This window comes from Ambystoma mexicanum, chromosome 1p, assembly GCF_040938575.1.
Source record: "Ambystoma mexicanum isolate Mex_15411 chromosome 1p, UKY_AmexF1_1, whole genome shotgun sequence".
NCBI classification, from domain to species: Eukaryota; Metazoa; Chordata; class Amphibia; order Caudata; family Ambystomatidae; genus Ambystoma; species Ambystoma mexicanum.
Genome location: NC_090921.1, coordinates 899,359,767 through 899,431,855, shown reverse-complemented (window position 1 = coordinate 899,431,855; position 72,089 = coordinate 899,359,767).

Here is a 72,089-nt window from a genome sequence, read left to right as displayed (position 1 = left end):
CAGCAAACGCCAAGCGGGGAACGTGTATTGCAGGGGTGCGCGGGAAGTTCCACACGCGACTGGCCCCGTGCAAGCAGGGTATGTGTATTTCAGGGGTGCGCAGGAAGTTCCACACGAGATTTCTGCAGGGTACGTGCATTTCAGGGGTGCGCGGGAAGTTCCACACGCGAATGGGCCAGTGCGAGCAGGGTACGTGTATTCCATGGGTGCGCGGGAAGTTCCACACGCGATTCCATCAGGGTACGTGTATTTCAGGGGTGCGCGGGAAGTTCCACACGTGACTGGCCCCGTGCAAGCAGGGTACGTGTATTTCAGGGGTGCGCGGGAAGTTCCACACGCGATTTCTGCAGGGTACGTGCATTTCAGGGGTGCGTGGGAAGTTCCACACGCGAATGGGCCAGTGCGAGCAGGGTACGTGTATTCCATGGGTGCGCGGGAAGTTCCACACGCGATTCCATCAGGGTACGTGTATTTCAGGGGTGCGTGGGAAGTTACTTACGCGAATGGGCCAGTGCGAGCAGGGTACGTGTATTCCATGGGTGCGCGGGAAGTTCCACACGCGATTTCATCAGGATACGTGTATTTCAGGGGTGCGCGGGAAGTTCCACATGCGATTGTCCCAGTGCGAGCAGGGTACGTGTATTTCAGGGGTGCGCGGGAAGTTCCACACGCGATAGTCCCAGTGCGAGCAGGGTACGTGTATTTCAGGGGTGCCCGGGAAGTTCCACACGCGATTGTCCCAGTGCGAGCAGGGTACGTGTATTTCAGGGGTGCGCGGGAAGTTGCACACGCGATTTCAGCAGGGAATGTGTATTTCAGGGGTTCTGGGAGTACTACACGTGAATTGGCTGTGTGGGTCCTCCCAGGTGTACGCTCCACAACCTCCACGGCCCCTGCAGGCAGCCCACACCACGGGGGACTACCCTGCACCCCTGCTCATGTCCCGCAGGCAGCCCATCCACCATGGGCATGCCCCCCAGCCAACCCACATGTCACCTTGCACTACTGATCAACAATGCATGTCTCCCACCACCCCCACCCCCAGCACTGTGGGGCACCTGCCAGCAGGCCCCCACTCATGTCCAACTCATGTTTCCCACCACCCCCACCCCCCAGCAGTGCAGGGGCACCCTCCACCAGGCCCCCACTCATGTCTCCAACCACCCCCACCCCCCAGCCACCATGGCCACCCTCCACCAGGCCCCCACTCATGTCAACCAGCACCCGCACCCCCCAGCAGTGCAGGGGCAGCCTCCACCAGGCCCCCACCCATGTCTCCCACCACCCCAACCCCCCAGCCACCATGGGCAGCCTCCACCAGGCCCCCACCCATGTCTCCCACCACCCCCACCCCCCAGCCACCAGGGGCACCCTCCACCAGGCCCCCACCCATGTCTCCCACCCCCCCAGCCACCAGGGGCACCCTCCACCAGGCCCCCTCTCATGTCTCCCACCCCCTCACCCCCCAGCAGTGCAGGGGCAGCCTCCACCAGGCCCCCACCCATGTCTCCCACCACCCCAACCCCCCAGCCACCAGGGGCACCCTCCACCAGGCCCCCACTCATGTCTCCCACCACCCCCACCCCCCAGCAGTGCAGGGGCAGCCTCCACCAGGCCCCCACTCATGTCTCCCACCACCCCCACCCCCCAGCAGTGCAGGGGCACCCTCCACCAGGCCCCCACTCATGTCTCCCACCACCCCCACCCCACAGCAGTGCAGGGGCAGCCTCCACCAGGCCCCCACCCATGTCTCCCACCACCCCAACCCCCCAGCCACCATGGGCAGCCTCCACCAGGCCCCCACCCATGTCTCCCACCACCCCCACCCCCCAGCCACCAGGGGCAGCCTCCACCAGGCCCCCACCCATGTCTCCCACCCCTCCCACCCCCCAGCCACCAGATGCACCCTCCACCAGGCCCCCACTCATGTCTACCACCACCCCACCCCCCAGCAGTGCAGGGGCAGCCTCCACCAGGCCCCCACTCATGTCTCCCACCACCCCCACCCTCCAGCAGTGCAGGGGCACCCTCCACCAGGCCCCCACTCATGTCTCCCACCACCCCCACCCCAGAGCAGTGCAGGGGCAGCCACCACCAGGCCCCCACCCATGTCTCCCACCACCCCAACCCCCCAGCAGTGCAGGGGCAGCCTCCACCAGGCCCCCACCCATGTCTCCCACCACCCCCACCCCCCAGCCACCAGGGGCAGCCTCCACCAGGCCCCCACCCATGTCTCCCACCCCCCCACCCCCCAGCCACCAGGGGCACCCTCCACCAGGCCCCCACTCATGTCTCCCACCACCCCCACCCCCCTGCCACCATGGGCAGCCTCCACCAGGCCCCCACTCATGTCTCCCACCACCCCCACCCCCCAGCAGTGCAGGGGCAGCCTCCACCAGGCCCCCACTCATGTTACCCACCACCCCCACCCCCCTGCCACCATGGGCAGCCCCCACCAGGTCCTCACAATCCCCAATCATGTGCGTAATGGTCAGCCTCCACAGCCAAAAAGCCCTACCAAGTAACCCATTCACCCACATGGAAATGGAAATCACATGTTACACCCCCAATGTTCATGAAGCTAATGAACCCATGTCCGTCACACACAATGGTTGCAATTGAATGGGAAAACACCCAACATGACATGCATGAAACCAATGAGATGATACCACACAGTGAAGTATGGAAACAAAATTGTATTGAAAAAATATAAAGAATGCTAAAGAAAGGAAACAAACTACAATGTGAATGAGAAAAAATAAGCTTGCTGTCCGTATAAAAACAAAAAACTGCAAATCAGAATCCAAATAAATTTTGTCCAAAGTCAAATGTAAAAAAATCTCCATGCAATAAAGAACTATGTAAAAAACTACCAAGGGTCCATGAGCCCAACTGAACAAAGGAAACCTACTAAAAAACCTACCTAAAAATCAACTATATACAAAAAGTGGAGCAGTGTCCGTCGACTCCAAATCATAATAAGAAACAAAGGAATCCTAAAACTAAAGAACTATATACAAAGGCGGCGGGCAAGTCCAGCGGCTCACTCCGTGGTGTCCCGGGCCAGGGCATCATCGAACTCCTGTTCGATGTCCCGGAGGCGGTCCAGTTCCATGGCCCCGAGGGTCCGCAGGGACGACGCCGTGTCCTCCTCCAACCCCCTGCGGATTGCCTCGAGGCACTCGGCCCGCCTCAGGGCCCTCCGCATGGAGTTCTCCGCCCTGACCATTGTGAGCCGCGCCTCTTCCGCCCGCCGCCGCTCCACACCTATGGCGTGGCCCAACCGCTGCCACACGGAAGACACTCTCTGTCCTGGGTCCCCCTGCCCTCCGGCCGATGCCTGCCCCTCCGATGTCGAAAGCCCTGAGCCTTCATGTCTCCCACCATGTTGCTGCTGCTGCTGCTCTGCCTCTGCCCGTGCACTGCCTCCTGCTGCCTGCACATCCTCCGCCGGCTGGGGTGCAGTTGTTGATGTGGCCACCCCTGCTCGACCTCTGACTCCCGACTGTGGCAGGGATGCCTCCTCCACCAGCCTGGCCGCACCGTCAGAGGCAGCTCCACAGGGTACCCAGGTGACTGATGGGTGGGAAGATGGCACAGAGGACGACTGGCGCGTAGGGGGTCCAGTTGAGGAGGGGGTCGGAGCAAGCCCCATCAGACGGCGGAATCCGGCCTGGGTGACCTGTCCCAGCAGGCTGACGTGGTCAACGAGCCATTCGAGATGACGTGCAGTCTCTCCATGAAAAGACTGCAGGTCACCTCGCATGGCCCGTTGATGCAACGCCACACCAGCCAGGACAGGCTCAACCCGGACCTGGATGGCCACGTCCGCAGGCAGAGGAAGGCCAGTTGACGTCAGCTCATCCCCTGCCTGAAAACGGGTCTGGACGTAGGCATCCCTGCTGGTGCAAGATGATGCAGGGACAGGATCGGGGACAGGATTGCACACAGGCACCTCCGCGGCGGCCTGTGCTGCCTCCTGTCCCTGGTCCTGCACTGCACCACTAGCACCAGTGGGATCCCCACCTCCAGACCCCGTCTCTGGTGCTTGCACGGCCTCCTCCTCCACCAAACCCCCCACCAACCTGGATGACTCCGTGCCATCTTCCCCTGTTGGGCCCTGTGGGGTCCCAGCAGCCCCTTCTGCTGCCGAGGAGTCCAACTGCAATCTCTGCCTCTTGGACCTCCCCCCGGCAGCTGCGGCCTGGGACGCGGCACCGGACTCCTCACTCCCCGATGAGATGACAACACGGGAGGGGAGCCGGGCTTTGCGTCTCCGGCTGGCGGTCGGATCCCCGCGGCTGTGCTCCACAGCACCTTCTCTGCCCTTTTCATCAGTTGACGCTGCAGACAGGGAGAAACAAAACACAGGCATCAGGGCACTGTACAATGGACACATACACACATGACAGTTGCACATGAGTGGCATTGGCAAACCTCAGACATGTCATCACAATCCCCAACACACATGTCATTGCAACTCGCACACATGAGCCATACCACAGCCATATCGCAACTGCCACCACCATCCCTACACATACAACAGCATCAGCAGCCAAAGGGGAGCCAGACATCACATGCAACACAGGAAGTGCACCACACATGTACACACACCACCACACTTGCATGCATGTCTACACCTCTGCCAAGTGTCACACTGTTCAGACGGGCATCCATGTCACATCTGCCAATCAGGCTTCCACATACCGCTGTCACATGCATCCATGTTGCATCACTGTTGCACCCTTGTCAAATACACACACATGCACATGTACACAGTGCTCATACATGCAGCCGAAAACAACATACATGCCTGACATGACGGACATGTCTACTTACATACACATTCATCCAAACATGTGTGCACGCACAACTGCATTTGCCATGCAAGCCTACACACACAAGCACCATCCATGTCTCACACATTACAGCCCTCGCATGTGTCAGCCCCACGGGCCTGTACACCCCCACCCATACTCGACCCCATACAAACAGATGTGCAACCTGCACAATACCGAATAATCACCACACGCACTGCTCACAATCAGGATGCATGTACACTCACCGCTCGACTCCAGACGGGTCTGCTTCTCTAGGACCTGGACGTGGAGCGCTGGGGATATGCGTTCCAGGACCCCCATCTGTTCTTCCGACAAGTGGCCCCCGTGCCCCTTGGCATCCGCTGCCTTCAAGAGGCGCCGGGCCTTGTTCAGGGTCCTGGACCTGAAGTCCTCCCAGCGCTTCCTGACATGTTGTAAGTCCCGGACTGCCACCCCCTCCACGTTGATGGCAGTCACGATGTCAGTCCAGATCCGAGTCCGTCCTTCCTTGTCTGCGCGGGAACTTCCGAAGAGGGCATCATACTGCCCCAGGACTTGCTCCACCAGGACACCAACTTCGGTGGCACTAAAGCTGGTGCCCCTCTGCCTCTCTGGCCGGGGGTTGTCAGTGGTCACAGATGGTGTTTGCCCCGACATGACAACCCCAGAGGCAGGAGTGGGTGGGCAACTGGGTCCTGGGGCTGGGCTGTGGAGCGATGGAATTCCAGTCGGGAGTCTTCGGTTCCAGCAGGGGTGGTCACAGCAACAGTACCCCTGGCTGATGTGCAGGCAGCAAATGGCAGTGCACGTGGGCAGCAGGCAGTCAGGCAGCAGCAGATGGCAGGTGGGAGCATGCTCGGTGCTCTGGGGGGCAGTAGTTCGGCCTTCTGGGCAGGAGCGTGGTCTTCCGTGTGCTTACGCGTGGCCAGCTTGGTACGGAGTGATTTGGCACTTGAAAATCCTGCACGTCAGCGTGAAAATCGAGGAAAGGCCCTTAGCGCGTAAGCGCGTCAGCACGCATATGCGATTCTATTGGACCAAAGGCCCCCAGCGCGTAAGCGCGTCTGTGACGTGACCCGCACGGGTGTTTCCCACACAGCACGTGATGACAGACCACACGTGGAAAGACTGCACGCCAGCGTGAAAATCGAGGAAAGGCCCTTAGCGCGTAAGCGCGTCAGCACGCATACGCGATTCTATTGGACCAAAGGCCCTCAGCGCGTAAGCGCGTCTGTGACGTGACCCGCACGGGTGTTTCCCACACAGCACGTGATGACAGAGCACACGTGGAAAGACTGCACGTCCGAGTGTCATCGCGTGTAATTGGACAAAAGTGCGCGTACACGCGATTGGCCTATGTACGTGTATATCAGGGGTGCGCGGCCACTTACACACGTAAGTACTGTATCCCGGGGTGCGCGGGAATTTCCACACGCTATTGGACTGGGTACTGGATTTCAGGGGTGCGCGGGTCACACACTCGCCTACAACGCGCGCAACGCATAAATTTGCGCGCTAACAAAATAACAAGCTCAGACCCAGGATGAACATACCGTTCCTAGCAGCAGTGGGCGTGGGCTACCAAAGGAGGAGGAGGAGGATAGTCAGGGCCAGAATATTCACACCCAGAACCAGCCTTTTCGGGATGCCTGATGACCAGGTGCATGGGAGGTACAGGTTTCCACCACACATTATACTGGACCTGGTGAGTGAGTGGAAGGATGACCTCACATCACCCACCCTGTGCTCCCAAGCACTCAGCCCCCTGGAGAAGATCCTCAATGTACTGCACTTCTTAGCCACTGGATCATTTCAGCGGACAAGTGCCATTGTGGGTGGTGTATCACAGGCCACCCAGTCACGCTGCCTACACCAGGTCTTGAACATCATCACTGCACGCCCATCAGTCCGCAGGCACATATACCTGCCCAGAACACCTGCAGAAAGGCATGCTGCCGCCCTGGATTTTTACGGTGTGGCACGATTCCCCAAAGTGCTAGGTGCCATCGACTGCACCCATGTGGCTCTACGTCCCCCCAGGGCATCAGAGCACATCTATAGGAACCGCAAGCACTGGCATTCCATCAACGTGCAGGTAGTATGTAATGCCAAGTGAATCATCACCTCAGTATATGCCAACTATCCCGGGTCAACCCACGACAGCTTCATTTACCGAATGTCCACCCTAAGCCGGGACCTAGAAGCTGGGCGGCATGGCGATACATGGCTGCTTGGTGAGTATCAATGCCACTGCACATGCATGCATGTCAGATACTGAGCAAGGTCACAACCCCACCAATGATACCAATCACCACCTCCACAGGGGACAGTGCCTACCCTCTCAGCCCCCACATGAAGACGCCAATTCGGAACCCCACCACGCCACCCAAGGTAAGATATAACACAGCCCACATTACAACCCGGGGCATAGTGGAGCGCAAATTCGGAGTGCTAAAGTCACGCTTTCGCTCCCTTGACCGTTCTGGCGGCCAGCTGTTGTACGCTTCCCCAGTAGTGTGCAGGATCATAGTGGCAGCATGTGTCCTGCACAACGTTGCAACACGCCGGGGCCTGGCCGTGGACATGGTGGTGGCACCACATCCCAAACCACATGCACAGCCGCTGCGCATGGGAGGGGAAAGGGCACGTGGGGAGGCAGCCCGTACACAGCTAGTGGCTAATTACTTCACATAGAAATCACACCCCTGTGGAGTGCACACTGCCCTGGCACATTCCACCTGACAATCAATGATGACTCAACCTGACACTGATCCTGAATGTCTGGAGAATGAACCGTGAAAACCATATCAGCCTGAGATTGTTCACCTGGAAGTGTCACAATATGTGCATCCCTACCCACACAGACACCACCAATGCAGTTTTGTGAAGTAACACATTCAAGCAGCTAAAATGAATACCCACTTGCAAAATGCAACAAGAGGACAGTGCCATGTCAGCCAACCCAACCCCAGCACCGCCACACGACACACTGTGCCATGTCATGCTATTTGCAGGTAAACAAAGTATCCCCACAACATGACACTAGTGTCACAATGTACAGTGTCCCTATTAGAAACTTGCAACACCTGAAATGCTCACAGTAATGCCGGACCAACAACAAACTTGAGCAGGTACTACCATTAACATGACATCACAAATGTTAAATATTAGTAGTCTCACCACCTGGAAATGCCTGCACTCCCACCACTACCAACTGTGCAGTGTTGGCGCCATGTAGAGTTGTAGGTGCACTGCTGCCAACATGGACCCCATCTCCAGACTAGAGGGCCTTGTGTAGACATGAGGAAGGGACCTGCAAATTGGGAGGTAGACACAGAAGATGAGTTACACATCAATGCAACATGCAGTGTACAACACAACAGCAATATGCACTAGGAATGTATACACAGTATTGACTAGACTACCCACACATGTAGTGGGAGTCCAAAGTCACCATGTACGTCAATGTCACTTGGGCACACCCTTTGCAAGCCCATGGAAACGGGAAGCAGGAGGGGTGTGTGTGACTCAAACCCAAGCATCTGAACCAAATACATTACAAGCCTGCATGTGCCCAGCCACAATGCAGCGTATGCCAACAGGAACCACGGAAGCCAACAAATCGTCCCAAAAAAATTGGGAATAAAATAAATAAAAATAAAAATAAAAATAAAAATAAAAATAAAAAACAATCAAAAATGGCCATTGATGGGCCCGGGGGGGTTGGGGAGGCCACCCAGGAGGTCCAAGGACAGGATGCACACCAGAACCCACCTGCGTGGATCCTGGGAAAAAAAAACACCTCCATGGGCTCATGGCCCACACGGCTACCCTATTGTGGGAGTATCACTGCTGTCGCTATTATCACCCTGTGCAGCTGCATCCGGAGGTGGTTGCACTATGGGAGGCAGCCCACGCAAGGCCCTAGTCTGCTCCTCCATGGCTGCAAGCATGCGGGTGTGGTAGGTCTGGTTCTGGAGGATGAGTGTGCGGAGGTCCCCATGCAACAACTCACGGGATGCCCGGACCTCCGCCCTCGTTGCCTGCATCTCAGCTGAGAGCGTACGGGTGAGACGCTCCAGCTGCTGTTCTGTCCTTTGGTGTGTTGAAGCCTCAAGCTCAACAAGAGTCGTCCTGAGGTGAAGGAGCTCCTGCCTCAGGGCTTCCCTGTGGCCCTGGGACTCAATGGAGATGGCCTCCTGCAGAGTTGCCAGTGCCGCCCGCCTGTCCCTGTTGGACCCCAACATGTCCTCCCTGTGTGACTGGCAGATGGAGTCGGTTGCCTGCTCTAGTCGCTCCATCAGCCTTTCAGGGGGGACAATGGAAGTGGCCACCCTATCCATGGCCTGAGCCATCATCTCGGATGATGCTGCCTGTTGGGTTGCCATACCGTAAATGGATTGCTCCCATGCGGTATTGCCAGGTGGCGTACGGCCACCACGTCGGTGGGCACCACACCTGTCTGGGGCCTAGTAAAAGTGGTGGAATGCAAACAATCTGACTAAATGAACAGTGAAAAATTAAGCAACAATGTTGTGGCAAGGCGAACTGCGCCTTGCTGTGCCGGCACTGCCTGAGGCTGCAGGACTGCATTCCCCCTCTGATCTGCTGGCCCAGGAACAGGATCAGATGTCGCGGAGTGTGACCCTGCATCCGTAACCACCAAAGGCATAGCTGCCAACACTGACATCCCCATTGAGGGTTCTGACCCTGGTGCAGGTGGGTGGGACAGAACAGAATCCCTCCCTGGAACACTCACCTGCGACGGCACGTATGTCTCATCCGAATCAACACCTGAGTACAGCTCGGGGGAGGTGCAGCCAGAGACACCCCTTGAGAGCACGACCTGCAGCACTTGTGGGTTCTCACCCACCACCACACCACGTCCCTCACTGGTGGTTGGTCGGCCCTCGGACCCCACCTGGGTCTGCACCATCTCCACAACCCCAGCAGTATCAGGTGCGTCTTCCCCTGCAAAGACATAAAAACAAAGAAATGGAAACAGGCATTAGCACCATGGCACACAATGAGGGCTGAGAAGCAAGAGAACCAGTGCTTGATTGACTCATGTCCCACATGACTAAAACCCTCCCATGCATGCACCCTCACTGCGTATGAAGGGCAGGCAAATGGCACACACTGATGACCACAAGATGGAAGATGAACACATTTTCTGCATGCTGCCTGGCAGTGGCATCACACATTGGCCTGTGATTGCCAGGTGAAACACACATGCCATCACACAGATGGCATGTACCATTGCTATTGAGTGAAGATGGAGAGGAGGGCAGCACCTATTCATTCAGTCCAGTTCCCGCATGTAATAGCTTTTCTAATTCAAACAGGTCAGATTCTTCACCTGGAGCTGCCAGTCCGAAATGGTCCAATTGCACAGGGACATGTTTGAACAAATGATATCCAGGTAACAAAGTCACTCCACTTTACCATAGCCATGTCAGACATGTGACTAGAGGACTGCGACATGCCTAGTAAAAGTGGTGGAATGCAAACAATCTGACTAAATGAACAGTGAAAAATTAAGCAACAATGTTGTGGCAAGGTGACACTTCAAGGGCAACTGGCGTGCAGTTGGGCTAGATGTCTACTGTTGGCAGAAGGGATACTGCTATGGCCAAATGCAGCTGCGCAGGATGTATTGCATGAAGCACATGGCTGACCCATATGACTCAGGCGCACACACTCTCACCTGGCACACAAACAGAAGCCCTCACACACACCATTCACATGGATGACACACACATGCATGTGCACTCACCGGACAATGCCTCGTAATCAGCCCAATCTCCCACGCCTTGGATCTGTTCCTCCGTGACGTAGGTCCCAGCGACTGACTCATGTGGAGTGAGTTCCATGTCTACTACTGGAGACCCACCTCCAGTCACTAGAGTTGCGGCATGACTTGAGGCCAGCTTACTCTTTGCCTTGCGCTTTAGGTCATTCCAGCGCTTATAGCAATCATTGGCTGTGCGCCTCACGATTCCAAGGGCACTTACGATGTCCGCAACGGTCTGCCAGTGTGCCTGGCGTTGTGCAGGTGTGGTCTTGGATCCTGCAACAATGACCATCTCGTTGTCAAGTGCGGACACATACTCGACAAGTGCATTCAGTTCGTCATCCGTGAAGCTGGGCTTCCTGAACGGGCCGGACTGTGTAGCCGTGTCTGGGGCATCAGCCTGTGCCGGACGAGCACTCTTCCTCTTCCGCTTGGAAGGTGGTGGTGATCCTGAGTGTCCTGCGCCGCTCTGGACACTAGGGGCAGGAGCCCTGGTGGACTCTGTATCAGGAGTGTGGGATTGCACACTCAGCATGGGAGTTGGTGCAGGCATTGGCTCTAGTGTGATGGTGTCAGGGGGAATGTCAGCAGCATGGACTAGGACCGACACTGTCCGGGCTGGGTGTGTGAGGGCTGGGGTGGATGGAGCCGCAGATGCCCCTGCAGCCTCTCCGCCCTGCCTACTTGGTGCAGCAGATGACCTTGCTGCCCCAGATGCACGTGGCATGGTGACATCAACGTGCACCAGCGCACGTGTCATAGGCCTGCTGACCTGGAAGTCAGCCATGGAGTCAGCCAGGTCTGGTGCCACAATGGGCTGGTCCAACAAGGGCTGAGCATGGATGGTGTCAGCCACATCAGCCTCAACGGGAGGGGGGGATTATGGGTGCCCTTGAGTGGTCCTCCACACATGGGGGGGCAGGCTCACCCTGCAAGTAACGACCACGTCCCCTACCGGATCCACCACGGCCACCACTTGTGGCTCTTCCACCTTTGCCACCCTTACGGAATCCTCGCCTCCCAGCCATGGCACTGATGTTAATGTGCGTATGGGAGTGGCTGTAAACTATTGTCCTGGGCAATTGGGGGTCAAAGGGGTTGGGTACCAGATGGTAATTGTACCCTGGTGCTCTTGCAAGGCTGATTGTAACCCCTGGGGAAAGATGACGGGTCACGCTACGCACAGGAGCCCCAACCCCTCCTAGACCACGTGTGCAGAAAGAAAAACCTGCACTACGCTGTGGCACCCAGTAACACAAGAATGAACGTATGCGTGTCACACGCAGCCTAGAATGACCTCTGAAGGGGTAGGCTACACACGGGGCAAGCACAGATGTTCGATACGTGCGTGACTCACCGTCTGCCAGGTAAAAGAGCGTGAAAAAGGAGCGCATTTGGTTGGCAACACCCCCGCCAAAAGAAGATTTGTACGCTGTCTGAGGAGACAGGACAACAGTAGAAGGGAACACTGTTTGAGGGAACAGGCCCAGGTAAACCAGTAAAAGAGAAAAAAGAGAAAAAGCTGTCAGAGGTAACAGGGAATACGAACTTGAAACGCCGTGAAGTAAATCGCGTGTGAAACGACAAGAAGTACAGAATTCACCCACTCGCTCTCCACGAAAAGCACGTACAAGGAAATGGTGTTCTACACGTACCTTTTATACAGGCCCACACGTCCAGCGTCACTTACGCGGCGTGTACGCGCTAGGGCCATTTCCACCAATTACACGCTTTGTCACTTATGCGTGTAGGGCCATTTCCACCAATTACACGCTTTGTCACTTCTGCGTGTAGGGCCATTTCCACCAATCACACGCGATGAGACTCTGACGTGCTGTCCAATTACACGCGATGACACTCGGACGTGCAGTCTTTCCACGTGTGGTCTGTCATCACGTGCTGTGTGGGAAACACCCGTGTGGGTCACGTCACAGACGCGCTTACGCGCTGAGGGCCTTTGGTCCAATAGAATCGCGTATGCGTGCTGACGCGCTTACGCGCTAAGGGCCTTTCCTCGATTTTCACGCTGACGTGCAGGATTTTCACGTGCCAAATCACTCCGTACCAAGCTGGCCACGCGTAAGCACACGGAAGACCATGCTCCTGCCCAGAAGGCCGAACTACTGCCCCCCAGAGCCCCGAGCACGCTCCCACCTGCCATCTGCTGCTGCCTGACTGCCTGCTGCCCATGTGCACTGCCATTTGCTGCCTGCACATCAGCCAGGGGTGCTGTTGCTGTGACCACCCCTGCTGGAACTGAAGACTCCCGACTGGAATTCCATCGCTCCACAGCCCAGCCCCAGGACCCAGTTGCCCACCCACTCCTGCCTCTGGGGTTGTCATGTCGGGGCAAACACCATCTGTGGCCACTGACAACCCCCGGCCAGAGAGGCAGAGGGGCACCAGCTTCAGTGCCACCGAAGTTGGTGTCCTGGTGGAGCAAGTCCTGGGGCAGTATGATGCCCTCTTCGGAAGTTCCCGCGCCGACAAGGAAGGACAGACTCGGATCTGGACTGACATCGTGACTTCCATCAACGCGGAGGGGGTGGCAGTCCAGGACTTACAACATGTCAGGAAGAGCTGGGAGGACTTCAGGTCCAGGACCCTGAACAAGGCCCGGCGCCTCTTGAAGGCAGCGGATGCCAAGGGGCGCCGGGGCCACTTGTCGGAAGAACAGATGGGGGTCCTGGAACGCATATCCCCAGCGCTCCACGTCCAGGTCCTAGAGAAGCAGACCCGTCTGGAGTCGAGCGGTGAGTGTACATGCATCCTGATTGTGAGCAGTGCGTGTGGTGATTATTCGGTATTGTGCAGGTTGCACATCTGTTTGTATGGGGTCGAGTATGGGTGGGGGTGTACAGGCCCGTGGGGCTGACACATGCGAGGGCTGTAATGTGTGAGACATGGATGGTGCTTGTGTGTGTAGGCTTGCATGGCAAATGCAGTTGTGCGTGCACACATGTTTGGATGAATGTGTATGTAAGTAGACATGTCCGTCATGTCAGGCATGTATGTTGTTTTCGGCTGCATGTATGAGCACTGTGTACATGTGCATGTGTGTGTATTTGACAAGGGTGCAACAGTGATGCAACATGGATGCATGTGACAGCGGTATGTGGAAGCCTGATTGGCAGATGTGACATGGATGCCCGTCTGAACAGTGCGACACTTGGCAGAGGTGTAGACATGCATGCAAGTGTGGTGGTGTGTGTACATGTGTGGTGCACTTCCTGTGTTGCATGTGATGTCTGGCTCCCCTTTGGCTGCTGATGCTGTTGTATGTGTAGGGATGGTGGTGGCAGTTGCGATATGGCTGTGGTATGGCTCATGTGTGCGAGTTGCAATGACATGTGTGTTGGGGATTGTGATGACATGTCTGAGGTTTGCCAATGCCACTCATGTGCAACTGTCATGTGTGTATGTGTCCATTGTACAGTGCCCTGATGCCTGTGTTTTGTTTCTCCCTGTCTGCAGCGTCAACTGATGAAGAGGGCGGAGAAGGTGCTATGTAGCACAGCGGCGGGGATCCGACCGCCAGCCGGAGACGCAAAGCCCGGCTCCCCTCCCGTGTTATCATCTCATCGGGGAGTGAGGAGTCCGGTGCCGCGTCCCAGGCCGCAGCTGCCGGGGGGAGGTCCAAGAGGCGGAGGTTGCAGTTGGACTCCTCGGCAGCAGAAGGGGCTGCTGGGACCCCACAGGGCCCAACAGGGGAAGATGGCACGGAGTCATCCAGGTTGGTGGGGGGTTTGGTGGAGGAGGAGGCCGTGCAAGCACCAGAGACGGGGTCTGGAGGTGGGGATCCCACTGGTGCTAGTGGTGCAGTGCAGGACCAGGGACAGGAGGCAGCACAGGCCGCCGCGGAGGTGCCTGTGTGCAATCCTGTCCCCGATCCTGTCCCTGCATCATCTTGCACCAGCAGGGATGCCTACGTCCAGACCCGTTTTCAGGCAGGGGATGAGCTGACGTCAACTGGCCTTCCTCTGCCTGCGGACGTGGCCATCCAGGTCCGGGTTGAGCCTGTCCTGGCTGGTGTGGCGTTGCGTCAACGGGCCATGCGAGGTGACCTGCAGTCTTTTCATGGAGAGACTGCACGTCATCTCGAATGGCTCGTTGACCACGTCAGCCTGCTGGGACAGGTCACCCAGGCCGGATTCCGCCGTCTGATGGGGCTTGCTCCGACCCCCTCCTCAACTGGACCCCCTACGCGCCAGTCGTCCTCTGTGCCATCTTCCCACCCATCAGTCACCTGGGTGCCCTGTGGAGCTGCCTCTGACGGTGCGGCCAGGCTGGTGGAGGAGGCATCCCTGCCACAGTCGGGAGTCGGAGGTCGAGCAGGGGTGGCCACATCAACAACTGCACCCCAGCCGGCGGAGGATGTGCATGCAGCAGGAGGCAGTGCACGGGCAGAGGCAGAGCAGCAGCAGCAGCAACATGGTGGGAGACATGAAGGCTCGGGGCTTTCGACATCGGAGGGGCAGGCATCGGCCGGAGGGCAGGGGGACCCAGGACAGAGAGTGTCTTCCGTGTGGCAGCGGTAGGGCCACGCCATAGGTGCGGAACGGCGGCGGGCGGAAGAGGCGCGGCTCACAATGTGTCATGATCTCTGCTTCCAAAAGGTCAGGGTTTTCCCAACTCCCTTGGAAGCAGATCCATAACCCAGGTTCCGAGTGCCAACCAGTCCCAATTGGGACCTTTTGGACCCAGTCCTGGCGCCAGTGGCACCAGGCTCATAAATATGCCCAGTCCCAGCGCTGGAAGCGCCGGGCTCATAATGCTTGGGTGGACTTACCTGCAGCAGACCATGCTGCTTACTTGCCTGCCAGTTGAGCCTCTGATCCTCTTCTGTTTGGAACTACTTTTCCTGTTGGGTGGGGCAGGAGCCACTCCCTAGATTCAGAACACTGGAACTCTTCTGGAAAGCAGGAACTCTTTTCTTACTTAGGCGTGGCTGTGGAAGGAGAAACCTAAGCACTACAGGAGGCTATTTAAACCACACCCGATGGATGAATCTTGCTTTGCGTTATTCTGCATCCTCTGCAGCAGAACGCTCATAGTGTCTTCTGCATCTGATCCTGGGCCTAAGGAAAAAGGCTTACCATCCTGAATCCAGTCTTCAGCAACACCTATAAAGACAAGAAAGAACAGGTTAGCATTACGATCTTCAGTGACAGCTCTTCACTTACCTGGTCCATCGGCTGTCACCAACGCCTCGCGCTGCATTCCGGCATCTGAAAGACAAAGGCTTACCTACTCTTCGTGCGCTCCGGAGGTCTTCACACTGCATTCCGGCATCTGAAAGACAAAAGCTTACCAACTCTTTGCACGCTCCGGAGGCCTTCGCAGCTGCATCCCGCATCTGAAAGACAAAACAAGGTGCGTTTAAAGACATTGGGGAACTTTAATACTCACGTGCCATTACTCCTTTCCACATCTAACCCAGTGGGTATTCCGGCACCCTGCAGCCGCTCCGAACTTGTACCTGCAAAATAAAAAGACAGTTAGAGCGCATCGTGAAGCAGGCAACAAGCGCTTACTTACGTGCTTCCAGGCGCTTCTATTCATCACACGGGCTCCATCTTCAACTCACTTCAGCCAGTCATCCGCCATCGCCGGAACCCTGCAAAACAAGAAACATCATTACTAAAGACTTTAAAGACATTAGAATTACTCGAAACTTACCGTTCGTGCAGTAAACGACGGACAGCAGTCCTCTGAAGTCAAGAGGCCTGCTCCCCTTATCCAGTGAAGAAACTGGTTACAGCACCCTGCCCCGAGGCAGATGGAGAGCACGGCGTTCACTTACCTAAGGTGAGAGCGTTAACCTTTGGGGTTCTACAGGAGAAGAGAAAGGGAAGAAGAGAGAGACATTCAATAACCCAGTTCCTTAATCCCATATTTTCTATCTGCAGACATCTTACCCTTCAAGTCAGACATACAGTGCACAGAGGTCCAGCCCAAAGAGCCAGCCGTGTGTTACACATCACCTTTGCAGATACGGTATACGCCCAGTCAAGACCGGCGCCTCTACGGGAATCAGGTGAGCGTTACAGAACGCAAAGCCTACCACAAAACTCCCGTCCAGGCGCTATGGAAACCTCGGATACCGACCAGCTAGCCCAGTTACTTGGGGAACTAAGGGCAGAAGTGCATGCAGCCCGTCAGGAAATGAACGCTCTAAGAAGGGAACTGATTATTTCCAAGGAGCGAACAGATGATCTCGCTAGACAATTGCTACAGTCACAAGCCGGACAGACCCCGTTACCCACATCTGGGGGAAATCTTCCTTCTACATCCTCTATGAATCCAGTGCAGATCAACCTACCTGGGAATGTACCTCTGGCTCCGCCCGAACGATTTTCTGGTGACCCAAAGAGGTTTGCAGTATTTATCAATCAGTGCCGGTTGCATTTCTTATGCCGGCCAGCAGCCTTTCCAACTGATCAAGCTAAAGTAGCTTTCGTGCTTTCGTACCTTAGTGGCAATGCGGCAGACTGGTCGATCCCTCTAGTAAATCAAGATGATCCGGTCCTCCATGATTTTCAAGCTTTTCAGCTCAGTATGGAAAAACTGTTCGCAAGACATTCACAGGGGCAGGCCTTGGACAATGAGCTTCTTTCGTTGCGACAAGGTAATCAAGACCTTTTGGCTTATATTGCGTCTTTCAACAGACTGATAGTGGAAACTCAATGGCCTGAGGACAAAAGGATTACGCTGTTTTATAGAGGTCTACGTGGAGAGCTCAAAGATGTGTTAGCCCAAGTAGTGAATCCCCCACAAGATTGTTCGGACTATATAGACTTAGTCGTTCAAATAGATCACAGACTGCAGAACAGGAAGGCCGATCATTCCAAGTTTGATGCTCGAGTATTTTCCAAACCGCCAACTCCTTCCAAAGGAGTAGACTCCGGGGAACCCATGCAAATAGGGGGTCTGAAAGGTCCTCTAACACAAAAGGAGCGGGAAAGGAGAAAACAGTTGCAATTATGCCTCTATTGCGGAAACTCAGGGCACTTTCTTCGAGACTGTCCGGTGAAACCTGCCAAGAAGGCAGTAGGAGCTGCAGTTACCAAAGTTACAAACTCTGAGCAGGGAAACGACCTCGCCCGACAAGAATAGAGGTCCTCTTGCCGAGCGTGAAAACCAGTTCCGTGACCTCGCATTTCGTGATACCTATGGTCCTCATTAGCCCTGATAATCCGGATCGATTACATGCAATTGAAGCTTACGTCGACAGCGGTGCCATCGGCAATTATGTGGATCATGAAATGGTTTTGAGGATGAATCTAACTCTTTGTCCCAAGGCTGTAAAGGACGTCATTACTACGGTGGATGGTACGGAGATAGCCTCCGGGCCAGTAACGCATACCACTCAAGAGGTGACGCTAGTAAGTCAAGATGGACACCATGAGAAGATCGTGTTCGATGTGATCAAGGCCCCTCAGTTTCAGATTATTCTAGGAATACCTTGGTTAGAGAAACACAATCCTCTGATCGATTGGCGAGCAAGAACGGTCCAGTTTCCAGAATGTGTCTCTACTTGTCACCCTCTACCTGGTGTTGCACTGGCAGCAATTTCTTCAGAGACTCCCCAGTTACCTCCCGAATACCTAGAATACCAAGATGTTTTCCGGAAGGATCAGGCTAACTCTCTACCTCCTCATAGGTCTTATGACTGCCAGATAGACCTGATACCTGGATCTACTCCTCCTTGTAGTAGAATTTATGCCCTCACCGAGCCTGAGAACCTTCACCTTCGACAATACCTGGATCAATACCTGGCAAATGGGTTTATTCGTCCTTCCAAGTCCCCTGCTTCTTCAGCTTTGTTCTTCGTTCCAAAAAAGGAAGGAGACCTTAGAACTTGTATAGATTATCGCTCCCTGAACCAGATCACCGTTAAGAATAGATATCCGTTACCTTTGATCCCTGAACTCCTGGACCAAGTCAGAAAAGCATGCATATATACAAAGCTGGATCTTAGAGGAGCTTACCACTTGGTACGAGTAAAAGAGGGCGATGAATGGAAGACGGCCTTCGCACCAAGTATGGACTATTTGAATATCAGGTCATGCCCTTCGGACTTTGCAATGCCCCGGCAGCCTTTCAATATTTTATGAACGATGTCCTCAGAGAGCTCATAGATGTGTGTGTTGTTGTTTACATTGACGACATCCTCGTTTATTCTTCATCGGAATCTGAACATCGGAAACACGTGAAAATGGTCCTCGAAAGATTGCGTCAACACAAACTTTTCGCTAAGTTGGAAAAATGTGTTTTCAACGTGACTGAAGTTGAATTCTTGGGATTCATATTATCACCTGGCGGAGTGCGTATGGATTCAAAGAAGGTCGATGCAGTTCTCAAATGGCCATCACCATACTCCGTAAAAGGTGTGCAAAGCATGTTAGGCTTCGCTAACTTTTACCGCAGGTTTATCCCCGAATTCTCTCGAATAGTCCAGCCCATCACTGCCTTGTTAAAGAAAAACAAACGTTTTGAATGGTCTACCGAGGCGGAACAAGCTTTCCAGGATTTGAAGACTAAATTTATCTCTGCACCAATCTTAAAACACCCTCGCCCTGAACTCCCCTACATCGTGGAAACTGATGCTTCAAGCCTTGCTATGGGGGCAGTTCTATCACAAAAGGACCCGGTAACCAATCAGTTGCATCCCGTAGCATTTTGGTCCCGCAAATTCTCGCCTCCTGAAATCAATTACACGATTACTGACAAGGAACTTCTGGCTATCAAGTCTGCCTTTAAGGCTTGGCGGCATTATCTGCTGGGGGCCCGACACACCGTTACTGTGATTACGGATCACCGAAACCTGCAATATTTGAAAACCGCAAAAGCCCAATCCTCTAGACAACTCCGTTGGGCATTATTCTTTGCCGAGTTTGGCTTCATAATTACCTATCGACCTGGTACAAAGAACGGTAAAGCTGATGCCCTTTCTCGGATGGGAGTGGAAGAACACTTGATCAACCCTAAACCTGTACCAATCATTCCCGAACAAAGAATTCTGGGTGTAATCGCCACAGAATCCATAGAGGAAGTTAAGGATAAGGCCAGGCAACTTGTAACTCCAGCAGACATACAGAATTGGCATCTGCAGGGAAAGGACTTTGCAGTAAAGGACAACTTATTGTATTTCCAAGAACGATTATACCTACCCAGCACAGATTTACAGAAAAAAGTAATCTCTTGTTATCACGATTCTTTAATGGAAGGACATCCCGGTATGGCCAAGACCTCAGAAAAGATCAAGCGCTACTTCTGGTGGCCGTCTTGGAAAAAAGATATCAGAGACTTTATAATGTCCTGTGGAGTATGCGCCCAAAACAAGAGTCAAAAGGAAAGACCAGCAGGCCTCTTACGACCTATTGACATCCCACCTCGCCCTTGGCATACGCTTTCTATGGACTTCATCACCGATCTACCTCCATGCTCCGGATACAATACGATTCTAGTAATCGTGGACTTATTCTCCAAGATGGCGCATTTCATTCCGCTCAAAGGCTTGCCAACAGCAGCAACTCTGGCCCGAGAATTTCTCGAAAACATCGTCCGACTGCACGGTTTTCCTTCGGTTCTAATTTCGGATCGAGGTAGTCAATTTATTTCTCATTTTTGGCGAAGTTGCTGTCGGTCGGCTCAAATTGATGTGAGACTATCGACCAGTCACCACCCTCAGACCGACGGACAAACCGAGAGGACCAATCAAACTCTGGAACAGTATTTACGTTGCATGCTGCAACAAACTGAAAAAACTTGGAAAGACATCCTTTGGATAGCCGAATATGCCTACAATAACTCTGTCCATTCGGGAACTGGGAAAACCCCGTTTTTTCTTTTGTACGGCAGTCACCCTCGAACCTCGGAGTTGGATCCCCTCCAAGATCTTGAAACACCAGCAGTAGACTACCTGCATTCTACAATCACACAAGCCTTTAAGGAAGCTGTTTCTCACCTTCAAAGGGCTAAAGAACAATACAAGAAAGGAGCAGATCAACATCGGAAGGAAGCCCCTCAATATCAAGTAGGGGATCAAGTCTGGTTATCCACCAAATATCTACCTCTAAAAGGGCCACGCACATTCAACCCAAGATACCTTGGTCCCTATTCCATCACTACCATAGTAAACCCAGTAGCGGTCAAGTTGGACTTGCCCCCGCACATGAAGATACATCCGGTCTTCCACGTCTCTCTATTAAAACCCGTGCAACCTCAAACCCGACTAACTAAATCTCCAAAACCTATCCTAGTTGATGGAGAACTCGAGTTTGAAGTCAAAAGCATTCTGGACTCCAAGATCTCCAAATCTAAACTATTTTACCTAATTGACTGGAAAGGCTACGGCCCCCAAGAGAGATCCTGGGAACCTGCTGAATATGTCCACGCTCCTCGCCTAATCAAAAGATTTCACCGAACATTTCCTGACAAGCCAAAACCCCCGGAGAAGCCCGGTTTGGGAGGGGCCTTGAGGGGGGGTACTGTCATGATCTCTGCTTCCAAAAGGTCAGGGTTTTCCCAACTCCCTTGGAAGCAGATCCATAACCCAGGTTCCGAGTGCCAACCAGTCCCAATTGGGACCTTTTGGACCCAGTCCTGGCACCAGTGGCACCAGGCTCATAAATATGCCCAGTCCCAGCGCTGGAAGCGCCGGGCTCATAATGCTTGGGTGGACTTACCTGCAGCAGACCATGCTGCTTACTTGCCTGCCAGTTGAGCCTCTGATCCTCTTCTGTTTGGAACTACTTTTCCTGTTGGGTGGGGCAGGAGCCACTCCCTAGATTCAGAACACTGGAACTCTTCTGGAAAGCAGGAACTCTTTTCTTACTTAGGCGTGGCTGTGGAAGGAGACACCTAAGCACTACAGGAGGCTATTTAAACCACACCCGATGGATGAATCTTGCTTTGCTTTATTCTGCATCCTCTGCAGCAGAACGCTCATCGTGTCTTCTGCATCTGATCCTGGGCCTAAGGAAAAAGGCTTACCATCCTGAATCCAGTCTTCAGCAACACCTATAAAGACAAGAAAGAACAGGTTAGCATTACGATCTTCAGTGACAGCTCTTCACTTACCTGGTCCATCGGCTGTCACCAACGCCTCGCGCTGCATTCCGGCATCTGAAAGACAAAGGCTTACCTACTCTTCGTGCGCTCCGGAGGTCTTCACACTGCATTCCGGCATCTGAAAGACAAAAGCTTACCAACTCTTCGCACGCTCCGGAGGCCTTCGGCGCTGCATCCCGCATCTGAAAGACAAAACAAGGTGCGTTTAAAGACATTGGGGAACTTTAATACTCACGTGCCATTACTCCTTTCCACATCTAACCCAGTGGGTATTCCGGCACCCTGCAGCCGCTCCGAACTTGTACCTGCAAAATAAAAAGACAGTTAGAGCGCATCGTGAAGCAGGCAACAAGCGCTTACTTACGTGCTTCCAGGCGCTTCTATTCATCACACGGGCTCCATCTTCAACTCACTTCAGCCAGTCATCCGCCATCGCCGGAACCCTGCAAAACAAGAAACATCATTACTAAAGACTTTAAAGACATTAGAATTACTCGAAACTTACCGTTCGTGCAGTAAACGACGGACAGCAGTCCTCTGAAGTCAAGAGGCCTGCTCCCCTTATCCAGTGAAGAAACTGGTTACAGCACCCTGCCCCGAGGCAGATGGAGAGCACGGCGTTCACTTACCTAAGGTGAGAGCGTTAACCTTTGGGGTTCTACAGGAGAAGAGAAAGGGAAGAAGAGAGAGACATTCAATAACCCAGTTCCTTAATCCCATATTTTCTATCTGCAGACATCTTACCCTTCAAGTCAGACATACAGTGCACAGAGGTCCAGCCCAAAGAGCCAGCCGTGTGTTACACATCACCTTTGCAGATACGGTATACGCCCAGTCAAGACCGGCGCCTCTACGGGAATCAGGTGAGCGTTACACAATGGTCAGGGCGGAGAACTCCATGCGGAGGGCCCTGAGGCGGGCCAAGTGCCTCGAGGCAATCCGCAGGGGGTTGGATGAGGACACGGCGTCGTCCCTGCGGACCCTCGGGGCCATGGAACTGGACCGCCTCCGGGACATCGAACAGGAGTTCGATGATGCCCTGGCCCGGGACACCACGGAGTGAGCCGCTGGACTTGCCCGTAGCCTTTGTATATAGTTCTTTAGTTTTAGGTTTCCTTTTTTTCTTATTATGATTTGGAGTCGACGGACACTGCTCCACTTTTTGTATATAGTTGATTTTTAGGTAGGTTTTTTAGTAGGTTTCCTTTGTTCAGTTGGGCTCATGGACCCTTGGTAGTTTTTTACATAGTTCTTTATTGCATGGAGATTTTTTTACATTTGACTTTGGACAAAATGTATTTGGATTCTGATTTGCAGTTTTTTGTTTTTATACGGACAGCAAGCTTATTTTTTCTCATTCACATTGTAGTTTGTTTCCTTTCTTTAGCATTGTTTATATTTTTTCAATACAATTTTGTTTCCATACTTCACTGTGTGGTATCATCTCATTGGTTTCATGCATGTCATGTTGGGTGTTTTCCCATTCAATTGCAACCATTGTGTGTGACGGACATGGGTTCATTAGCTTCATGAACATTGGGGGTGTAACATGTGATTTCCATTTCCATGTGGGTGAATGGGTTACTTGGTAGGGCTTTTTGGCTGTGGAGGCTGACCATTACGCACATGATTGGGGATTGTGAGGACCTGGTGGGGGCTGCCCATGGTGGCAGGGGGGTGGGGGTGGTGGGTAACATGAGTGGGGGCCTGGTGGAGGCTGCCCCTGCACTGCTGGGGGGTGGGGGTGGTGGGAGACATGAGTGGGGGCCTGGTGGAGGCTGCCCATGGTGGCAGGGGGGTGGGGGTGGTGGGAGACATGAGTGGGGGCCTGGTGGAGGGTGCCCCTGGTGGCTGGGGGGTGGGGTGGTGGGAGACATGAGTGTGGGCCTGGTGGAGGCTGCCCCTGCACTGCTGGGGGGTGGGGGTGGTGGGAGACATGGGTGGGGGCCTGGTGGAGGCTGCCCCTGCACTGCTGGGGGGTGGGGGGGTGGGAGGAATGAGTGGGGGCCTTGTGGAGGCTGCCCCTGCACTGCTGGGGGGTGGGGGTGGTGGGAGACATGAGTGGGGGCCTGGTGGAGGCTGTCCCTGGTGGCTGGGGGTGGGGGTGGTGGTAGACATGAGTGGGGGCCTGGTGGAGGGTGCCCCTGGTGGCTGGGGGATGGGGGTGGTGGTAGACATGAGTGGGGCCTGGTGGAGGCTGCCCATGGTGGCAGGGGGGTGGGGTGGTGGGAGACATGAGTGGGGGCCTGGTGGAGGCTGCCCTTGCACTGCTGGGGGGTGGGGGTGGTGGGAGACATGAGTGGGGGCCTGGTGGAGGGTGGCCATAGTTGCAGGGGGGTGGGGGTGGTGGGAGACATGAGTGGGGGCCTGGTGGAGGGTGCCCCTGCACTGCTGGGGGGTGGGGTGGTGTGAGACATGAGTGGGGGCCTGGTGGAGGCTGCCCCTGCACTGCTGGGGGGTGGGGGTGGTGGGAGACATGGGTGGGGGCCTGGTGGAGGCTGCCCCTGCACTGCTGGGGGGTGGGGGTGGTGGGAGACATGAGTGGGGGCCTGGTGGAGGCTGCCCCTGCACTGCTGGGGGGTGGGGGTGGTGGGAGACATGAGTGGGGGCCTGGTGGAGGCTGCCCCTGGTGGCTGGGGGGTGGGGGTGGTCGTAGACATGAGTGGGGGCCTGGTGGAGGGTGCCCCTGGTGGCTGGGGGGTGGGGGTGGTGGTAGACATGGGTGGGGGCCTGGTGGAGGCTGCCCATGGTGGCAGGGGGGGTGGGGTGGTGGGAGACATGAGTGGGGGCCTGGTGGAGGCTGCCCCTGCACTGCTGGGGGGTGGGGGTGGTGGGAGACATGAGTGGGGACCTGGTGGAGGGTTGCCCCTGCTCTGCTGGGGGGTGGGGTGGTGGGAGACATGAGTGGGGGCCTGGTGGAGGCTGCCCCTGCACTGCTGGGGGGTGGGGTGGTGGGAGACATGGGTGGGGGTCTGGTGGAGGCTGCCCCTGCACTGCTGGGGGGTGGGGATGGTGGGAGACATGAGTGGGGGCCTGGTGGAGGCTGCCCATGGTGGCAGGGGGGTGGGGGTGGTGGGAGACATGGGTGGGGGCCTGGTGGAGGCTGCCATGGTGGCAGGGGGGTGGGGGTGGTGGGAGACATGGGTGGGGGCCTGGTGGAGGCTGCCCATGGTGGCAGGGGGTGGGGGTGGTGGGAGACATGGGTGGGGGCCTGGTGGGGGCTGCCCATGGTGGCAGGGGGGTGGGGGTGGTGGGAGACATGAGTGGGGGCCTGGTGGAGGGTGGCCATGGTGGCAGGGGGATTGGGGTGGTGGGAGACATGAGTGGGGGCCTGGTGGAGGGTGCCCCTGCACTGCTGGGGGGTGGGGTGGTGGGAGACATGAGTGGGGGCCTGGTGGAGGCTGCCCCTGCACTGCTGGGGGGTGGGGGTGGTGGGAGACATGGGTGGGGGCCTGGTGGAGGCTGCCCCTGCACTGCTGGGGGGTGGGGGTGGTGGGAGACATGAGTGGGGGCCTGGTGGAGGCTGCCCCTGCACAGCTGAGGGGTGGGGGTGGTGGGAGACATGAGTGGGGGCCTGGTGGAGGCTGCCCCTGGTGGCTGGGGGTGGGGTGGTGGTAGACATGAGTGGGGGCCTGGTGGAGGGTGCCCCTGGTGGCTGGGGGGTGGGGGTGGTGGTAGACATGAGTGGGGGCCTGGTGGAGGCTGCCCCTGCACTGCTGGGGGGTGGGGGTGGTGGGAGACATGAGTGGGGGCCTGGTGGAGGGTGCCCATGGTGGCAGTGGGGTGGGGGTGGTGGGAGACATGAGTGGGGGCCTGGTGGTGGGTGCCCCTGGTGGCTGGGGGGTGGGGGTGGTGGGAGACATGCATTGTTGATCAGTAGTGCAAGGTGACATGTGGGTTGGCTGGGGGGCATGCCCATGATGGATGGGCTGCCTGCGGGACATGAGCAGGGGTGCAGGGTAGTCCCCCGTGGTGTGGGCTGCCTGCAGGGTCCGTGGAGGTTGTGGAGCGTACACCTGGGAGGACCCACACGGCCAATTCACGTGTGGTACTCCCCAGAACCCCTGAAATACACATACCCTGCAGAAATCGTGTGTGGAACTTCCCGCGCACCCCTGAAATTCACATACCTTGCTGAAATCGCGTGTGGAAATTCCCGCGCACCCCTGAAGTACACGTACCCTGCTCGCACTGGGCCAATCGCGTGTGGAACTTCCCGCGCACCCCTGAAATACACGTACCCTGATGTAATCGCGTGTGGTACTTCCCGCGCACCCCTGAAATACACGTACCCTGCTGAAATTGCGTGTGGAACTTCCCGCGCACCCCTGAAATACACGTACCCTGCTCGCACTGGGCCAATCGCGTGTGGAACTTCCCGCGCACCCCTGAAATACACGTACCCTGCTGAAATCGTGTCTGGAAATTCCCGCGCACCCCTGAAATACACGTACCCTGCTCGCACTGGGCCAATCGCGTGTGGAACTTCCTGCGCACCCCTGAAATACACGTACCCTGATGAAATCGCGTGTGGAACTTCCCGCGCACCCCTGAAATACACGTACCCTGCTGAAATCGCGTGTGGAACTTCCCGCGCACCCCTGAAATACACGTACCCTGATGTAATCGCGTGTGGAACTTCTTGCGCACCCCTGAAATCCACGTACCCGGCCAAATCGCGTGTGAGACTTCCCGCGCACCCTGGTATACACAAACACGTATTTTTTGTCAGCGGGTGTCTGTGTTTGTGGGTACCCCTTTGCACGTCATTTGTCCTGGAGGGCCACAGTATAGGACATTCATCATGGCAGTATATAGGTGCTATTTGTTGGCGCACCTTTTGGCACACATTTCTTACAGCCGCAGAGACGCTACCGCCTGCTTTCTTGTGGCGGTCGTGTTTGTGCCTGTGCGCTGGTTTGACCGTGCGCTTTTTTGCCCTATTCTATTCCATGAATACGTGTTGTAGGCGAGCGTGTGGGCGTTCCGCGCACTTGTGCCCTGTACTTCCCCCGTGACGCCCACGTTTTGGCAAGTTGTTCCCCATTCCGAGTGTTACGCCCGTGTTCCGCCTACTTTTGTTGCGTGCGCCGCGCTATGTGCGATTTTCGCTTTGGCCTGTGCGATTTTCGCTGTGACCTGGCGCACGCAGTTAGATGGCCTGTGCGCCAACGTGCGCCGCACACTTTTTTATCGCACATCCGCTGGTTTTCTCGCGCACGGCCTTCCATGAATCGATGTGCGCTACTTTTCGTGCGATTTTCGCACTTGCACTGAGATTTTCGCTATTCCACTGCGATTCACACGTTTTTTCCCACTTGCGCCGCGCTAATTATTCCATGAATCGGCCTGTAAATCTCCAATTTCAGTCCATTTCTTAGAAAATGGTAACTCAATAGCACAGGTATGCTTTGATATTTTGAAATAAGTACTAATATCAAAGAGAGGGGGTCATTGAACTCAGGAATTTGTGTGTATAAGAAAAATGTATTCTTTATCACCAAAATGATGAAATCAAGATTGTGATCTAACATGTTTTTTGTGAAGCATGAAGCATATGACTTGTGTTGAATTTTAAATACATTAAATAATCTACACACAAGTAAGAATAAACGCCATTCCAAAATGGCTCCTGTATTAGGCTTCTAATAACATGATCTACAACTGTTTAAGAAGGAGAATATCCTCTTTTCAAATTGACTACATATATTTAGTGTTCGAGCTTAGGAATCAAAGGTACTCGGTTAAGTACTAAGGAGGCATTAATTAAGCAATATGCCCCGAGCGGCGGGGGCTTTACCGACTCAGGTAATGCCCTGGGGCCCATAGTTATGCGAGGGCCTTAACAAAGGTCGGTAATGGCTCTGCCGCTAGGGGCATATAGCTATTAGTACCCCGGCCCGCAAAAACTGCCTTACCGGGGTACTAAAAGCTTTTTCATTGTCCCGAAACGCTGCAGCGTTCCAAAAAAAAAAAAAAAGGCAAAGAAAATGGCCACCGGGAAAGGGAAAACAAAGTCCATTTTCCATTTCATTGGCGGCCATCGGGAGCGGACGCGCTGGAAACAGAAGCGTTTCTAGCGCATCTGCTCCCAAGAAAAAAAAAAGGTAAGTGCGGTTGGGAGGGCGGAAGGGAGGGGAAGGGAAAAAAAAAAGAAAAAAACAACATATCTGGGTCCCCGGTGGGGGACGATGGAAGCCTCCAGCAGTGTGGAGGCTCGGAGCAGGGATGGCCCCTCTCCGAGTCTCCACACGGCAGGATGCTGCCATGTTCCCCCACCGGGGACCCAGGGATAGAAGGTAAGTGGGGTGGGGAGGGCAGAGGGCAGGGAGGAGGGAGGAAAGGGAAGGGTAGGGGAGGGGAAAAAAAGCCTTACCTCAGTCCCCGGCGCGGTGAAGGTAGCCTCTCAGCCATGGGGAGGCTTGGAGCGGAGATGGCCCCCCTTTGAGCATCCTCCTTGGCTGAGGGGAGCCCATGCCCCCCGCCGGGGACAAAGGCCGTGGAATCCTGACTGAGGGATTCCCGGCCTGGTAATGACTTGGCGAGGGCCAATCAGAATGGCTCTTTCATTCTGATTGTGCCCTCGCCAGGTACTAATAGAGAAAATAGTTCTCTCTTTGAGATAAGTAGTGATAGAACTTCAAGATCATATAATGAAATGGGACATGGTTCCAATAGTGCATACATCCTTCAGGTATTATGATATGAGATGTGAGACTATTAGGATGTGCACTGATATATAATCTAAGAAGTGGTTCTTCTGTTGTTAAAATCTAATGGTAATTGAATGCCAGTACTGCATTACAAGATGAAGTCCTTATTGAGACGCAATCACATGCACACACATTAGTGTTTGACCCGACCTGATGATGAAAAATCCTCATGACACATCAGGCGTATCGACATACAACAGAAATGCATTTAAAATGGAATCCTCAGGAAGGTGGGTAGCTTTGTCGCATATGGCACTTTGACTTCATAGAATTGTGCTTAATCGATATCTCACAGGGAAGATACCATTAAAGATTTGAAGTTGCACAAAATATAGAAATAGCATTTCTCATTACTATGTTAGAGAGATGATAGATTCATTTATATTTATATAGGTGGATATACATAGATACAGCTCAAAACAACCAGTGAACAATATTTTCAACTGATTACAGAATAATACATTGGTGTATTGATAATGATTCATTTTATGATTTTAGGACATGACGAGAATAAGGACTTTGTCTCCTTGAATTTCAGATTTGAGACTTTTTCAATTTGATAATTTCCTCGGCACATGAAAATCTTTTCTAGTGAATCATCATTTTTATGAGGTCAGTCATTTTATAAAATGGGGTTCTAAAGAGACAACATTCTGCTAATTTAATGAATACTACATTTATCTTATTAAAACATAGATGGCATCTCGATAAATAAGAATAGTTCATTATCCGAAACATGTCGGAATACAGATGCTATTTGGATTTGTGATGATTGTTGATGAATTGTAGAAAAGAAGAAACAAAATGTTTGTTGTAATTAAAGGGTTGTGAGAAATCAAAAAGATCACATTTAATTTGAAATACATTTTTTTTCTTATCTGTTATAATATGTTGATGTATATGAAAGAATGTTTTGTAACAATTATGTGAACTGAATTTACCATTAAATGATATTACAGAAAAGATTAAAGAAACCATTCATTTGAATCAAACAAAGGAAGAGCTCACATAGCTTGAGGTTGAGTGCAGGAGACCAACCCTTACATAGGTATTTTAGTGATTGTATGGGAGGTTAGAAACCTAGATTCTCCCAGCACCATGAGTAATTGTAGCATGGAAGATTTTTGGATTCAAATCAATAAACGCAGTGAAATCAAAGTGCACCTATCACTCAAAAGGACACATCTTCTGCAATAAAGCTAGAACATGTATTTTTTAAATAAATGAATTATCTGAGAAATTTGGAGAACTAGCAAAATTGCACTCTATGAGAATTTAAAAGTTGCTCAGTGACAGTGATTGTCACTATCACTGCGCAATTTTTAAATTATCTTACCTAAACATGGACCTAAACATTTTAAAAATGTCACAGGTCAATACATTTGCAGATCAAAAGGTGAGGTACCACAATCAATAAATCAGGTATGCTAGAACTGAGTTTGATATAATGATTATACATCCATTTATCCAATGGCAAGGAGATGTTTGAAATGTTTTTCAACAAACTATGCTGATGACAAATTAATTTCCAGAATAATGTAATGTGAATGCCATCCACACTCTTAAAACATTTAAAACAACAAGACAACAAGCATATATTAAAGGGGCCAATGGGAACAAATAAACAATTAAAACAATATGGGATTGCAAGATAAATTGGAAGACTAAAATCTTGGTTGTAGTTGCTGGAAAAGGAAGTAATCAAAGTCAAGATGGTGAATGCAGATTGTTTCATTTATCCCTCAGCCAATCCCATATTGAGTTTAGCCTAACAGCATGATCTCTCTGTCTCACCCCTCTTGCACTTTCAGAGTGTAATTACATGTCTCACCTCCCTATTCAAAGACTCCTCCGCCATTCAGGGAAGTCATTTAACCAAAATGACAGGGGTAGCAGAAATGACATCACATGATTCTTGACCTCCCTGATGACATTACCAGAAGTGATGTAATTTGACCCCACCCCCAAAGTACATCAAATGAAGTGGTAGTATGCAACCTTTCGCAACTTGACTTCACCGGAAGTGGCATCATATGCTTTCATACAAAACTCAAATGATACTTTGCAAAACACTTCTGACATAAGAACACTGCAACCTTTTGCCTCAAAAAGTGTAATTGTAGCCAAACACATGATGACTATCCTCCCGCATACCCTCTACAGACTACCTCTCTCCATCCACCCACATGCCGAATAGACATGGGTGGCTAGCAGGGACTTGACCACCCCTTCATATCCTTGTATTCACTATAATGCACACACGCATACTAGCACCTCCTCCAATTTCCCAAACCTTAGACTTCCAATCAACATAACCTAATAGTTGTGTCTTAATATAAGAGAAATGACTAGGTGCTGCTATATGCACATCATCGTTAACATTTTGCTCTGATACCACAGGTGGAATGTGGGACATGCTGACTATCCCCAGAGAGAAGTGCAAACATGATCTCCTTCTACTGTAAACTGATGGACAAATGTGGGGAAAAAGCCTTACTGGACTGATGAACTTGTCTATCAAACACTGAAGCAAGATATTCTCGAAGAGGTTGACACTCAAAAGGAACTCCTCTTGGGGAGTGCCTTTAGAGTGTCCCTGGCCTTGACACCTTTGTTACGTGAGTGCAGCCGATTGACAGTTAAAATGATAGTAAAGTTGCCAAAAAAAATCACGATTGACGGTTAAAATGATAAAGTTGCCAAAAAAAAATCATAATCAAACCGAATATGAGACAATAAGTATTGAATGTTAGAAATAGGTGCTGAGCCCTGGCAAACACCCCACAAATGAAGCATTGACAGAACGCCTATAAAGCACTTTTAAAATTAACAATGGGCTTTTTAATGTGGGACAGAAGTACTGACATTGCAAAAAAGCTGGTTGTTGGCAAAACAATTCCGCTGGCTGCTGGATTACCCTGGTTTGTTTTTTTGTTTTTTTTCCCTTTTCAACTGGCTAGCATTTCCAGAGCGAGAAGCACTGCATGTGGACAAAGAGCTGGAAGATGACAGTCTTCAAACTCACCAATCAGGTAGGTTCTTAAAAACCCTTTATCTCACAGATTGGGCAGTCTGCGTTTAGGGAAGAGTTTACCCTGCAAGGGACTGCGCTCTGGGTGCTATTCCAGGCACTGAGATGTTGAAGCGGTGGTTGTTTTTGAAATGTTTCCAGCGCACAAACACTGCTCTCGTCACAACTCCTGGCGTATGTTTTACAACCGAGTCTGATGGATGTGTTTGTCAAATATGAGACTGTATTTCCGTGCACACACGTGCAAAGCGCTCCATACGCAAGCACTAACATTTCTGTTACTTGCTTTTTTTTGTTTTATCTTGTCGTTTCCACTCGTGATATTAATGCGATTTCCCCCAAGCGTTTAGACCTAAAAGAGAGTGAGGAAAGCTTTCCCCTCTGTGACTGCAGTGCCTGACTGGATGGGGGATGTGCCTTTTAGACATTAATGGGCAAGTTTGTCTTGTTGAACATTCGCTTGATCCACAAAGAACATGTACGCATGTTTATTTAAAAAGACGACACTGGACCAAACTGACTGGATACATACGCACACATTTCTATAATGAGCAACTCCCCTCTCCCCTCAAGTGGCAATATTCCTGGCAAGCGGGCGACTTCCGCTGTACGAGCTTTGGTTCTGCTCTTTGCTGCCTGTGAAGTTGCAGCAGGGATACCCTGGCAGCTTGCCTTCCGATTGATAATGAATGCAACATGTTGGCTTGCGGCATTAAGTGCTGCATGTTTCTCATAATTATGAAGGGTAGCTTTCGTATTCCAATGATGTGCTGCTTGCCCCTGACCCTGAGACCTGGTGACCCGTGCCAGCATCTCCTGTTAGGTTAATAAAAGTCTGCACTTCCATGGCATGAATCACTGCTGCTGGCTCTGGGTATTCGATCTGGTCCCCCAGGTACCTGCTGCTGAACCTGCTCAGTGGAGTAACTTTGCTGAAAATGTTGCTGGGGGGGGGGGGGGCATGACATCTGAAGAAAATGTGCCCCAGCCAAATGAATGTGGACAAAATGATGTTCCGTGAAAGTTGGGGGGGCAAACACCCCTGTCCCCCCTAAAATTACACCCATGAACCTGCTCCAGGGTCCCTCCTCTCGCTTCCTTATTACCTCTATCCTGGGTGCCCAGTGCCCACTCCTCGCAGAATCCCTGATGACACACTGTGGTCGCAAAGGCCAATCCAGGAGGTGCAATGGAGATGCTTTGGATCGCTGTTGCGACCCGTAGCAACCTCCAAATGACGTCACTGCCACCAGTCTGAGTGCCTGTAATGCTTTATCTACTAGCTTACATGTGGTAGTGTTTCTCCCTTACCAGTCAACGTATGACAGGTGTATATTACTGACTGATGCTACAACAAAATTCGTAGACCTTTTATTTTAAATGTATAAAACATGCTCACATGACTGGGATTCATGGAATCAGACCTGTTTCCCCAGTGGCTCAGTTTGGAACCACTAATGATTGCACTTAGAGACTAATTTAGGATTTCAGCACCTTTTTCAAAACATCACATCTATAATGAATTTTTGTTTTTTTAATGGGTTACACCAATAGTTAATATTTCCCATGGACAAACACCAGGTAATTGCATATATTTTCTTGCTGGTTTTACAGACATATTGTAGTATGATGGAAGCATAAACATGTTTACACTTTCATGTATTCATGTGTATTATTTTCCGTCCCATTTTTCAATTCTCTTTAAGTCACTTCCCTCATACCCTGTAAATGCAAACTGCACACCCACATTTCTGACAAATCTGACAACCCATGCCCCTGTGCTCATTCTATTAACAACCTGTACCATCTTTTTCCATGACACGAGCAGAACTCAAAGCCTTGCAGAAGTGCATGCTCTAAAGGTCCACAAAAAGTGTCTTCATTTATTTGTATGGGATTAGCAAAAAGGATGTATTAGAGTAATTATTGCAAGACAAACACATAGGATAATTGCACTAACCCTTTCCCAACCCAAGTAACCCACCCTGTTCTCCAGATGAGCCTCTTTTTGTACTCCAGAAGACGGACTCCACAACATCAAAAGGCACTCAACAGGCCTTCCAGGTAATCTATTTCAGCCCTACCTAAAACAATCGGTTGCTTTCTCTCTTGGGAGTGGTCCCTGATTATGTCCATGCCTATGGGGTATCACTGGACTAATCAGTTCCAGGTAAAGTATGGCAGTGGTGAGTAGTTCCAGGGGCATCCTCCTCAGGCGTGGAGTGTAGGCCTCCTCCCCATTTCGACTTCAGATGAAGGCATCATTGATTGAACTGGTTTAGACCAGCGCGTTCCATTGGTATCGATCTGATGGCCCGGCTTCTGCCCAATGTTTCAGTCGGTCTGCCAAGTCCAATGATGCAGCAAGAAGTATTACATGGTGCCTCTGGAAATGGGATGCCATAACCAGAGTCCACTAGGATTTAAAGAAAACCAATACACACTAAAGGCACCATGATGATATTATGGGACAGTGTGTAAAAAGAAAATACCCACCATGTTTTCTTTAGCGAAGGACGTTTTTTCCAGACCCACCCCGCTCCCTGTCCTGATCCCTCCCTTTGCCCCATATTCAGCATTTGCATTATTAATATTGTCTGGCTTATTTTACTATATTTTTGTATTCAGTATTTTTTTTAACTATTTTTGTTAGGCAGGGGATCTGCACCCTTCCAGACTGTAACATTATAACAAGTGTGTAATGAGCGTTACTTCGATTTTTGTGGTCACGACATCATAGCTCACTTCTTTCCAAAATAGGTCCATTTCTAAGCAAAGTTGCCTTTAAATGATGTCTTAAACTTGTAAAGCTAAGAGCCATGTTGTTGCATGCCTCGTATATTACCTCACTTGCTACCTATCAAGAAACCTTTACTAACTGGCACAGACAAGCCTGCATTGGCATACCTCACTTGACTTTCCGAAACTCATAACAGCCTACTTACGAACCAATAGTAATCAACTACTTTAACCTTATTGCAATGTTTTAGGCATGCATAGAGCAGCGCTCAGATCTGAATTGCTCTCTCAACTAAGGCTTTTGCAGACTTTTTTCAGCTATGAGTTTACCCCATATTCCAAATGTTCTGGAAACATGTCCCCTAACTACCCAAACAACAGCCTACGCCTGACCCTTGATGCATATTGTGAAAACTTCAGGGACCTGGATCTGTCAAAGAGGAATGGTGACCCTCGCAATCTGGGACAGGATGTCCACTCGTGTCTTTGCAAAACCAGTCCTGCCCCAGAAATGAGGTGAGGTAGTTGGTCTCTGTATGTTCTACATGTGCCTGTATACAACTGTGCCTCAAAGAGTACTCTGAAATGTACTATGTTTTTCTTGGACTACTATTACGAAACCCCAGTGGACCGATGTCTGTGGGGGAGTGGAGCTTAAGAGAAACATTACAGCCTTGTATCTGTATGAGCTGACCAAAGGGAAAAAGCAAGAAAGTGATTGGCCTGGGAACCAGGTATGCAACAAAATCATTAGGAGGGGGAGAAGGAGAATAAAAGGGGATGCAGGGAACAGCACAGTGCGGGTTGTTCGGGAGAGGTAAAGGGAGAAGAAGATGGACCAGGAGACCGGGCAGAGAATTGATAGTGCAGTGGAACGTGGAAGAACATTAAAGAGAGCTCACACTCTGAGCAAGGTGATGTATTGGTTTGTGAGAGAAAGTGAAACTTGGGCATGGGAGAGTATGGAAAGTAAAGAGAATGACTGAGGTTAAGTGCAAGTGTAGGGGGAACAAGTGAAAGTAAATGAAAAAGATGAATGAGAGAGTGAACGGAGGGTGAATGTGAGAGATGAAAGGGGTGTTGTGTATAGTGGAACTAGAGTAGAGAATTGTGGAAGCAGTGTTTATTGGAGGGTAATGGGAAGTGAACAGAGAGTAATTGGAGGAGAATGGAGCAGTGGGAGTGGAGTAGAAAGTAGTGGGTATGAGTGAAGTGGTGAGAAGTGGAAGGAGAATGTAATAGAGAGTTGTGCGAGGAGAGGATAGTGGAGATTAGTGAGGCACAGTGCAGGGTAGAGGGAGGAGAGTGGAGAGTAGTGCAGGGATAGTGTAGCGTGAGTTGTATGGGGATTAGTTGAGGGAGGAAGAGAGTGGCAGTAGATGGAAGAATATCAGAGGGATAGAGAGAGGAAGAGTGAGGCAGAGAAAAGTCGCGAGTAGGAGGAAGAGAATGGAGGAGAGTTGAAGGAAGGCAAAGGTAGGAAAGAACATCAGGGTGAGAGGTACACAAGTGGACAATGTGAATACAGAGTGAAACCTGGGTGCAAGGAAGGCACCACTTCTTGATATCATTTCTGTGGGACCCTAAGTTAGGATTCACCTAGAAGATCCCCGATGGAGAATAGAGATAAGCTAGTTGCCTTTAGGCGCTAACCAATAGCCAATTAGATTGTTGATAGTAGGGTTACCAAGCTCTTGTAATACCTTTTCGATTTAGGGACATCAGGGCCATGGGAGTCAAGAGAGAGAAGAATGGCCCTTAGTTGGACCTTATCCAAACAAGCATCACAACTCCTTGAACCATATTTAAGAGTTGCTGTGTTCTTGAGCCTGCCATCTGTGTCATTATCTATCTCTGTTTTCTGTATACAGTATGGGTCTCTTCCTGTAAATGACAACTCAATATAATATTATTTAATTTTGCAAATTATTTGATAATGGGTTATGCAGCAAATACTGTTGTTGACGCAGCAGTGATATTGTCATCTGCACAAAACATACCAAATAATGAAAATAGCATGCAACAATACTGCCATTATCTTCCGAGCATGTTGTATGTTCCTGATGCAAAAAAGCATGAGAACATTCAACAGTAGCAAACACAGCGGATGAGCAAAAGATCCTTTTTCCTCCTGGACAATAACAAAGCCATAACCCAGCAGTGCAAATGCAGCTTTATATCCTATTCACTCCTAACAGAGCATGCTAAGACACATGAGACTTCAAATGTATATACTTCAAGCCACTATTAGAGAATACCACCACTGGCCCAGATCACCCCAGAAGCTGCCCTATCTCCAGAACACCCTCCACTGCAAACAATCCCAAAAACATAAATGTACTAACAACTAACAACAACAACTGGAACCAAATAACTTTCTGCACAAATACCAATGTGTATTTAGATAGGTGAGGGAATCCGATTCAACTCTCTCATCCATATGGAACACACAAAAACACAACAGCAATACAACAACAGAAAGTGCACTCGTGTCTGAATCTTGTTTACCATTTGACACTAACAGCCGAAAACATTTAACCCCTTCTTCTCAGCCCGGACGAAGATTAACTAGGTGTCACTTTTCAAGTCTTCAAGTTTCCCCTTCTACAAAATCATCCCTGAGTGACCTTACAACATTCATTTTCAACATCTACATGACCCACATGTGTGGACAACCTAAGCAGCTCAAGCCTTACCGGGGCAACTAAACAGACATACTAAGATTAACTACAAATAGACCAAGATCCATGCACCAAATCAACTAGATTTTAGCATCCTTCTCTCACACATTGGCTAATAGATGATGGCAAATCAATTCAATTAAACATGAATTTAAATGCAATACATTATGTGCACCACCAAATCATTCCATCACACCACCACAACCGTACCTTTCCCTGGAGGAATGGAAACCTTCCCACAACCAACCACAACAGGCAACATGGGAAATAGCAAGACCACCAGCTGTTCAGGAAACCCCCATATATCAATGTGCACCCTCAACAACCACACCTACAGGCTTTCTCCAACAACATCACACCCCATGATGACAGAATGTAAACACACCAGTCTGTGATCCCATAAAATACAAGCAAGTCCTCAAGAAGGCAGACTGACATTGCAACAGCCTGTTAAGCCTGTTAAGCCTTTAGCTTCCACACATGACGGCTCCAAAGCATCCCTATCTTCATTCTACATGTTTCAATCTACCATCCTGTCACTGCAAATACTACTAGCCATATGCACTGTAGTCCTATGCCTGTTAGCACCACTCTCTTCACTCTCATCGCCTAAACTACTGCCGAGTTTAAAGAACAGCCTGCAAACACCTTAAGTCCTCTCACATTCCTCCCTTCTGCCAGACCAGTAGTTCTGCCCATATCACATAGCTGCTAGCTAAGAGAGTGTACCTTCTACATTCCAGAGAAAAAAGGCATACCACAAGCACGACAATCGCAAACCACATGGAAACATAAGGGCACGCAGGACTATGGGACTTCATGTCTGCACCAACTAACAGTTCGGTTTGTACAAAGGCCACTCTCTTAACCACCACTTAACTTCAACCCAACCATCTATTGGTTGACTTTTCTCTAGACTTTCCAAAAGGCAGACAGCAAGGGCAGACGTGAGCTCTACAATGGCACTTCACATTACATTACATAACATTACATGTCTTTTTCTTTTTAAAAGATCGTATTGAAGAAGTCACGTTAAAACAAGAACAACTGACCCTCCATCACCAGTCAGTCACAGGGTACATCATAATCAGACGTAAACCATACATTAAGGAATACATGACAGTCCCTACTGCTACTGTCCCCTTACATGTCAGTGTGTTATAGTGCCTTACAAAACTTCTCAACAAAAAAAAGATATACACTTCTGGTTCAAAATGGTGTCAAGAAAATAAATGGTGCACATTTTCTATGCAGTCAGCTAAAATGCCTTTGTCACTTCAATAGGAAACAACATTTTAATTTATAGTATTCCGTTCGTGAAAGTTACAAAGAAAACTATTTGCACGTAATGTGTTTGATGTTAGCCACACACAATGTCACTCTTCTTTTGTATCTATTCATACTTTCCATCTGTCTGCTTCCCTGCCTATCGGTCCATCATTCCACTCGATCTCACTCCATTGCACTTTTTATACCTCCCATGTCGCCTTTTCTGTTGCTACTCACAATAAAAGAAACGTGTTACTGTTTGTAATAAAACATAATCTCTCTCTCTGTTTCTCTATCTCACCGCCTCTACCCCTCCCACTCTCACCCTCTCAATGTCTCTCCTTCTCTTTCTATTTATCTTGCTATGCCGTCTCTCCCTCTTTCTCTATATCTCTTACTTTCTTACAGCCCTTGCTGCAAGTTTTATTGGAAATACAATTTAATGCTTGCAGACATTTTTTTCTTGGCACAAACACTCACCTTTCACATAATGATGAACTGCTTCCTATCATCCAAAGTACATATTGCTGGCAACAAATGTTTTATTTTTCTTACAGCAGAACGCCGTTTTCGTAGATTACACTTTGCTGACAGTAAAGCACATTTCTTCAAAACAACACTTTATGGATTTCAGATGCGAGCTTTTCTAATCTAGACACACATTTATTTTTTTAAAGATCCGTTCTGCATTCATAGACTTTTACAAAATGCTGCAGCCCTGGCACACAAAAGAGTGACACGAACACAGTACTACAATCGGATCACCTCTGCCCATAACACACCACATCCAACATGATTTGCCCAGGACATAATCTAACCAGTCACAATTTAATTTTACTCGTTTAGCACCGAGCCTGCAACCACCGGCCAACCCAACAGCATTTCTCCAGTGTCAAAAACAAGTAATGCTATCAAAGAAAGGTTGCAGAGAAAAAATGACATGCATTTACATAAATCTACATGAATTGTCCCCCCACTGGAACTGTGGTATTATGAGTTTCTAATCTATGTGCATGCGATTTAAGTGAAGACTACATTTAATTGCATCAGAATTCTACAGTTTTTGGCCTGAACAATTGTCCTATCCCTTTAGAATGTGCAGGATCGTGTGATGTCAGTCCACTCACCCATGATTGGAGAATGGTTTGTGATTTTTTAATACAAGGATGGGTACCAGTCCCACTTTGCTTCACAAGTGCATCACTGTGCAATGTCAAGAGTGAGGAACGTGTCTTTTTTGCTTTGGGATTATATTCCATGGTGATGGCAATGGGATATCTAACACCCTTATACCTACTGTGACATATTTGTTCTGCTCTGCAAGAGTACAAGGATGAGTAAGGACAAAAATGCCCACTCACCCACTGGCGTATTGCAGTCCACCGCACCCTCTGAGGTGCGGAGGCCCCACCACCACATGTCCTGAGACGAGGTCCCCTTGGACACAAAAAAAAAAGTTTTTTTTAAAAATATTTTTTTTCGTCAGTGTGCCTTCATAACGTAATATTTTCTTCATGAAGCAGAGTGACTACAAAAATAAACTATTGTGTTTTAAGTCTGAGGGCTCCCCCGACCCCATGGCATGGAAACCTCTCGGCTGGAGCCCTCCATGTCATGGGGTGGTGGAGCTCTATGACTTCAAAAATAAATATTTCCTTTTTGAAGACACTCTGCTTTCATAAAGAAATCATTTTGATTATGGTTCGGTCCTTAAGGGAAATTATTTCTTTATGAAGTCAGAGTGAGTTTAAGAAGAAATAATTTCTTTTGAAGAAATATGGCTCCTCTCAACTTCATGATGTGTGCCTGTCTGAGTGCATGGTGAAAGGGTGCACAATAAAATACAAGGGTAACTGGGTGTGCGTGTCGAGTGTATGGTGAAAGGGTACAAACTTAAACGTATGGGTGGCTGCTTGGGTGTGCCTGTATGGTGAAAGGTTGCACACTTAAATGTATAGGTGGCTGACTGTGATTGGATGGTGAAAGGGTGCACAGTTAAATGTATGGGTGGCTGGGAGTGCATGTCGAGTGCATGGTGAAATGGTTCACACTTAAATGTATGGGTGGCTTCCTAGGTGTGTCTGTATGGTGAAATGGTGTACACTTAAATAATGAGGTGGCTGCCTATGTGAGTGTATAGTGAAAGGGTGCGCACTTTAATTTATCGGTAGCTGCCTGGGTGTCTGTGCCTGGGTGGTGAAAGGGTCAATGCCTAAATGTATGGGTGGCTGCATGGGTGTGGCTGTATGGTTAACAGTGCACACTTAAATGTATGGGTGGCTGCCTGGGTGTGCATGTATGGTGAAAAGGTACACATTTAAATGTATGGGTGACCGGTGTGCCTGTGTGTGTATGTTGAATGGTGTGTGTGCTTGTGTTCAGGGGTGAAACTAAACCTACATTTCAGGGGCTTTGCATTTTTAATAGTAAAGCATTGGTATGTAGTGATATTATCGTATAGATAACAATTAATGGACTTTTGATTGAACCCAAAACATCTAAAAAAAAGATTAAAAAAAATATGCATATGTGGTTGGGAATGGGAATGGGAATAGTTGTTTTTGGGGTGGGGGAAAAGTGTTTTAAAAAAGTGGGCACTTGGGGGAACCCCCCAAAAACGCTTCTTTTTTATATAGATGTTTTGGGTTTGTTCAAAATTATTTCTTTGTTTTCTAATTCGATATGATCCCATGTAATACAAAGCATTATATTAATGAAAGCATCAATGTTCCTGTGCACTGTTGGTGACTTGCATGTATTTGATTTTTAGATTGGCGTTACCCTACAAAACAATTGCAAATGCTCTAGTTTTTAGCCAATATTTCTAAGAAAGTGTGCTGTATAATGCATTAAAACACATATTTTTATTATTCTCCTGGTGCAGCGTGCAGCGTACCCCTGCAGCCACACGTTTGTGTGTATTGCACAAGTGTGGTAATCTAGGCAGGCCTGGAGTGTACAGCAACCTGTAATTTGTTTTTGCCAAGTTGGGGGGGGGGCACTTTGCATGGCTCGGAGGGGGGGCCCAAATTTAGTGTTACACCACTGCACTCACCGCTCACACTTCTAGAAACCAAGAGCCAACACAAATAAAGGTAAAACAGACACAGTTAAGACACAACGTCTTCACCTTTTGTCTGAAACTGGGCTGAGGGAAATCTATGCTTTTAAGAGGGGTGTGTTTGCGATTCAGTTGTAACCCAAACATCAAAGATTAGCAATCAAAAATAAAGGGAATGTCCAATCAAGGTGCTATAAAAATAGATATACTTTAATGAAGCAGACCATCTGGAAAAATAACTTAGTACAAAAACACTACACAAAACCCACCCCTGAGGAAAGAACAGAGTATAAGCAAAGATAGCAAGATCCAGCACTCTGAGTAAGGAATCAGGGGTGTAAGACACCTATGAACCACAATGTTCTTTGCAAAAAGGGAATTATTGACCTACCCAGTCTCTTTGACCCAGACCTGGACAAAGAGGGCAGTTAGTAGTCAATAGTACCCTTTTTCAGTTCTTGGCAGTTTGCTGGAGGTGAACCTAGCTTCGAAAAAAGTGATACGAGCAGATTGAGCACAGTCTGGGCACATTAGATAATCTGTGCACAAGCAGCAAGCAAACTTCAAGCAGGATCAAATGTGGTAGTTCAGATGCAGAATTTGGCAAAGCTTTACATGAGGAGCTGTCCATGTTTATTGTTAGGTGCAGTCTATTACAAAGGATGGCACCTAATCACTTGATTTGTAAGCACAATACTTCTAAAAATGGTAGACATACAATTATCAAACTTGAAGAAACAGTACAGCTTTTCAGTGCCTCTTGCTTTAGTTGACATTTTTTTGGCTTCCATTTATGGCAACCCAATGATTTCACACTACATGTAGGCTCTTTGATTTTGCTTAATAAAACACATGTTCTAAATGGTAGAACTAACATTGAATTGGTTTAGACAAAGGCAGTTTTCACGCATCCAACAAGTGATCAATCTAAAGATGAACTAAATTCTGTCCAGAATTTGAGTCGTGTCAACTTTGAGATTGAAGACCAATTAAGTGTTGCCTGTGTAGTTTTGAAAAGATTAACAATGAGGTAACAACTGATCATTAAACAGTTTGACATACATCATGCACCTCAACTTTGCTCCCTCCTAACTATGCTCATGCTTTTCCATCCCTTCTCTTATAGCCTTCATTCACAATCCAGTTTATTTTGTATTTCACATTCCCTCACACCATCTTCCTCCTTTCCTCCTGCATGTGCACCCATCATACATAAGAGATGCTCCCATTCTCCCAGGATCTCCAACCTCATCTATGCCGCTAACCCACCACACTACAACTGCTCCTTTCTCCACCTGATGTGACGTTTTCCCTTTTCCTCTGGATTGGGCAATCCCTCTGCAACAAGTTTTCCTAGATCACTGAACACTTTCACTCTTATCACTCTCAGCTTTCACATTTTTCTATCACAGAAAACATCATCTACCTCATGACTCTACTACACAAATGGCTCTCCATATTGACTCTGCTAAATTCTCCCCCTCTCACAGACATGTTGGGAAGGGCAGTGGAGTGCTGTTCCTTAAGGACTTCAAACATGCCCCCTGCTGCCACCTGACATCAGCTCTTCTTCTTTTGAAAATGCCCTTTATTCACCTTCTCTCTTCTATCCTCTCACTGTGATGGTTCTCTATTGACTCCTTGGTCTGTCCTCTCCACTCCTTCACTGGCTTGAATTTTCTTCTTAGGTCACTTTTCACCAAAAACCCATTTGGCATGCTGGGAGATTATAACCTTCTCAAGCCATCACTGCTTACCTGCCTTCAACGTAACATCCTCCTACCTGTCCACTGCCACTATTCGCTCCATTTCCTTCCTAGCCTTCCTTTTATCACTCCATGGTTCATTTTAATATTTCAGTTCTTCCAAATGCTACTCCTCCTCTCCCCTCTTCAATGGCCAAGAGGAAATTACAGCAGGACTTGCCCCTTCCGATTATGATATGAGGTCCTCCCTCCTGTATATAAACCCTTTTTTTGCTTCTTCCATTGACCATGCATTTTCTGAATTGTGTTATGCACATATTACTCTTGTATTACTTTTGCACATTCACACCTTCCCTTCCTTATCCTGTCCTCTGTGCTGGATCACCTCTGAAATTCAGACCCTAAAAATAAATATGCACCATGACTTACCTTCCTGGAAGGTCACTCCAAATCTTAAAATCTTTTTGTAACTTACACATGTCTGAATGTACCCCTCTCCCTCTCAGTGTCCTCCAAGGATCAGTCTGTGTATCTCTGCTCTTCAGCCTATGCATATATGTTCAAGGAAAACATATCTTGTCCTTTGGCTTTCCCACACAGCTCTTTGCTGATTATACTCAATGCTATTTTTACTTTTCCTCCTTCACCAGAGCCCTCCTTCACCCCAGCACATATTCACCCTCTAAATAAACATGCACCATGATTTACCTTCCTGGATGGTCACTCCTTTTAAATCTCATGGAACTCACACGTCTGAACATGCCCCTCTCAGTGTCCCCTAAGGATCTGTCCTTGTGCCTCTATGTCACTGCTTAAAGAAGACTTATCTTGTCCTTTGGCTCTCACAGTCACCTCTTTCTTGATTATACATACATCTTTTTCTCCTTTCCCTCCTTCACGCCACACATCTCTGAACGGGTTACCAACTGTCTCACTGCAATCCATCACACGATGGCTCTCCATTTCCACCTGCTGGACTCTGAACTGAACTTACCTCTCCCTGTCGTGCAATGCATCCCTAACCTGCCCTTTCCTATCTACTTACCAACTTGTTCCCTTCACTCCTCTTCTGCAATCAGCCCCACTGTCCTGTAAGCTACTTCAATTCAACACTACAGCTAAGTCAATGCCTAGTCTGGGATGCTGATGGAAGCCCTTATTGATGTATTTTTATGTCCAGTTCATTTATTCTGGATGACAACCCTTATATAACACCCCTCTCTTAGAATCCCCCTGACCCCACTGAGCAAAGAAGTAGGTTTGTTTTGCAAATTTAAAAGGTTTATTTGAAAATTAAACAATATATATCTATCACACTTTTATAGTAAATTAATATTTGATAGCACACTTGTGAGGATGATAGTGATCAACAATGGATAATGTTACAGTGGTACACTCTTTTTGATGGCTTAGAAGTGATATAGAGAGGATAAAGTAGGAAATCATGTAAATCTTCCCATGCATATTCTGCACAACTTAATGTAACAAACCAAGTGGGTGGGCCAAGATTTCTTATCATACAACCTACATCTCTGTGACGTCGGAACCAGTGTTCTTTTGTACCACACATGTTTGCTAACAGATTTGTAATGCTTGATTGTAGAACCTCATCTTTTTCCTGCACTTTTTGTAGTAATTGCGTAGCTGAAATATTTTGAAAATGGGTACCTGATTTCAATGTGTGTGCAACTCCGTAGCATAGAGTTGCTACTTCACTTTCAAAGAGTAGGTGAAATATGTACTCCACATTTTGTTTAAATCTATGATCTTCAGAATACATTTGTAACAAGCGCTATTCTGATGATGTTATCTGAGTGGGTCTATCATTGTACCTTCCTCCTTTCCCAATAGAAAAGAGTAGAGGAAAGGCATGTGTTTCTATACTTTTTTCCAATATGCCGATTGATGATCCTTTGGTTTGTCACATTTGGTACGTTTCTAGTCCATCATCTGTGGTGTCTTTAGAGTGTAATGGATGAATTGTATAATGTCTAAAATATTGGATACTGTAGCAGGATCTAGAAGTAGAAATTGACCAGTTTCTGGTGACTCTTGAATTATTTCAGTGGTTTCCCTCAGGTTTTCTTCAATATTTATGTATTTGTAGTATTCATTATTGTATTTTAGATATTGCAAAGATTGTCTATCTTTATGTAAGGTCAAAAGTTGTTGCGAAATTTTTAAAATCTGTTTTAGGTACACCATTTACTAAGACAATTAAAGATTGATCTATTAGACATTGCATTCCCAGAGTGTGCTTATTTTCTTTCAGATCTAATGGTAAATAAACTACATTGCCATAAATGCCCTTCAGTAATTCAGAGGGAGGTAATTTTGCTCTTTTTGGTTGAAGGCATATTATTGCTTGAAATAGGTGCACTGTTTGAATTATGATGATCTCATATAAATTGAGTTGTTGTAGGGGTTTTGGTAGTGGGAATAATTCAATTTATTTGTGATAGCACGTGAATGAGTTTGGTTGCTGTCAAGTTTTGTAGTGCAGTAATTGCAAAGTATTAAGGGGTCAGTTATTTCATACATGTTTTCTGCTATAAGGTAGAGAGCTAATTCAAACCATTTGGAATCTTCGTTGTCTTCTATTTTGTATCTTATGTCTACAGTTTTATGGACTAGATTTCTTATAATTGAATGATGTGTTGATATCATTTTGATATGATGGAAGGTGCTTTTGCAAATAGGTCCTGGAATGCAGGCTAATGATTGTGTATTTGTGCACTGGACGGGTATCTATATTTTGTATTAGTTTCATTTTGAATTTGTCTTTGCCTTTCACATACTGATTGAGGAACTGGCGTAAAGATTTGAAAGATTTTTTGTCAATGTTACACATTGAAGTGCACAGCCATTTGGACGCTGGACGTTTTGGTTCAGTCGGATGGAGAGGTGAGTTTTCTGGGGATATGTTTGTAAGCAGCATTTCTTGTTCCTTTATGGTATTATTAAGTTTTCCATTCCCTCGTCCACGATATGTATGGCAATTGTGTTTGTTTGCTTTTGTTTGTATGCTTCTTCATTGAGATGTGGTTATGTGCTCGTGGTGTGACTCCATTCACCTCCACAGATATTTAAGAAGTTATTTTTGTTGACATTCCGTTTATTGAGAAGTCTTTTTTGTAGTTTAGTAGTTATTTTTGTTAGTGGTTTCATTTTGTTTAACACTAAAATAAATAACTTCCTTTTGAGAAGGATTGCACTGTCTATAAGAGCTTCTAAGATTCATTTTCTACTGTAGGTTTTAAGGGTTGTGCATGATTTCCCTCCTGTTTTTATAAGATTCTCAAGGACTCGGTGACAGAAATATTTTTGTAAAATACTTTTTTTTGGTACAGTTACTTGCCACTACATCTAGATTTAAAGGAGCAGTGTTAGCAGTAGTGGTAGCTGCATTCTTGTTAATCACTTTCTGTTTGCTTTTACATTTTGAAAGAGGAGGCAAAGTTTCTGTCCTGGAAGCTTTTTTTGTTTCACTTAATGACTGTTGGTTTGAACTTTTTTTGCAAATTCTGCTAGAGATGGATGCTTATTTTGGACACTTTTATTTTGATTTGCTCTACTTCTGCGTTGCTTCTATGGACTTGCTTTTTGGTAGGCATTCTTTCGGGTCCTGTTGGAAAAAAAAGAAGGTATGGGTTGGGCTGTTCTGCAAAGTATGTGTACTGTGTGCATGAGTGTCTGAGTATGATGGTAAGGATGTATGTGGAGGTGTGTGATTGGGCAATGGGAAGCTACAACTAGTTGGGAAGGATATTCTTGTATTTGTGTGTTACTAAACTGGGGTTCAGATGACAATACAAATTAAGCTAGTGGTGAGGAGAAGCACTAATACTAAATCTAGTGGTATAGAATTAAAACAGTTCTTTTTTCTGCAAAACCTGCATTCTAGGGGCTGATTCATTGAAATTGTGTGCCTAAAAACAGGGATTTGTGTGCCATTCTGCCCACAATCCCCTGTTTAACAAAGGGGGATTTGTGGGCAGAATGGCACACAAATCCCTGTTTTTCTGCACACAAATTTCATGAGTCAACCCCACAGTGTGTTTGAGTAACATTTAGAACATTATGGTAGTAGTGTACTTACTTTTCTTATTTGGAATGAGCAGGTTTCTTCTGAGTTGTTGGTTGTACTTCATATGCTGCTGCTTTTCAGGAGAGTGGTCTTCACTGCAATTGTAAAAGAAAGAAGTTAGTAATTTTGTGTGTTTATAGCACTTTTTTTATTTTAAATGTTGATTTTTATGTTTTTGAAGTGGTATTGTTGTTTGATAACTGAACATAGTGTGTGCATGCAGTTTTCTTTGACTATGTGCAGCCTTTATATTTTACATACAATCTGTTAGTTGAACATGCTTTGCAAATGACTATAATACTAAGTGTATGAAACTCACTTGGTTTCTTAAGGCTGTGTTATTGGATGTTAGGAGATAGAAGAAATAATCGTATACTTATTTTGCTATTTTTATAGGGTAAATGGCAGTAACTGTATATAAAAGCATGGAATGTATGCATTTGTGAAGGTGTGGGTAATAAAGCAGAAGGCTGTGATGTAGAGGCAGTGGTGTTATTTCAGCTGGGAGCTTTTCTACTGATGGTGTCTATCTGTGTGAATGCATAAAGATACATGAACTCATCCTGGCTTTGTGTAATTTTATAATACACTACTAAGTGTTTTTGCTACAATTATACTGTTATTTCTCCCATCTGTTAATATTAAATTACACGTTTTTAGATAGCTGTGTGTGTAAGAAAAGAATGTATATAGCAGACAGGTTTAAAAGTGACAGTTGATTATAGCAGATGGGAAAAATGACAGTAAATTCATTTTATAGGTTATACAGGTTAAGTGGCAATTACCCTGTTTGTATGCATTTATAAGATTTGTACATGTACTGTGCAGAAAATATGCATACCTGTAGTTTGTATTCATGCATATGGATATGCATGCAGCTACAAGTAGAAATCTTGGAGACTTGTACAGTAGTTGTTGTAGTAGGTGCATTCCAATGACATGAGACTTGTACTCAGAGTGATCAACAGTACATTTGAAGTGCTGAACTATGATGATGGAGTTAGATGTAGAGGTCTTGGATGTGATTGGTGGATGGTTGTGTGACTGCTTAGCTGTATCCAATGAGGGGAATGTAGGGATTAGCCAATCAGGTGTTGAGGTTGTGGAGTTGTGTTGAAAGAGGCTGTGTGTAGTGAAGATGGCAGAGGTGGAGAAAGTCAGGGTGTTGGTGGTTGGAGATATGTTTGTGCATGGTTTAGAGCAGTATGCTAAACACAGGCATATGACAGACAATGTTGATGTTAAAGGAGTGGAGGTGGTGTGGAACACTGTGCCTGATTGAAATGTACAGGGAATTGCGAAGATAGGGGTAGGATGAACAGTCCCCATGTGGTAGTTTTGCACTGTGGTGCTTTGCATTTGGGCTATGTCAGTGCCCCTACTTTGTTGGCAGATTTGGAACACTTGGTTCAAGCAGTAATGAACGTCCTTCCAAATGCCAAAGTTATTTTTTCTGGCTTAGTGATATTCGTGCACAAATTTTACAATTTCAACGACACAAATGTGGAAAATATTGTCGTCGCAAATACAAAAACAAAGGCAAATACTACACCAAATGCCGATTTGGTTTCCCTAGACCAGTTACAAATACAGGTCAAGTAAACAACCTCATGTCTTCAGTTAGACATAGTGTTAAAGGTAAGTCACTTAAAAATACATATTACATAAAAAGAAAAGAAGAAGAAAAATATATCAATGATTATAATGCTATCATTGCCCACTTATGGAATGCAAACATAGATGTGCAGTACATTGCAGACAATTCTACTGCAGTTGCACGATATGTCACAGCATACTTAACTAAAGCAGAAAAGACAGAGCTCCAAGACCTCTGGAATGACCTGTCATCAGATAAAACAGTATCTCCGAAATTATACAGCTTGGGCATAAAAATGCTCACCCATAGAGAATGTGGATCTTATGAAGCAGCTGATTGTTTAACTGGTACTTCATTGTATGGTAAATCTGAAAATATAGTATGGCTAAGTCTTGGTCCAGCTAAATCTAGAAAAAGAGTTCTAAAATCATATGAAGATATAGAAACAATAGCCAAACATGATCCCAACAGCCAAGACATTTTAAAAAACAATTTATTGGACACATACTACCCAAACAGAAGTAATAAAAACATGTGTCTATACCAAATAGCCCAAAACTACACATACAAAAATAATATGAAACCCGATGAAAAAAAAGGTAAATATAGAGTGACAGACTGTGAAGGCAGCTTAGTTAAACTCACTAAACCAAATTTAATTAATCATATCAAATTGTCATTGAAGACTCCTCAACATAAAGAAGTATATTACATGTCCCTGCTACAACTCTTCAAACCATGGAGAAAAGAAGAACAATTACTAGATAACTATGACTCATATGAGGATGCTTTCAAAGCAAATGAAAGCACTATAACTGATGTAAACTTTACACAGTACAAAACAATGTTGCACAATGAACAGCAACATGAAGAAGAACTCCAAGCCCAACTAGATAAGGATACTCCTGACAGTAGTCAACCTTCTGTAACAAGAAGCCAAGAACCACTGGGAGATCCACTAATAACAAATGAGGCAGAATTAGCTATGATAGAAGTAGAACACACCATGTGTCAGTATGAAGATAAGGAAGACTTAACTATACTACAATCAAAACTAAACAATGAGAAAAAGTAGCATTTTTCAAGAAGTAACAAAACAAATTGCATATGGTGTAAAACATGAAAATAAAGAATGTTCCTGCCATAATTATAAACCTATACTACTGTACATCAGTGGTGAAGCTGGTTCTGGCAAAACATTCCTAATCAAAATCATTAGTAAGTTCCTTCAACAATTGACAAACAACAAACTGTCAGCTGTTGTCACTGCCCCCACAGGTTTAGCTGCCTACAACATAGGTGGTGTTACATTACACCGATTACTACTATTACCAGTAGAACACCAGAACAAATTAGACTATTACAAACTTTCTGCAGAAGCTGCAATGGAATTACGCAGAGTATTGAAACAAATAAAAATGCTACTAATAGATGAAGTGAGCATGGTCTCCAACCTGATGTTAGCTTTGATTCACCTCAGATTACAAGAAGTACTCAAAACAGACTATGAAGAGCTCTTTGAGGGAAAACACATTATTGTTTTTGGAGATCTGCTTCAATTAACACCAGTAAAAGGTGAACCTATTTTTAAAACATTAGGGCACAAACTCTGCCGTAAAACTGTTGGCAGCATTGGAAATGTCAACCTTTGGCAACATTTCCAATACAGAGAATTAACAGAAAACATGCGCCAATCTGCAGATCTAACTTATGCCAACATTTTAAAAAGTTTGAGAGTTGGTATACTTTCTAAAGAAGCAGAAGCAACATTGAAAACCTGGTACATTAATGCACTTTATGGCGATAATGCATGTGCTACAGATGTTATGGAACAATTAGCCCACAAAAATGTCAATTGTATGGCCTTAATGCCAACTCTTGCAAGCTGTTTCAAATTCAATGAAATCATGCTAAGTAAAGAAATGCAACCACTAATGGAAATTAGTGCCACAGACAAACTAGATGTACATGGTATGACACTACCCATGTGTGACCAAGCCACAACAAGACTAAATAATTTAGAAAAATCAATCTCAAACACAGCAGGCTTAGAAAAGATGTTAAAATTATCCTTAAATTGCAGAGTAATGCTTAAACGTACCCTTGACGTGGACCAAGGACTAATTAATGAAGCATTGGGTACAGTTGTTGGCTTTCAAACATACCCACGTGACAACAGAATTCAGTTTGTCAATATACTCTTTGACAAACTTTCAGAAGTAAAACGGATAGGACGCTCAACAGCTAGATTCCTTCTCTTCAAAGATATGTATGTACGCAGAGAACAATTTTCTCTAACTCTTGCATAAGCAGTCACAATTCATAAATCACAAGGTCTTACCCTAGACAAAGCAATGATAGATATTGGTAACAGTCTTTAAAGAAGGCATGAGCTACGTAGCACTATCACGCTTACGTACACTTGACGGTCTATTTCTAATCAACTTTGATGCAAGTAAAGTAAAGGCTGATATTCCTTGCATTTTAGAATATAATAGACTTCGCTCACTATACACTCCCCATCTAAACACATATTCTGTTCCACAAAAACTAAAACGTTGTAAAAGAAAACTAAATCAAACAGAAATGCAACAGGACGTCACTGCAAATCCTCCAAAGAGAGTCAAAGAAACTAATACTTCATCAAGTACCACAAACAAAAAAGAATCAATTAGAGAAAGTAAACCAGGTACTTCTTTAAAGAAGGAAGACAAACTCAAAAAAATGGAGTTAGATACAGAACTACCTGGACCATTTCAATTCTCAAATATAGTTGGTGTAAGTTGCTATGCAAATGTAGCAATGAATATTCTATTTCAATTACCACCAATTGTTGACAACATTTACTCACACAGTACAGACCCATTGTGTTTGCAAATGTTATTACTTCACAGAAATGCAGCAAACAATCCTGACAACACATATAGTGTTTTTGGAATAATACGACAATTGGACTACTGTGCTCGAATGGTGAAATTCACTATAAACTCACAGGAAGATCCACAAGAATTTCTAATGTACTTACTACAAGTACTGGAAAACAAAAACATACCTATAAATGAAATCTTTCAGATTTCATACATGTGGAAACATACATGCACTCTCTGCAACAATGTGACACAAGAAGAAATCCCCAATGAACGCTTCATATATATATCAATACCAAATTGTGAATCCATTCCATTTCAGCAACTTGTAAAAAATGCAAACCATGGTAGATTATGCTCTACCTGCAATTCAGAAAATCACTCCACGTTAGTAATACAAACACATAGTAAATACGTAATACTAATGCTTCTACGTTACAATGCAGATGGTACCAAAAACAACTGCAAGCTGACTGGATTCACACATGGTCAAATATCACTTGGTAAGAAAACCTTCACAACAATAGGTACAATCTACCACGCAGGAGCCACAACCAATTCAGGGCACTACACTGCATACATAAAAAAGAAATGTGGATGGTTTGAATGTAATGATAGTACCATTACTCTAAAGCAGAGATTACCAGCAAATCTTACAAACGCTTATTTGATGTTCTTAAAACCAAAATTTGATAAATAAACTGTATTTAAACCTTTAAGTAAATTTGTGTTACAAAAATATAAACTGTTAGAATACTCCAAAAGCTATCTAACTGCTCAAAGATTCTACAACAACTAGCCAGATAAATGAATACCACTAAATTAGACCAGAAAATACACAGTTAGAATACGCCAATTGGTATCTAACTGTCCCAAAACTATAAATGTGTGTTAAAATAATATAAACTGTTAGAATACTCCAAAAGCTATCTAACAGCTCAAAGATTCTACAACAACTAATCAGATAAATGAATACCACTAAATTAGGCCAAAAAATACACAGTTAGAATACCCCAATTGGTATCTAACTGTCCCAAAATTTAACAATATCCAAATAGGTAAATCAAAACCACTAAAATATATTAAAAAAATAGACAGTTAGAATATGCCAATTGGCATCTAACTGCTCCAAAATTTTATAATATCAAAACAAATGAAGAATCTGTTACTGCTCCAAAAAAAAATACAACAAAGCAAAGTATAAAGCATTAGCCAGAAACAACAAGTGAACACTGAAAACAAACAAACAAATAAACTGTAGCATAACAGAAAAAGGTTTTTTTTTTAATCCAACATGGATTTTTTTTCTCCCACAGACCCAATGATTTTAGCAACAAATACAGAAACTGAGCAAATTGCACAGTACTCTGATTTGTACTCTACTAAATATGAGGGTCGAAAAAAAATAAAAGTATATTGCTTATACAATGTAATAAGTCATTACAAAATACTAATACTAACATGCTATTTTCTTTTATCACAGAAATGAAGAAGAAAAACATGGACTCCCATTACTAGACCAAACAGTAAGTATACAATAATAAGGACAACCATAGCAGCATATCCCATCCATAGTATCTAATACCTTTGTTCCTTATACATTTGTTTTTCACCCAAATTTATAAGCAAATATGAATGTGATATGCTGCGGTGGTTGTTGCCAGGGCATAGAGTCTTGGGTGCATGGCCAAATGGCCATGCACCCAAGACTCTATGCCCTGGCAACAACCACCGCAGCATATCACATCCATAGAGTCAAACATTTCAACTATGATCTATGGGAAACTTTTGATATCCGCAAACAATGTGAGTGTTCTTAGAACACTTTGAACTTGCCAGCGAACAATACGGACACCGTTTTCAGGACACCCCCTACGAACATTTCAGAACAATGCGATAGTTCTTACAACACTTTCAACTTAACAACAAACAATACGGACAGCGTCCTAAGGACACCCCCTACGAACATTCCAGGACACCGGGAGTGTTCTTAGAAGCGTCTTCAGAACACCACCATCTTGTTTATTTGCGAACATTTCAGGACACCGCGAGTGTTCTTAGGACACATTCAACTTGACAAAGAACAATACGGACAGTGTCCTCAGGACACCCCCTACGAACACTCCCCGGACACCGGGAGTGTTCTTAGAAGCGTCGTCAGAACAGCACCATCTGGTTTATTTGCAAACATTTCAGGACACCGCAAGTGTTCTTAGGACACATTCAACTTGACAAAGAACAATACGGACAGCGTCCTCAGGACACCCCCTACGAACACTCCCCGGACACCGCGAGTGTTCTTAGAAGCGTCTTCAGAACACCCCCATTTTGTTTATTTGCGAACATTTCAGGACACCGCGAGTGTTCTTAGGACACATTCAACTTGACAGAGAACAATACGAACAGCGTCCTCAGGACACCCCCTACGAACACTCCCCGGACACCACAAGTGTTCTTAGAAGCCTCTTCAGAACACCACCATCTTGTTTATTTGCGAACATTTCAGTACACGGCGAGTGTTCTTAGGACACATTCAACTTGACAGAGAACAATACGGACAGCGTCCTCAGGACACCCCCTACGAACACTCCCCGGACACTGCGAGTGTTCTTAGAAGTGTCTTCAGAACACCCCCATTTTGTTTATTTGCAAACATTTCAGGACACCGCGAGTGTTCTTAGGACACATTCAACTTGACAGAGAACAATACGGACAGCGTCCTTAAAACACCCCCTACGAACACTCCCCGGACACCGCGAGTGTTCTTAGAAGCGTCTTCAGAACACCCCCATTTTGTTTATTTGCGAACATTTCAGGACACCGCGAGTGTTCTTAGAACACATTCAACTTGACAGAGAACAATACGGACAGCGTCCTCAGAACAACCCCTACAAACATTTCAGGACACCGGGAGTGTTCTCAAAAACGTCTTCAGAACACCCCCATTGTGTTTATTTGCGAACATTTCAGGACACCGCGTGTGTTCTTAGAACACATTCAACTTGACAGAGAACTATACGGACAGCGTCCTCAGGACACCACCTACGAACACTCCCCGGACACCGCGAGTGTTCTTAGAACAGTTTCACTTTGCTTGGGAACAAAACGGACACATATTGACTCCTTAGAACACCCCCTAGTCAGTTTATTTAGAACATTTCAGAACACCTGTGATGGCCGCAAACAAATCAAACACAAAAAGAACGTCTAACACATAAAAAACCCAACTTTCATCCTATCTCATACACTCCCACCCTCCCCAAACACTCCTACACACCAACACACTCTACAAAATACACATTTTGAACAAAGTTTCACCGCGCTGTCCGGGGACGTCCGCGAATCCAATATGGCGGGCGCTACCGAAAAATCTGACGCGCTTCGCGCTTCACGCTCCACGCCGTCCAATCAGCGAACACTTTGCATGTCCGCGAACACCACGCAAGACGATTGGCCAATCAGGACACTTTCCGCGGAGCGAACAGGGAAGTGAATCTGCAAACCGAACATAGATATCACTAATTTTTTTTGACCTACTTTTTGATCATTTTAAAAAAAACTACTGGACGGATTTTCACCAAATTTGCAAAAGCACGCTTTCAGGACCAAGCCGCTGCTCCTGGTCCAAATTTGGTGGAAATCCGTCCAGCGGTTTGGGCTGTATGCGCGAGCAAAAATTTTTTCCCATTCTCTCTATGGAGAGTGAGTATAATGTATACAAATATGAGCATATAGAGGGAAGGTAGAGTAATAAAAATAAAACTATGTGAAAGTGCTGATAACCATAATGATTATCTTCATGCACAGAAAGGATTTCTCTCTTTCAAGCCTGTATCTTCCGCTATGTACATGTTTCATATGATGTGACAGGACCCTAAGTCTACAAATATAGTACCTTTTCAATTTTTACTTCCTGACTGTTACTGAAGAAAACTATGTGGCTTCGATATGTCAGTAAAGGATAAAAAGGGAGAGCCAGCCATGTGATGTCATCAGTTATGTCATCAATGACATTTGTGATGTCATCTTTGATGTCCTGGGTGTTAGTGTTAGCAGTGCACGGTGGCACGAGTTATGGTTGCTTATGTTACCATAACTGGCGAATTTCAGGAGTTTTTCGGTTTTACTTTGAGCCATAACGTCCCTTTAACAAAGTTTTTTCACTGAATTTCATAGGTTTTTAATAGCGCAACTTAACCATAACGTCCCTTTAACAAAGTTTTTTTAATATCACGCAAACAATATAAAAATATAGCGTGCAAAAACCAACTGCTACAGATGGCTTTACACAGAATGTTGCAAAGTAAGAATGTATGCTCGTTCACAGTGAAGGTCAGCTGCTTCCACAACTTCTACAGATGGCTTTACACAGAATGTTGCAAAGTAAGAATTTATGCTCATTCACAGTGAAGGTCAGCTGCTTCCATTTTTTTCTCGGGCCCCGGAGAGGCTCACGAAGCAGACTATAAGGTTGTATTGTGTTTTGACCATGACAGACAGAGATTGTGATGAAAGACTTCTCTTGAAGGAGTGTTACTAAAACGTAGGAGAAGATAAAGATTAAATTTCTGAAACGAAACCACTTTTATATATTATATCACTATACAAAAGATCGTTGGCACACACAGAGTCGTATTTTGGGACTGCACCACTCGTAGACAATGGAAATTGCAATTGTACTGTAAGTAACCGTTTAGATTACTTTATACCAAATATAATTACAATAGCGTAGCATTAAAGACCGTTCAAGTTGAACTTGTTCGTTGAAAGTGGCATAATGTTTTCTACCGCGCACTATCACCGCCGAATTGATCCCCTGTCGTTTAGAGGGCTCTGAAAAAGGCAGACGACACAGGGTGGGTTAATAGAAATAATTTAACCGGTCTATAGGCGGTCAAGCGCTCTACTCGCTGTGCCACTTCACTGTAGCCTGTCAAGTGGCACAGCGAGTATAGCGCTCGCTTTGACATCCGTGCACAGCTTGCTAACGCAAGTTTGAATCCCGGCAAGGCGAAACTCAGCCTTTCATCCTTCCGTGGTCGATAAATGAGCACCACACACCGGTTCTTAGCGCTATATGAATGGGAAAATATTATTATTTTATTATTAACATACTCTGTTGCACTATCTTCGATAGCAAATAGTTTCACGCCCTAATAAATAAAATGATGATTTTTAATAAAGATCGGCTGTTGAGACTGATTTATGTTTTTTAAAACAGGTACGTGGCCCCATTTTGTCTATGTCACGATTTACAGACTCCAGCGGATGGGGTCTTCAACTGCCAGGTGCAAGTCCAAATATGCAACTTCATGACCCTCACCATTTTATGGGACAATCGCCAAGGACCAATATGCCCTTACGCAGTACTAGCGGCTACAAACAACATACCAACCAATAGGGTGGTCTAATGGCTCGTTGTTGGAGCAACCTTCCGATTATCAGAGCGACCATTTACTGCTTTGATCATAAACCAACAGCCTATCTACCGCAAAGGAACAACACGTGGCTCCAAATAAACTTTTGCTGATAGACAGCAGAGACAATAGCAACTCGCTGAATATTCACTAAACATTTCATGTGAAATAAATGTACTTTACCAAATGTACAATCCTGCTGTTTACTTTTAAACCACAGTTCCATATTCCGAATTGTGGCGCACTGAGTTGTAAGCTGATCTAACACTCTCTGTACCGCAAAGGAACATTGCGTGTCTCAACATGAACTTTTGCTGATCGACAACAAAGACAAATGCAAATTGCTGAATATTCTCTAAACATTTGATGTCAAATAAATGTACTTTACAACATTTACAATCTTGCTCTTTGCTTTTAAATCACAGTTTCATATTCCGAATTGTGGCGCGCTGTGTTGTGACATAATGTGTGTTGTCTTCCGGGTTCTGTGTAAAGTCGCGTAGTACTGGAGACGACTGGGTGCGTTTCATTACGCACCCTGTAACGTCACGGAGAAAGGCGGGGAATATGAATGCTTTGATAATATCAGGCTTAGGGGCGGGAGATATGATTTAGTGTCGCAAAAGCAAGTCAGCCAGGTAAATAGCGCCAGTCATAGGATTATCACATAATGTCGGTGCACACCAGCCGGATTCATCGTTTCTTTAGTGGACAAAAAGTCGGTTGACGCCCCTAGGAAATTGTACTATTAGCGAACAAAAGGAGTGCTCTTAAAACACTTTCACCCTGACAACGAACAATACAAACAACGTTCTCAGAACACCCCCATTTTGTGTAATTGCAACCATTTCGGGACACTGCGAGTGTTCTTAGAACACATTCAACTAGAAATATTACAATACGGACAGCGTCCTGAGGACACCCCCAGTTTGTGTATTTACGAACAATTAAGTACACCGCGAGTGTTCATAGCTCATTTTTACCTTCCTTGCGTACAAAAATGACACATACTCCGTCCTCTAAACACCCCACCATTTAGTTTATTTACAAAATGTCAGAACAGCCATGTTCTCCGCGGACAAATCGAACGCAACAAAAAGGTCTAGCACATAAAAAAACAAAACATTGAACCTATCTCATACTCCCCCACCCTCCCCAAACACTCTTACACACCAACACACGGCACTAAATACAATTTTTTATCCACGTTTCACTGCGCTGTACGCGGTCGACTGCGAATACAAGATGGCGGGCGCCACAGAAAATCTGACGCGCTCCACGCCCCTCGCCGTCCAATCAGCGAACACGTCGCATGTCCGCGGACATGACGCAAGCCCATGGGCCAATCGGGGTGCTGTCCGCGGAGCGAACAGGGAAGTCCGTCCGCGAAGCGAACGCAGATATCACTAATTTTTTTGCCTTACATTTTGGTCATTTTAAAAAAAACTACTGGACAGATTTACACCAAATTTACAGAAGCACGCATTTGGGACCAGGCCGCCGCTCCTGCCGCACATTTGGTGTAAATCCGTCCAGCGGTTCGGGCTGTAGCCGTGCGCAAAGTTTTTTCCTATTCAGTCTATTGGAAAAAAAAAAGTTTTGGGACCCCCCCTATAACTTTTCCCCCCCTGGACGAATCCTCACCAATCTTTGCAAACAAATTCAGAGTGACCCGACTACTTTTTTTGCAAAGTTTGGTGAGGATCCGTCCAGGGAGAGTGAAGTTATAAGCCGCCCAAAAAGTGTTCTTCCTATGGAAACAGCAACTTAACCATAACTACATGGCCACTATCGTGGCCATGTAATATATATATATACATATATTCTTCCGTTTGGCCTGACTCACTCTGCAGGGCACGCTCTTGATGTTCTGATCTCTGCAGACCTGCCCCTCTCTAACCCTCCCACCACTCCTCTCTCCTGGAATGACCACTCTCTCCTCTCTGCTCAACTCTCTCTCTCTACCCCTCAGGCCAAGCCAACTCCCACACTGCCACCCAACTTCTCGGTCATTCGACCCATGGGGCTTGGGACAGTTGAGGTTTTTGCCACCTCTTTCTCTCCCCCTCCTGCACCTCTGCTGTAATGAGTTCACCTAGATATATGTATTTGTATACAGGGTCCAATATATACCCTTTATGTTCATTTCAGAACAACAGCATTTTTCAAGAATTTTTTCCAGCATTTGAAAGCTGATGTATGCTAGTCCCCGCTAACAGTCCGCTCAACAAGGTGAGTAGACTTCCACTTTCCTTTTTGAATTATGTGGCTTGACATGTTAGTCATTCTCCCCACCCCACTGATTTAGTTTTATTGTTGTCTTGTTTTAGAGATATTTCGCCAACATAGCTACAAGAACATTAGCCTTTCACCATCCCTCATCTGTCCTGAATAACGCCATTTATACCAACATATGAAGAACTCACTACAGGAGGTGGTTAATTCTACACCAGATAGGCCAAAATGCGTCGATATACAATCCTGCTACACCCCACTGACGAAATGCCATCATTTCTTTTAAATTGAGAACTGTGCGCATAGACAGCAGTCCATTACTCACTTTTGGACACATATCACAATGGCTATTTCAAATATTGTATATATCTGAATCCAAAAACTGTTTGGCAGAAATTACCAAAGAAAAATTATTTGAATGTATGTTTATTTTAATATGTTTTGAATTGAACGGAGAGAGACAAAATAAATGTTATATATTGTTTCCAAAATCCAGGGGTGTTTGTTTTTTCAAAAGTTACACAAAGAAATGAGAATCAAAGAAAGTGCATAGTAAGATACAAAGCGGTAGACAGGTGTAGCGCGTGTTTCATTTTTTCTTTCGTATTATCCTTGCTCAGCTACAACACGTTACCCCCATTAATAAAAAATGTGAGCACAACCTACCTTTGATTCTCACTCACACCCACACACAGGCCTTTCTAGGCTCCACTCTGCTATCTCTGACAAGCTTGATGTACTTGCCCCTGTCATGAGGATCTGCATGAAGCCTAAAGCCAAGTGCAACTCCTGGTATGACTCATACCTTGTCACCCTTAATCCCAAGTGTATGGTGGCTGAGAGGAAATGGATGACATCTCATGCATCCTCTGACAAAAAGGCCTGCTGCCTGCTCCAATGGCAATACCGAAACTCTGTCCTCACTAAGAAGAGAGCTCACATCCAAGCCAGCGTTTCTGTGGCATCTAACAACTCGGCCATTCTTGCTGCAGCCTCTACCTCTCCTTTCCCCTCCCAGGCCCACTGTATGGCCCTGGCCTCTCATTTCATCTCCAAAACCCAAGACATCCTGTCCAGCCTCTTGTCTTCTCCTGCTTCTCTCCCCACTCTATCTTCTTCCTAGGCCCCCCTGAAGACACCCCCTTCCCTTCTCTTCTCTGCCTTTCCTCTCTTCACCCTGACAAGTGTTCTATACAAGTCCAATCTATGAAAGCCTCATCAAAACAGGCTCTTCCCTGTTCTTCCAATACCATCAAGGACCAAATTGACACCATCGCTCCAGCCTTGGTCGACTTCTGCAACCACTCTTTCACCAGTGGAACCTTCCCTTCCCCCATGAAGCACTCTCTTGTGCACCCTCATCTCAAGAAACCCTCAGCCGACACCTCCTGTCTGGCTAACTATCGCCCAATATCCATCACTCACTTCCTGGGCAAAATTCCTGGAAAAGCTGGCCATCTCCAAGCTTAATCTTTATACTGAGTCTGTTGGTTGTCTCCATGACCATCAGTCTGGCTTCAGAGCAGGCAGAAGCATGGAAACTGCTCTCATGAACATCTGTGAAGACCTGCTCTCTAACCTTGATGCTAATCTCCTGTCTGTTCTCATCTTACTTGATCTCTCTTCTGTCTTTGACACAGTCAACCATGCCATCCTGCTCAACTGGCTCTGATATAACCTAGGTATCACTGATCAGCCTCTGGCCTGGCTGACTCCTTTCCTCTCAGACGACCCACCCAATACCTGGCACCTTGTGCCCACCACATTGTTGCTCTCTGCTCCAAGATTCAGTGATATGTAGACAACACTCAGCTTGCTTTCAGGCTCCCCTCTGTCGACTTGTGCCACCTCTTCTACTTCTCTCATCCCGGATTGTCTGTCTGCAATACAGGAGTGCTGTACCACCAATGATCTCTGCCTGAATGCCAGTAATATGGAGATTCTCCTCATTGGCACAACTTCTGAATATTTGATTTTCCCTAAGTGCACATTCACCATAGGCTGAAAAGTCAATCATGGTTCAGGACAAAGCTTTCCTTTTATATAAAACAAAATTAAATTAGAACATCCCTGCCTATCTAAATCTCTCTACCTTTCTTTCATAAACTATCAATACCCCCTTTTTTCAGAATGTATATCTCATTGTTTGAAACAACACTTTAGAAAACTCAATATAAAGACAGGCTACTTGACATTCCTGCAAATAAATTGCTTTCAAAAAGAAAAACGTCAATTTAACGTGTATGTTTGCTAGAGGCCCTTCAGTTGTGTTTCTATTGCATTCATATTTATAAATGTGTCATTTTCCAATAGGGGATTTAAAGTGGGAAAAACAGGCAACATTTAAAAACCCTAGCCCTTTATTCAGGTGTGGTTCAGTGCCAAAAACTAGACTCTGCTAGGTGTAATAACCAGTGAATGGTTTCAATGATCTTGTTTAGTTAAGCATGTACAAAGTGAGCTATGATGTGTCCTCTAATTGGTCATTGCACAGAAAGGGAGTCAGGGAACTCCCAATATTCACACCCTTTGGGTCTATTCTTATGAAATCCAATGTTTCCAGAAGCACTTAAACCTCTGAAATATTGTAGGATGTAGTCAATTGATATACATTCCTCCATACTTTCACAAATAGGAGGGGCTGGGAATTAATATAGTCACCTTAAGTGTATACCTCTCCTCAGACAGATTAATATTTCCCCTTGGCATTTTACTCATATAGGACATTTATTTTGGCTATGAACAGATGGGTACCCAAGGACCCATCTCAAGGACTGGGACAATTCTCCCCTTCTAGTAACAGGAGGACATCAGTCAGCAATTTGGGCAAGCTGCCCTCCACACCCTGGTTTCTCCCCATCTGTGTTTGGGCTGTCTGCATCATTTCCCACTGACAAAGGCCTGGGTTTGAATGGCATTTAAGCCTCTCCAACAGGGGTCTGCCAGCAATCCAAAATGAATTCAAAGAATAGCAAGACATTCTTTCCTCATTTCTGTTGTTGTCAATTGATCTTTATATTCCCTCTTTCAGTCCTTCATTCAGTCAGTCCTCTGAAATCTGAGGTTTGGACTTTGAAAGATTAGAAACCACACTTTTGTGTGCCATTTCACTATTTAAATTGGTCAGTCTATTTGATTGGACAGTGTTCCAAAAGTGACATAACACTAAACCATCCCTCTGTACTCGCAGGGCAATTATTGAAGAAGAGGGCAGTCTGATGGGAGTAATATTCTAACACAGTTTCTCTCCCAAATGTGTTGATGTGATTTTGGAGATTTTACACTACACAATTGTGATTTTCTAAAATATTATGTTCCACAACATATGATTAACTTACCAATTAGTTTGGAAACAAACTAAGTGTCCACAACTTTTGGACCCTCTCATCCCATGAACACCTATATATACCGAAGAAGACTTCAGTCAGTTATTTAGTATGTCTTATATAACTTGCTAAACACAATTTTCAAGGAACACACTTTTCAATTTTTCTTTGTGCATATAGTGGTGATTTTACTAATGATAACATGAGTAACTTGAAACTCAGTAATACATCATGTTATTAGTGCCTAAACATATTGGTTACAGTTCAATTTACAATTCAATGTACAATGGTTACAATAAGAAACATTTTTAAAACAATGAGCTCTACACCTTTCGAGAATTCCATCTCCCCTTCAGCAGCAAAAGAACAATTCATCTTTAGTTTTCAACATAATCTCTAAAATCAAATTCAAAGAGTATATATCAGAAACTCCTGCCTCATAATTATTGGTATATTTTAATAGACTTTCAAAAGTAATTAACTTTCAATTCTCCATACTACACCTAATGTTTCTTAAAGGTGTAGTGGACTGGTGTGCTTCTTTTCTGTTTCAAATTTGTGAAGAAATAGGGAAGAAATACAGGGCAAATCACCTGTAAAAAATACATTAATGGTGAATTAGAAATCCTAAATATTAAATTTGATGTGTCTCTAGCTTAACTAAAGGTATTTGGGTTACCTTATAGTATGCTGTCTCAGCATACATTTGCTTAATTTCAATATGGAATCAGTTTAGAGGCTTCCCTCTTCTGTGAATGAGCAGCTGTCAGGCTTTTAGATTGTATCAGTGCGAGTCTCCCTATGAGGTGGAGGGGGAAGGGGCATTCCCATTAGTTTAGTGTCTAAAAATAATGTCAGTGTGTCTATTTAATTGAATCCTGCTAATACTTAATAATATCCCTCTGGCTGTGCATTCCACATGTTACTGTAAAAGACTAACGCAGTCAGGGACAGACTGGGGCAAGAAATAGGCCCGGACACTGAAAACAAAGTGGTCTACCCCTCACCTCAAAAAAGTGTCGCACCCCTCGCCTCACAACCCTTGAACTCTGATGACATCAGTGGTAGTGATGTCATTTCACCCCACCCGAAAGTGACATCACAGGAAATGATGAAACACAACCTTTCACCCCTTGACAAAACAGGAAGTGCATCAAATAGCATTGTTCCAAAGTACACTACAAACAATATGGTTATGATTTCACTAATGTGATATACATTTCATACAAGAATGGATCACCATATGTATCATTAATATATGTGTCTATAGATCCATATTGCGAAATTACTGTGAATTCAAGCAGACGTGCAAGGCCAAATGATAATATGTTATTTATAGCATTTATGCTTAAGCTCTTTTTTATAGAACAAATTTGGACACACTATCACCCAACCTGTGATGGTACTCATTTATCAACTTCAGAAGGATGAAAGGCTGAGATGGTCTTGCTGGGCTTTGAAACTGCAAACTGCAGATCATACACACATCGCAGCAGTGAGCAGTCAACCCACTGAGCTATCATATCGGCGATAGTAAAATGAGCATTTATTCTGTAGTGGGTACCATTAAACTGGTAACTGAGATTTAATAGAAGAGCAGTTAAGTTCATCTGCGGGTCTGGTGCAAAGTTGGCTGCATGCTGCAGCAGCATGTGGATGATGCATGCATCATAATTTATGATGCACACATCATGCATGCAAATCATTCATCAAAGCAAGGTAACAGGCATTTTTTTTCAAAATGTTCATTTTTTTTTTTAAACTGGCCCAGGCCTGGGCAGAATCCAGCCCCCAGGGACAACACATGATTTCGGCCCAACCACGGACAGAGTGGAAGATGGGCTAATCCGACCCTGAACACAGTGTTCAGTTTGTGTCTTAGTTATCATGTTTCTATATATCTATCTCTATCAAGCTTCTTGGGGAGTCAGAAGTTCATATAAAGCCTTACATTTTCAATAATGCATCTCCAATCTCAAACGGCGTCTGTGTAAACCTGCATGTATGTGTCCATCAGGAATGGATCAGCTGTGGTGTTTACCATTGCTAAGCAATATTTATGTGTTTAAAGAACATTGTGAGGTCATACTGCTGAGCACGCTCTTTCGGGAGATTGTAGTCAAGTGCACCATGGGATACGGTCTCCAAATATTAGAACAATATTCACGGCAGTTGAATTATGCTCTTGGCAATTTTTCGTTCTAAAGCCATGTCGCCTATAGGCATCATTCATGACCACATAGATTGTACCGTTATTGGTCATATTGTTGGGCATGCTCAATCAGGAGCATTATGGGTATTGTTAGTCAATTGCTGCATGTTGTGAAGCAATCTCTAAGGTTCACCGGAAGCGGCCTCCAAACATTAGAATTGCATTTATGGCAGGTCAATTACATTCTGGATGATTTTTCGTACTCAAGCCCTATCGCCTATAGGTATCGTTCATGATCACATAGATTTAACCATTAATAGGCATTTTGTTAAGTACCTCTAATGACATACTACATCTAAGGATCCTACACTACTTTTGAAAACTTATGCAAAGTATGCCGGTAAATCTAAAACATTACAGTTTGTCGATTTATGACCAATCTTTGCTAGTGTTTTAACATTTTATACATTCCCATTGCTAGCTGGTGTAGTAATGTTATTTACATACGTTAATTCATTCAGTCTATGTGTTGTAGATGGTAACAACTGTAGATAGTACATTACTCTGTATACGTCTCACAATGTGTAACAACAAAATAAATAATAATGTTTTTTCTGTCCCCATTCTCACATTTGATGGTCTTCATATTTCCATTCATTCCTACATTTGTGGTGTACCATTTGTTGATACTTTACAATCATGCCCAACTTTGATTTACCCAATCCCTTGTGCATACCTATTACATGGTAAGGAATATATGTCTATAGTTCTGTCATGGAAGGATAGCTCAGGGGCAACATGCTCGCCATGGAAGCAAGACGACACAGAGCAACACAGATTCGATCCCCGGGTCCGCACTTAGAAACCTCTGGGTATTAAATAACCTATCATATCATCATATAGTTCTGTGTATCAATAGGGGATTCATGTGTCTCAAAAAACTCCACTCTCAATTTTAATAGCCAAATACTCAGTGTAATTATAAGAATGTTGTGAGAGGAATTCTTCATTCATGCATCCTGGTTCTTAAGAGTCCAATTTGTGAATCAAAAACATATCTATTCAAGACATAGGGCCTCATTACAAGGTTGGAGGTAGCCATGGTGCTACTAGCACCATGGCTACCCCCTTACCGCATTCCGGGTCCGTGTTCTCAGAATAGGGACTTACCAGGTCATTCCAACCTCAGAGGACCCGGTAAATCCCCATTCGAGAACCATTCCTCATTCCCATTCGAGCCCCCATAGGGCTCAATGGGAATGGGGATGAAGCTAATGACGTGCTTGCTAATAGCGGGCCCGTTATTAGCACCCTGGTCCCTTAGCGGGACCCGCTAAGGGACCTCGTAATGTGGCGGTAAGGGGTTATCAGCAACGGCACCCTTACCGTTGCCTTTAACCCCTTACCGCCATCCTCGTAATGAGGCCCATAATATCATTCATGTTGCCACCTCTTGGGTTGAGCTAGGGAGTGATGTTTACACTCAATCTGTCTGTAGACAGGTGACTTGTCATTCTAGGTTCTTATATTGGACTTGTGTTCTGTAAGTCGTTCTTTCATCTTCCTCGTTGTTTTGCCCATATAATATTGCCCACACAGGCAGAAACATTACATAAATGACAAATGTACATGTCACAAAGTTTTGTAATTTGATTGTCTGTCCTGTATATGGATGTCTGATAGTGTCTTCTTGTTGTACATTGTTGCAATGGCAACAGTGGAGGCATGGGAATGTGCCATTCTTCGGTCTGTTCTTCTGGACTTGTTTGTTCTTTTCAACTCTTTCAGCTTTCACTAAGCAATCTCTAAGATTTCTTCCTCTTGTGTATGCCATTAGTGGAGGTTTTGGAAATAGTTTGCATAATTGTGGATCCAATCTAGTGATTTTGCAATTCTTGCACAGTAGCCTCGAGATCTGCATGTTTTGTTGTGAAAATGTTGTCAAATAGATGAGGGGTGGATCTTTATTCAATCTGGTAGGTGGCATGAGTAGGCAAAGTACATTTACAGGAAATCCTCTTTATTTAAATCTCTGAATTTGTTCCTCAGCTTCTACGTTGTATCTGGGTTCTTCGAATACAATTCTAGTTTATTCTCAATAATTGGGTAAGGGGAACATTTTTTAAGGTGTTGTGGATGATGACTGGTGTGATGTAAATTGTTGTTTACATCCGTGGGTCTCTGAAAAAATGTCGTGCTCAGTACATTGTTGATCAGTATAATCTTGACATCAAGGAAGTGCATGGCTGGAGTGCCTACTTCCAATGTGAATTGAATTCTTGGGTTATGACTATTCAAATAGTTCAGGAAGTTTGTTAATTCTTCTTTATTTCCTCTCCAAATTCCCAAAATATAATCAATGTACCTCCTCCATACAGCCAATTTGCTTGACCATATCAGATGATTTAATATGTGTTCAGATACAAAGTAAAACATGAAAATGTTGGCATAAGCAGGCACCATTGCAGAATGCATAGAGGTGCTCGGGATCTGAAGGCAACATTAATTGTTGAATATGAAGAAATTATTGTATAGGATCATTTTTGATAATTCAATTGCAAATATTTTGTTAGATTGAAAATGTTGTTGTTGCAATAATAGCCATTCTAGTGCTTCTAATTTACCTTCGGAAGTCCATAGAATACCAGAGAAATCAATGTTTTATTAGGAAGAACTTCTCTAGTTTTGCCAAAACGCAATGCCACTCCAACAAGGTCTACAGCTTTTACAGGACAGAGACATATACATTATTCTGAATCATGATCCTACTATCAATATTCAAAACATGATTGAGGAAGTGCTCAACAAAAACACACATAAGAATGGATAACTGACAAAACTAGGTTTGTTGAGGTGGAATTCAGACAGAATCTTCGACATAAATGAGGGGTGTGTTCACAGCACAACACTCCACTCGTGGTAAGTCAGATAAGGCTGTTTGCAGGAAAGGGCCTGGGAGTCACCTACCCTCCAGGCAATGGTGATGGCCACAAGGAATGCCGTCTTTCATGAGAGGAACTTGAAAGGGGCCTGATGCATAAGCTCGATGGGAGCCCCCATGAGCCTCGTTAGCACCACGTTGAGTACCCACGATGGGACAGGAGCCTTCACCAGCGGGAAAGATTGCAAAAGCTCTTTGAGGAACTCCTTGACGAGATGGTGGGACCAAAGAGAAGATATTCCTGGAGACTTGGTGTAGCAGGAGATAGCTGCCAGATGCACCTTGTTAGAGGGATGCGCCAGTCCTGCCTTGGCCAAGGAAAACAAGTAAGGAAGAATCTGCATGGCCATGACCTTCAGAGGGGTGATCTTCTGTGACTGTTACCACGTAGCAAAATGCTTCCACTTGTGACCATAGCACATAAGAGTCGACGATACTCTGGCATGGAAAGGACCTCACTGCAGTCCACTGGAAACTTGTATCCTTGTTAACTCGAGTGCCGCAGGAGCCAAACCCACAGGTTCAGCGATCCTGGGTCATGATGCAGGATTGCACCTCCTTCTCTGGTGAGTAGATCCGTAACCACCGGCAGCTGGACCGGAGGCGACGCTGACAGGCTGAGAAGGTTGAGGTACCAAATCTACCTCAGCCACACCGGGGGGATGAGTATTATACCTCATCAGCACTGTTTGTGTTGATTCCTGACTCGCAGCAGGAAAGGCAAATGGAGGGAACAGCCCATTCTGCAATGGTGTCAGAAAGGACCTCAGATAATTGATGAAAAACCTGAGATCTGTCAGCAGCTGGATGGTTGTCTCTGTGTGTCTAACGGGCACATTTCACAAACTGGCCCGGAGGAGCCAGTCATTGAGGGAAGGGTACACGTGTATCCCCGTAGACACAGATGGGCCGCCACTGGTGTCAGGCACTTCGTGAACACCCTGAGGGCTGATTTCAGGCCAAAGTGGAGGGCCTTCAACTGGTACTACGTCCCTGCACTACAATGCGTAGGAACCTTTAGTGGTTCCTGTGGATGGTGTTGTGGAAATAGGCATCTTCCAGGTCCAGCGACTTCAAGAAGTCTGCTTCTTACAGTTGTTGAAGCAATTGCTGCAATGTGCCCATCCTGAATGTTTGGGACTTAAGGTACTTGTTGAGACATAGCAAGTCTAAAATAGGCCGCCAGCCCCCGGTTTTCTTTTTGACCAAAACGTATCTGGAGTAGACTCCGGATCCCTGGAGTCGTCATGGAACCAGCTTTATCGCCCCTTTTTGCAGCATGGCTCGTACCTCTTCTAAGAGTTGAGAGATGTGCTGCTCCTGCTGGGAAATCGGAGGGATCCACGTAAACCTGTGCTGAAATTCCAAGGTTTGTCTGTGGGTGAGAGCGTCCAGCACCCATCTGTTGGTGGAGATCTTCTCCCACTTGCTGATGAATCCCCTCAACCAGCCTCCCACTGTGGTGCATGGGTGGGGGTCTGACATCTTGGTTAGTTCAATCCTGCTTCTGCACTGGCATTCCGCCGTGAGGGCGATGATGGCACTGACCACTTCCACCTTAGGCCTTGAAACAGCCCCTTAGGCCTCCTGGGCTGTGGAATGGGAGGGCTGATGGTACGATGAGGAGATTCCATTCGTCGATCTGTATGACTTTCCTCTGGAGGCACAAAAGGAGGAGCAGTGTTGTTTGAGAGTGCCCAGGGCACGAGCCATCTCTGTATCCGCAATGATGGCTTGCAGGGACTCGTTGGCTACTTCCTGGCAGAAATTTGTGGCATTTAGGCAGCCTCGACGACAGAGGCAGACACTGTTCCCCATCTGACAGAAACCTGTGTCAGCGATGTCCAGTGCCACTGTGATGGCATGGTCCGAAGCCACCGCTCCCTCCTGGAAGATTGTCGTCAGGCAGGAACTCTAGAATCGGGCCCAGGTTGTACCACAGCTCCCTGCCGAACCTGCCCATGATTGCAAGTGTGTTGGCAGCCTTGATGGTTGACGCTACAGTGTAAAAAACGTTCCTCTCCATGGCGTCCAATTTCTTCCATTCACTGTCCAGAGGGATGGAGGATGACGAGGAAGGGTTTGAAGATCTCTTCTTTGCGGTCACCAAAACCACTGAGACCAGCGATGGATGCGACCACAGACAAGTGGGAGCGGACTCTGGGACCTGGTACTTTTTCTCCAGCTTATCCTGTTTTGTAGGGACCCTGCAAGGACTCTTCAAGAGGGCCATGCCTCCGTCCCACACATCGTCCAGGAAGGGCACTGCTATGATAGTCTTGTCCTCGTGCCTCTGGTACAGCAAGCCCTCCTTCTTGGTTTCCTCAGGCGTAAACTGGAAAAGTTCAGAGGCTTTGGCGACCATAGAATGAAATGACCCCACCTCTTCTGTGGTTGGCCCAGAACTTCATCGCCCCCTCCCTCTTTTTGCACCCTGAGGGGTCAGCAGGGCTCAGAGGTGGCATCCTTTTCTCTGGTGTGCCAGCAGGCTTCACCACTGCCCCAGCTGAGCCAGAGACACCCTGGGTGCAGTCTGGGCTACCTTCTTGGGGTCAGACCCTTGGGCCTTCAAGAGAGCAGCCGCCACCAGCTGAATCATTGAAGAGATTTCTCCTGTGCGGCTTGTGCCTTCTTTTGCAAGTCTGCTGCCTTTTCCTCCACCCTTGGCTTCTCTGGCAGCTTAGCCTTGTTGGATGGTTTCCTCTTTGAAGTGGAGCTTGATCATTGGCTGGCAATTGAGGGGGATGGTGATGTTGATCACGTTCTGTCCATCGCCAGACCCCCATTGCACAGCGACCCCGATGGAACGGGATTTCAGTGCTTGGCCTTGTCTTGGGCCTCCATGGATAGGGGACCCTCAAACTAATTAAAAGCCCACTCCTGGGAATGGCCGGTCCTGGTTGAGGCATGACCCTGCTTAGGACACAGGGCAGATACCTTGGCATTTAGCCACAATGCCAGTTTACTGTGTCAATTAGGATGAAGACAGAAGAGGCAATGGAAGAAGTTTGTCATCTACAAACACGTTCTGTATTTCCCATCTGGTGCAGAGCTTGAAAAGGAATCTTCCTTCCTTCCTTCTTCTTCCTTCTTCTTCTCCGTCATGGCCGGGCGTGCTGTGTAGGCTATATGGCCTTCTGGAAACTTCGATGATCCTTGCCCTTGAGGGGCGCTGAATTCACAAACGGATCCTGCTGTCGGCAGATGGGAAGAAGAGCACACAGGCTCCTTATTGACAAAAATAGAAACGGTTGCCGTCGAAAATGTCACAACTGTAGAAGTAGCTCACAGAGTAAAACTCGAGGACTACAAACACTTGAACGTGTGGTAAGAATCTGAAGATGGCTGCCAGAGGAGAGGTTTAGGGAGAGGACTGTCATCGGCTGGGGGCATTATGACCCAGAGTACAGTGATTGGTTTAGAGGAGAAATACAGTTTGTAAGTGAAAGTGAAACTGTTTTTTCTTTTACCAAAGACTCCCGGCCTGACGACGGGGAATATTCATGAGCATTTGAATCCATGCCAGACCCCATGCTGGAGATGGTTTAAACCACACCATCAAGCAGTGGAGGCAACACATCTCAATAGTTCACACACAGACACAACCTAAGGGAACACCTTACCGGCTCTAGACAATAAACCTACAAAACAACACGCAACTCTCACACAACCATAATGAATAGAAGACATAACATAACATCAAGCCACTTCCAAAACCTGAAAATAATGCATTCCCTGTCTTCTACAATATCTAAACCGCAATACAGGACATCTTCATGCATCAACCACTAATGACAAACATAACACAAATGACAGTAAGCCATACAAAAACTCCAAGAACACTCCCCACCTTTTGACTAATCCTCAATCTCTCACCACCTTACTTACCACACACTAAAACACACCTGTCACTTCAAACAGCTTTTAAAGTAAAATCTTCTTCCCAGACTTCAAACATCACAAAAATACACTTCTAACTACGACTAACATACTCCCACACCATAAGCACAGGGAAATGATGTCTTGTAAAAATAATAATAACATATAATATAATAATAGGATGGAGGTGGATTTGGAAGTGTGTGTGTGTGGGTGTGTGTGTGTGTGTGGGTGTTTATGTGCGTAAACGGGAGAGAGAGGGAGAGAGAGAGAGAAAGAGAGAGATAGTGTCAATTAGCAGATACTTGAGTTGCAAAACAGACAAAAACAGCCATCAAGACCTCCTTCCCCTTCCCCATGACCTCAGAAGGCCTCCATGATGTTATGTTCCACATGTTGCACAGGAGCAACACGATAGGACTTGGAAGCAAGGCCATGTAGAGCAACAGAGGTTTGAATCCTAGATCCACGCTTAGAACCCGAACTCAGGTACGCAATTAGGCACGTTATAAAAAACAATTAAATCAAATTACATAAATATGTGTCAAAACCTGCATTTCACCCAAATAACTGTCCAGTGCCAGCTCTCCATAAATAGCCGGGTGTAATGAAGGTAAAAGTAGAGAAGCATTGAATCATTAATAATTTGGAAAATACACTGAATGTTTCCATGATATGAGGCAATAGAGAAGTACATT